Genomic DNA, 60,948 nt, shown 5'->3' with positions numbered 1-60,948 from the left:
TTCCGAGTGAGATCGCAGGTCTACAAACAAAATGGTGCCTGCCAGTTCTCCTGCAGAGCTGAACAGGAGCGTTGGGGCCACCACGGGGAGACTAGGCAAAAGTGGGAGCTGGAGAAGGAAGTTTAAAACTCTCATGTCACTGAACTGAGTTTGAGATGTTTTCTTCTGTATAAAATAAGGGTGAGAATACTTATCTCAATGTTTCAGTCCATGAGTAAATCAAGTACTAATTTTGTCTTTTGAAAGAAATGGAATCATCACACCACTTGTCTGCAGAGAACACATTCCAAGACACCCAGTGGACATCTGAAACCTCACATAGTATCAAACCCTATATACACAATGTTTTTTCTATACAGACACACCTGTGATGCAGTGTGTTTAATCAAAGCACGGTAAGAGACTGGCAACTGAGTCATAGTAACAGCAAAGTGAAAGTGAAGTCACTCGGTCCTGGCTGACTCTTTGCGACCCCACGGACTGCAGCTTACTAGGCTCCTCTGTCCATGGGATTTGCCAGGCAAGAATTCTCGAATGGGCTACCATTTCCTTCTCCACAGGATCTTCCCGGCCCAGGGATGGAACCCGCAGCCTCCAGAATTGCAGTCAGACACTTGAACATCTGAGCCACCATTTACCCGGAGTCACGCACACCTATGCCATTCCGAACCCCCTCAACCCACACCCCCGCCATCCACACCCCCCAATCCCCCAACCCCTCACCCCCCCACCCCCCGCCCACCACTCCTACCCCCCCCAATCCTAACCCCCGCCCCTCACCCCCCCACAGCCCACCCACCCCTCCTCTTCCCCCACCACTCCCCCCCTTCCCCCCGACAACAACACTGAACCCACCCATCCTCGCACCTCCCCACGCCCAGCACGCCACCCTAATGCTCCTCCTCCAGCCATTCTGGTGGGCGTTGCCACAGGCACCACGCCTCCCCATCTCTTTGGCCCCTCCAGGCCTCTTCTGGAACTCCGGGAGACCCAAGTCGCTATACCAAGATCTCGCGAGATTTGCTCCGGGAGGAAACAGGAGCTGGGATTGGTTGGGCCACACTGCTGAGTCACCGCTTCTCTCTCCTCAACGTTCAGCAGGGATCACGTGGAGAGGCGCGGCTGCACAAACCGTAAGTTCCCGCCTCGGGTTCCCGGCTTTCCCTCAAGGTGAGCTTAAGCTAGTCCCTTGTTCGCCCCCACAGACCCGCAGTTCTCTTTGCTGCCCTAAAAGGAGTTATGGGACCGCGGGCTGGAGTGAAGGCTGAAGCGGGGGAGGAGCCAGCCGGGGCCACGTGCTCCAGAAAGAGGCCGCGGGACCCGCGCTGTGGACGCAATAATGCAGCGAACCACGGTCTGCCGCCGCTTGGCACTGGACGTGGGGTCCCCTCTGGAGGTGCCAGGGCGTGGTGGGCCGAGCAAGCGGCCGAAATGGGGCTGCGGGATGGTGGTCAGTGTCCTTAGAGGAAGGGCCCTTTGACCCGAGCAGCAGCTCGGGGCTTCCATTGTCCGCTGGTCCGGCCCTGGAGAAATTGCTCAGATTTGGAGATGAGGAGACGCGCAGTCACATGGCGGGGTTGGCCCTCCGGTTTTCAGTGTCTCCTCAGGCTTCCTCAAGACGCATGTTGACGTACCGTCGTCTTACTTATGGAGCATTTTGGTTCTTGCTCTCAGGCTCCGGTGGACACGGGTGACTGAGAGGACAGGAGACCAGGGAAACCAGGTGTGTGAGGGCCTGAGGCCATTGTGAGCTGAACCAGTGCGGGGGGAAGTCATCTTGAGGTAAGCTGATCGATCCCCTTGGCCACCTCTGGTGCCCACTCCGTTCTGGTCATCTTGGAGCTGGGTAGCATCTGGGGCCTGAGGCCCTCAGGGCAGGAGGAGGATGAGCACCGTTTAGTTTCCCAAGGCATTTTCCTAAGAGAGCTTTGGTCCTGCTGTTGTGTTGGAAGAGGCAGCTTCGGCGAGTTGGGGCCCCATTCGCGAAGCCACGGTGAGGTTCCGAACTTGGGAACCTGTGCTTGGGAGGCGGGTTTCAGACGCCAGACACTGGGCCCCTTTGTGGTATTGGGCAAAGGCTGGGTGGCGAGCCTTCTCTGTAAGTGTGGGTCCCCTGGGAGTGAGGTGCTCCTGGAAAGCAAGCACTCAGGCAGTAGAGTGAGTCCTCCAGCTGCAGCTGGAGGAGGCCAGTGGCCAGACGTGAAATGGAGAGAGACCCCGTAGGGCGAGGACGACATTATGCCCTGGGGGTGCTGGGTAGGCCTTGGGCGCCACTGACCCAAGGGCGACCCAGCACACCTGGCTGTAACCCCCAGTATCACTGCTGACTCCAGAGTAGTACACGTGGACCCTCGGTCCCAGAGCTGCAGACTCTTGAGTGTCTGGGTCAGGACCGACTGGGGCCAGGACCCTGAGAGGAGGAAGCTGTGGAAGGAGGAGAGGTCCAGGTCATGAATCCAGGGGAGTTCAGGGCAGGGGGAGAAAAGGGCCAGGCTGGGGCTGCCAGCCAGTCCCTTTCCTGTGCAGACAGAGTGTGATCAGAGCCCAGGCCACGGCAAAGAGTCCCAGAGCTCTGCTTCTGCAGTCCCGGCACCGGACCAGGGTTCCCACACCCTTCATATCTCCTGCCTCACCAGTGGGAGAGGTCTCTGTGCACAGCTGCTCCCCAGATCCTGCCGGTGACACCCCATCAGTGAATCTGCCTACTTGGCCCTGTGCAGGGCAGGCAGTACTGGGAGGTTTCCTGCTGGGAGATGGCCTGAGCCTGAGCCCTTGGGGGACAGCTGTTGAACTGAGGTAAGGTGTAAATCTAGGCCTCTCTGGATTTGTCCCCGAATATTGCACCATTGCCCCATCCTCCTGGATGCCCCGGCAGTACCCTCAGACCCGCTGAGTCCCTAGGCTGTGGTGGATCACGTCCCCTGAAGGGAGGCTCCTGTTCTCTGCTCTAGTAGTCCCTAAGCTTTTCACTGCCCACAAACAGAGTAGGGTATTCCAGTCCTCAGAGAGGTTCCTGGGCACACTGCCCCACCAGATAGGCCCAGGGATGGCTTAGAGAGACCTGGACCTGGCCAGAGGCATCATTCCCGTGTCCGTCTCCGTGGCCCCCTCTGTGACCCTCTCCTGAGCCCCAGCCCTTGCGTGTGAAAAGGAAAAAGGAAACAGCTGATGCTGTTTCAGCGTCACTGAGGTGAGGAAAGTGAAACACTTGGTGATTTAAATTCTGCCGGATAGGAGGTTTTGTCAGTTTGGTTGAGAATCCAGCTTCAGGCTCTGATTCCCCATCCCCTACACAAACTTAAATAAAGAGCCTGTTGGTGATAAAAGAAATGAAGATATCTCAGAGGCAAAGATGCCAGCAAATATTGCTTCACTTGGCAGTGATAAAGAAACTCGGAGATAGTATCAGGCCTGAAAGCACAAAGAATGAGCCGGTGAAGCAGATCCAGGCTTAGGAAGTAGGGTGACAGTTGGCCAGGTGGTGCATAGGAAAGATGCTCACCCCCAGTTGTAAGTTATGTGCTGAGAAGAAAGGAAGCAGAGTCGAGAGGACTCCTTGCTGACGTGTTTGCAAAGAAATGAAACACTTTAATTCTCAATGCTTAAGATGGCAGAGTAGTAAAAAAAAAAAAAAAAATAGCTTTACTATTGTTGATTCTCTAAACATTTACAACCAGTGAATGCTAAAGGAGATCAACCCTGAATATTCTTTGGAAGGGCTGATGTTGAAGCTGAAGCTCCAAAACGTTGGCCACCTGATGCGAATCTGTCTGTTTGGAAAGAACTCTGACGCTAGGAAGGATGGAAGACAAGAGGAGAAGGGGATGACAGAGGACGAAATGAATGGATGGCATCCCTGACTCAATAGACATGAGTTTGAGCAATGTCTGGGAGACAGTGAAGGACAGGGAATATTTGTGTGCTAAGGTTCACAGGGTCGCAAAGAGTCAGACAGGACTGAGTGACTGAACAACAACAAAGGTGTCACACAGTTCAGTTAGTGCAACAGGGTTCTTAACGTGAAAAAAAAAAAACAAAAAAAAAAACGTGGAATGGCCATGGAAAAATATCATGATTGTGCTTAGATTATGAAGGTTGGCTTTGCAGTTTCAGCTGGAGTGGTCACCCCGGTGGGCCTGCTCCAGGGTACAGATCAGGTTTGCCAGTCATTACTTTTGAGGCTTGCTTGCCTTTCGTTTGTTCAGACACCCTGAGTGGAATATCATGCCTTTGTTTCTCTTTTTTTTCCCAGTCTTACTGAGATATGAGTAGAATTGTCTCATAGCCCTGGGTAAGTTTAAGGGGTTCAGCATCATGAGTCCACTTACATCCATCCTGCAGTGATGAGTGCGGGGAGTCTAGTGAACGTTCAGCATTTCATTTGGATTCAAAATTAAATAGAGAAAAGTACTTTTTTGGATGAGAACTCTTAGGGCTCACTCTGTTCACTTTTATATCCAACAGAAAACAGCATTAGTTATACTTGTGTTGTATGTCACCTCCTCATACGTACTTCTAGCTAGAGGATGAACATGATCGTTTCTCGAGCTGTCCTTCTCAGTCGCTGAGAATGATGTCCCTGCCCCGCCCCCCGCCAGCCACTTTGTGAATATTAGAAACAGCCCCTCCCAGGCTGCCCGCACCCACTTCTGTCTGAGCCTCTCTGGTGTGTGTCCAGTCTCAGTGCTCCCTCCGAGTGCCCTTGGAAGTAGGAAGTGGGTACAGCCGCTGACATCTCCCCTAGGCAAAGAGAAACAGAGTCGGACCCTGTGAAACCATGAGGTTTGGTTTTCAGGGCTCCAGTGAGCTCTGGCACCACAGCCCTTCATGTCTCCGGATGGAACAAATATCCCCAGGTCATTCACCTTAACACTTAAGTAAATAAACAATCGTCGGAGCAGAGGTATAGAATTGATACAGGATATGAAGACAGGAGGCAGTTTTCTGAAACGGGTTAACGGGGGGTATCCTGTACTGCACATTAGTGAGGTCTCCTTTATGTGCAGTTGGGAAGATCCCCTGGAGTGGCAAATGGCAGGCCACTCCCGTATTTTTGCCTAGAGAATCCCATGGACAGAGGAGCCTGGTGGGCCACAGTCCGTGGGGTCCCAAGAAGTCCGACACGACTGAGCGGTTACTGCTTAATACTAGGAAGAAATTGGGCGAGAAGCGAAGTGTTAGAACGGAAGGGATTTATTGAGAGTAGGACACTTGGAAGGTTCCCAAGCGTTGTGTTGCCCTAAGTACTCAGTTACACTTACACCATCAGAGGAAGAGGGGAAGGGGGCGAAGATCTTCTTTTTCTTGAGTAGACAGCACGTTTCTATCATCAGTGCCTCCCCCAGGTAGGGCAGGGAAGTTTCCTTGTCCCTTTCTATGTGGTCAGGCTAGGACTATCATAGTTCAGTTCAGTTCAGTTGCTCAGTCGTATGCCACTCTTTGCGACCCCGTGGACCGCAGCACCCTAGACTTCCCTGTCACGTTACTTGGGCAAACTGTTTTCGGGTCTCAGGACAATGCAGGTCTTTGATTTGAAAAAGGCACCTTTCCGTAGGTGATTGTGTTTGGTTTGTCCAGGGCCTGTTTTGGGGAGTCACTACCTTGATGACCACTGGGCAGGTTGTAGGTCTTGTTTTCGGCTATCGTTGTATTGTTCGGGGACGCATTCTGGCCAGAACGTGTCTTGGGGGCCCAAGAGCATGTTGTGGGGGTTATTGACTCACGGAGCTCACTCGGCAGGGTGCAAGTCTCAGGCCAGCACTGTTTTATGGTTTTGGGCCATGTCTCACGCTTGTGTTGCATGGTTTTGTTGCTAAGCAAGTTCGCTTGATTAAAGCAAGCCAAGGTGGCTTTGATGCCAGGCGACTTTGTTTTGCTCTAGGAATCGAGGAAGCCTACGTGTTTCAGAATTTTCCCGTTACTTCCTTGAGTGTCATTCGTCTTATTGTGGTCTCGCAAAACCCTGTAAAGTTTCTTCTCTTACGTACAGTTCCCTCGTGGAGTATCGAGCCAACTGTCTGATCATTCTGTTGTATTATTCCACTACTATCTACCAGCTGGGGATGCTCCCCCCGCCCCCAAGCGCAGGCCGCAGCGCCCTCAGTGATCCCGACACCGCTCGAGCAAATGAGATACAGCTCTGAGAGCCGGGAGACCAGGCCCCTAGTTCTGCTGCCTGGAGCGGACCCTCACCCTCCCATCCCCCGCCCACTCCACCCTACTGCTGCTTTGCCTGTAGAAGCACCAGGCTGAGGAGTAACTGGCTAGAGGTAGGGTGACCTGGACCTCTGGCAAGTCTTCACTGTGGAGGAAGAAGGAGGGAGCCTCTTTTGTTTAGGTCTAGATGTCATTGAATCCGTCTTGCCAAGCACAGGAAGAGGCAGAGGGGGCTCATAGAAAGGGTAGACCTTTCCAGGGTAAGAAGAGATCCAGCTGCAGAGCGGAGGGAGGGCAGACCTACTGGAACTGCAGGTGGGATGTCGTCTGCTGGAGGCTGGGTCCGCAGGGCTTCTGTCAGTCTGGGGCCTCTGAGGACCAACCAGGCTGTGGTCTTCATCCAGAAGCCAGGGAGGGTCATCTTCCAGCATTTCTAGTGCCTCTTTGGGCACAGAGGCATTCCAAAGACCCCCGAGGAAGGCCCTGGGGAGCCGACGGTTTGCCGTCGCAGAAGGAATTGTGCAGCTAGAGAGGGAATGAGCTCTTCCCAACCCCGAAACGAGCTCCGAGGCCGCACCAGCCTGTGAGGTAGAACTGTCCGCCAGGTTGACTCACGCCTCGGTCCCTGGGAGTCGTCCTGGGCCGACCTGACGCTGGGCAGGGAGATCCCGTCTTCATGCCGATGAGCCCCTGGTGCTTCTGTGTCCAGTGAGTCCCCTGCCCAAACGGACTCTGTGGAGCTGGAGGTGGACAGAGGCCTGTCCCCTGCCTGGCCCGGAGAGACTTTCTGGCTGATACTTGCCGTTTTTAGATCATTTGAAGACAGTGGTCCCTCCTGCGTCCTTAGATCTCCTGGATGTTGAGTTCCCGTGGAAACATCCCAAGCCTAGTCCTCTGCTGTTGGCTGTCTGCCCAAGTGCCCGTGAAGTCGGCCAGCTCTCCCTCATGTACAGTGGGGCAGATGCGTCCATCCATCCATCTTCGCCCAGGGGGGTCTTCCGGTTCCTCCTCCGTGGAGCGTGACAGCGTCCTGCCTTGGCTGTCTCGGGCTCTTTCCAGGCTGGAAAGAAAACCAGGGGTGAGCTTCGGCTTCTCTCTGAAGGTTATTTGAGGAAGTGGGGGAGAGTGCCAGGGTCGTCACGGCTGCTCCTTAATCAGGGACTTGATGATTCTCTTGGTTGCGAGGCTTGAGCTCCTGCAGCTGCTTGGTCCAGGTGATTGCTGGAAGGCAAAATGCCCACTAGGCACATTGCAGCTTGACCCTGTTTTAGGGTTTTAGCTCTATTTAAGGGGCAGACACATCTCTGGCTGCTGATGGGGATGGTAGGAATTTGGTGAGTGCCATCTCTAGGAAGTTACCAAACTGCAGCGTGTCCTTCAGGGAAGGCCACCTTCTGGCCCTCCAAACAGAAAAACTGTTGCGGCATCACAAGGCCGAGGGTGGAGAGGTTCCGTCCGTCTGTGTTCTGAGACCGCAGCAGAACCAGCGCGTCCGCGAGCCCAGCAGGGGCTGCACCCCAGACCCTCTGATGCAGGCTTTGCACCCCCCTGGGCAGAAAGTCCGTGTTGCTCCCTGTGCTTAATGCAGAGCAGAGGACAAAGGGAATTGTATTTGTGGGCTTCGAGTTGAGCTCCCATCAGAATCTGTGTAGGTGAGAGCCTTAGAGGAGGGAGGGAGAGGGGTGAGGGGTGGGGGTTTCGAAGGCGCTTTGCATTCCTTGTTCACTGGCACTGAGGGAACGTCAGGTTACCCCCCTGCTCTTGGGAGGGAGGCTTTGAAGTTCGTGGTGAAGGTACAGGTCGCTGGACAGAGCCCAGGCTGGGATGTGCATGGGGACGCCTGAGCCTCGTCTTGCCGCCGTTTGCTGACACAGAATTTGTGTCCTTGGCCCACGTTTTATTTCCTTTCAGGAGAGCCCACGACCCTAAGCCCTCAGTGGCTTTCAGGCAGAAGAAGGCGCGTCCCGGGTTTGGCCAGCCGAAAGGGACGCGTCACATTCCTAAATTTAATCTCCTGGCTTCAGGGAGGAAATGGTCTTTGCCTCCAGGGAGGGAGGCAGCGTGGATCTTGGGTTTGCCTTGGGTTTAAGGGATCCACCTGGTCCCTTTGTAGCCACTCCCTCTGCTGGCAATTTGTCAAGCCCAGCCTAAGAGAAGTCGCTGAATTCCTGGAAACGCAACACACGGGACTTGGCTGCTTCCCTTGGTTTCACTCCAAATGTCTGGTCCCTCTGTTCTCCTGGCCAGCTCCTAGGTGTCATTTTGACCTGACCGGTTCCAGGGAAGCCTGGACCCTCAAAAGCTGGAGGACCCACCATCCCTCCATTACACCTCTGTTCCCCCGTGAACGAGCACACGTGTCACGTGTCGCTGTGTGGCGTAATATGATGTGTAAGCGACGGTGTGACACTCGGGAGTCTTACTCTGTCTCTTTTTCTTCTGGGGCGACACCACCGTCCGCACAAAGCTGTCTGAACGTGAACATTTGGGTGATTTTGATGTGGCCCAAACTCCCCCAACGAACGTACCTTCAGGTTGGTTTTCCTCTTTGATATTTTGCTTCTGTGAACAGACAGAGGATCCCATCAGTTGTATGTAGTGAGAAAGTAAACGCCCCACTCAGCCTTTAGCTGGACGGAGATCTAGTAGTAAGATAGCACTTGAGCCGGGAATGGACGTTTCGGCCAGAATCTCAAAAGCGTGCCCTGGAAGGAGAAGACGGTCTCAGGGCTGAGCGCACTGCTCCACGCTGGAGCCTCAGGTTCTGACAGCTGTACCTGCCGGGGTATTCATGGCACAGGCGACACAGGCCACGATCCTGTAGAGAATTTTCTTTGCCTTTCCATTCACCTTGGCAGTTGCACACTTTGCTTTTGCTCCTGCGTGCCGTTTTACGTTTGTCCCAGACTGGTTTCTTCTCTGATTTCCGCCACTTTTACAGACAGTCAAGAACATTTCTTAACCAAGTAGAATTTGGTGGCGGGAGGGATGGGGTAGGACGGGGTGATCGTGAGGGCATGGGTCCGCACCCGACCGCATCTGGGGTCCTAGTTCCCTGGTAAGGATAGAACTCGTGGCCCTGCCGTGAAAGCACCGAGTCCTCCTCACTGAACAGCCAGGGACGTTCCTGGAATTGCTTTAACGCAAGACGTCTCATTCGGAGGAGTTTTTGAGTGACGTTGTACACTTGAGTGTGTGAGCAGTGATTATAGTTCATACCAATTTACGGTTTTGTGAATTTACTAGCTTAAAGGGTTCTGGGGGTTTCTTTTTGTTTTAAAAGGTCGAAACTCTTCTCTAAGTCCGTGGAATACCAAAACCAAAATCTGTAGAATATTTTAAAGAGTGCAGGCTTTGTTCAGAATGTGAGCGCTTTGCTCCACTGAACCGAACGGTAGTAAGATTTGTAGAAGAGACGCAGAGTGAAAGGCACGTCTTTTTATCGAGTGACATGACAGCACCCATCGCGTGAGTTACTGGCTGGAGTTTAGAGACAGGCCGTGTTGGGCTAAACTCCTTATTGCTGTTTTCAGCCCTTGGGTAATAATCAGAAGCTTTCTCTGAAGAGAGTGGGGTCAGCTGTCAGACTCCTAGGTATCTACCGGCCAGCAGGGCTGGGATCAAATGCAGCAGCCAGTAGATACGGGATGGGGCAAGAGGTCACCTTGTCCCTTTGTTGCTGCCGGGAGAGAGGCTCGTCCTGGTGCCAGCGGGGGCCAGAGCTGTGACTTGGTGGCCAGAAGATGTGTCTGACCCTGCCTTGGGTTCCGTGAGGGTGGAGGGACAGCAGGGTCTCCCCGGTTCCTTGGCCGGAGAAGGACCCGCCCCCACCCCTCGCTCTCTGACATCCCCCCAGGACTGGTTCCGGAGTAGGTGCTTCAGGATGGGCGTCTGGGCGCCCCCCCGCCGACTCCTGGAGCTGGCCGGCCAGAGCCTGCTGCAGAACGAGGCCTTGGCCGTCGCGGCCCTGGAGGAGCTGCCCGTGGAGCTCTTCCCTCCGCTGTTTACGGCGGCCTTTGCCGGGAGGCACACCCATGCCGTGAAGGCGATGGTGCAGGCCTGGCCCTTTGCCTGCCTCCCTCTGGGCGCCCTGATGAAGGACCACGAGCCTCATCTGGAGACCTTCCAGGCTGCACTCGACGGCCTGGACCTCCTGCTTGCTGAGGAGGTCCGCCCCAGGTAAGGTCGACCTGGCAGACTGGTGGGGCCTGGGGGTGTGAGCAAGATGCAGCCAGGCCAGGAGGATGACCTGGGAACAGGCGTTCGGGGGGAGAGGACTGGTTGAGGGGACAAAAGGCACGTGGTTCTCCCCCCCCCCGCCCCCCCGCAGTGTGCCTTAAAGCGGGGACCAAGGCGGGCCCGGCAGCCAGAGGATCTGTGGCGTGTGGAGTGCAGCGCCCTCGCGGGGTCCTGGTGCCCGTCGGCCCCTGCGCAGCTCAGTGTGTCCCCCTCGGCCCCGCAGGCGGTGGAAGCTGCAGGTGCTGGACTTGCGCCGCAACGCCCACCAGGACTTCTGGACCCTGTGGTGTGGCATCAAGGCCAGCGTGTGCTCGCTGCTGGAGCCCGAGCCGGCCCAGCCCATGCAGAAGGCGCGCAGGGTGGAGGCGCAGGCGGGGCTGAAGCCGGCGCGGGCCCCTGTGGAGGTGCTGGTCGACCTGTGCCTCAAGGAGGACACGCTGGACGAGACCCTCAGCTACCTGTTGAAGAAGGCCAAGCAGAGGAGGAGCCTGCTGCACCTGCGCTGCCAGAAGCTGAGAATCTTCACCGTCCCCGTGCAGAGCATCAGGAGGATCCTGAAGCTGGTGCAGCTGGACTCCATCCAGGACCTGGAGGTGAACTGCACCTGGAAGCTGGCCACGCTGGGCAGGTTCCTGCCGCACCTGGGCCGGATGGGCAACCTGCGCCGGCTGCTGCTGTCGCGCGTGCGCCTGTTGCCGCACACCGCCCCCGCCCGGGAGGCGCACTGCGTCCGCCAGCTCACCGCCCAGTTCCTGAACCTGCCCCACCTGCAGGAGCTCTCCCTGGACTCCATCTCCTTCCTCGAGGGCCGCCTGCACCAGGTGCTCAGGTGAGGCGTGGCGCCAGGTCCGCAGACCAGAACCGGCCTGTCTCGTTTCGTGGCCGCTGGGGACATTGCCAGGGTGCACGGGTCGCTGGGAAGTCCTCAGGGTGCCGCCGCTCTGTCCGCGGGCGTCTGGTCAGGTCACCTCCCTGGTCAGGGTCAGAGGCGTGGCCTGGGTTAGACGTTGTCAAAGGGGACTTCTTGCTGGCCGTGCACATAGTCGGGGTCAGGTGTGACGCCCTTGGGCGTTCTTTCCGAGAGAGCGCTGTCTTAGCGGAGACGATGACAGAGAAGTCGGCGAGAAGGACGTCGGTCCATCAGGCGTGAGGTTAGAAGTCCGAAGCGCTGTCTCTCCCTCGCACCCGCCGCTTCTGTCCTGAGCTGGTTTAGGCTCCAGGTGAGCTTTGGGAAGTGGGTGATTCTGGAGATGACAAGGAGGGATCAGGCGGGGAAAATTGTGGCTCCTAAGCAGTCCAGAGAAGAGAAAAGGTCCCACGAGCATCATTGTTGAAGTGGCTCCATTCTCTTCCAGTCCAAATGACAAGCATTATTTTCCTTTCCGACTTCTGAATACGTAGGAAATCCTCAGTATCAGGTTGTCGCTCTGCCTTGAACACAGTGATAAAAGCTGAGAGGATGCAGCCTAGTGTGGCCATATGAATGAGTTGCATTGATTCTCTTTGTGGCAGCTGCAGAGTCCAAGCATTAGCGGTAAATATGTTCACCGGGAAACCAGAAAAAGGAAAGAAGAAAAAAAAGGAGATGGACGGTCTGGGAACCGTCCAGGGGATATTCGGCCAGTGATGGTGTGGAACCCCAGCCCACGTCCACTGCATCCAGCCTGCTGTTGCATTCAACTAGTCGTGTCTTGTAAAACCACCCTAATTCCTGCTACCCCAATACTAATAAGCTGACGTAGGCAAATAACACTTGTTTCCTGTTTGTTTCCCACACGGAAAATAGTTCATCATTTTGTGCAGGGGGAGGTCATACCCCGGTGAGCATGACCTTCCCCCCGGAAGAGCCCCTGCCTTCCTGTCAAGAAGGGGAGAGGCCAGCCCCGAGCCAGTGAGATGCCCTGCGTTGCGGTGAAACAGGCCTCTCCTCCCCACGTCCTTCGGCCCGCCACCTCTGCCCCTGGGACTGACTGCCCTGTGTCTCCCCCAGGTGCCTGAAGACCCCTCTGGAGACCCTGTGCATCAGCAACTGCCTGATTTCGGAGTCAGACCTGACGTACCTGTCGCAGTGCCCAAGCGTCAGCCTCCTGAAGGACCTGGGGCTCAGCGGGGTCAACCTGACCAGCCTCAGCCTGGAGCCCCTGCAGGTCCTGATCGAGAGGACCTCGGCCACCCTGCAGGACCTGGACCTGGACGAGTGCGGCATCGTGGACTCCCAGTTCAGCGCCCTCCTGCCCTCCCTGAGCCGCTGCTCCCAGCTCACCACCTTCCGCTTCTGCGGCAACCCCATCTCCATGTCCGTGCTGGAGAGCCTGCTGCAGCACACCGTGGGGCTGAGCAAGCTGAGTCTGGTGCTGTACCCCGCACCCCTGGAGAGCTATGAGGATGTGCGCGGCACCCTGCACCCGGGCCTCCTGGCTCAGCTGCACGCCCGGCTCAGGCAGCTGGTGCGCACGTCTGGGCGGGCCAGCACGGTCTGGTTCAGCTCCAACACCTGTCCCCACTGCGGTGACGAGATCTTCTACGGCATCTGGCCCATCCTGTGCCCCTGCTACATGCCCGCCTAGCCCAGGTCACGAGTTGCAGGCTTTGTCCCTGGCACCGGGACACTGCCACCCAGACCTCAGTGCATCTAGAAGGAAGACAAACCACAGTTTCAGACAGTTGTTCAGTGCATGGGGGAAAAGGAAAGGTGATATAGAGTGGGCGGGGAGGGAGGGGTTGGTGGTATTCTTTGGAGAGATGTGCTCCGACCAAGTTGGAAATGTGAATCTGAACTCTGGAGGCGGGGTTTTGGGCTTGGGAGGTTGTTGGCGTCATTACCCCCGTGTTGGATTGTTAACAGAGAAATAAAGGGAAGTTCAGTGTGAATCATTTGGGGTCCTCTGTCATCTGTGTCCATGATTTTCCCCTTTAAACTCGTGAGTCTTCCTGTTGGTGGTTAAATAAAAGGGCCTGAGCGTGAGTGGGGCCTAGATGCGCTCCGATAGGCAAGGATCGGCTACAGGAGTTCAGGGCCCTGTTTGCCCACTCCGTGTGGTTCTCATTTCCAGGGCATCCACGTCCTCACTCGTTTCGGAGGCTGTTCGATCTGTCGTCATAATACGAGGTGCGTCCTCAGGGCCTGCAACGAACTAAGTGTCCAGGAGCGAGCACCGCTGGAGGGGACCGTCTTCCCACGGGACCCTCGCTGCTAACCCCACCCAGGCCCTGGACTCCGGCATTTTCCCCGGTGGATCCAGCAGATGCCAAGCCTCCATCTCAGCCCCCGGGCGGTGCCAAGACGGGTTCACTGTGCAAAGTCAGGCCCGGGGTCCTGGGGGATATTCACCCTCAGACCATCTGGAGCCTCTGGGAGCCAGCAGCCCGTTCCCACTTTCCCACTGCTCCTCCGTATCTGCCACTTTGGGACTCCGTGGACCGTAGGCAGCCGGGCTTCTCTGCCCAATGCATTCTACAGGCGAGAATACTGCAGTGGGTAGCCAGCCGTCCTCTTTTCCAGGACATCTCCCCGACCCAGGGATTGAACTTGGGTCTCCCGCCCCCCACCACTCATATTCCTTTCCTGGCTGCAGACCCAAACGCCTTCCAGTACATTCATCTGCTCTCAAGCCATCGACACAAAGCTGCTGTCCTCCTTCCTGGAAACCTTCCCTGCAGAAGAGGTTGAACTCATGTCCTCTGCTTCTTCGTAACCTAACATGGGAAGGCTTTTCTGTACATCTGTTGATAAGCTTCAGTGTGTTCTGCTGGACAACAGTGGTTTCTCTTCCTTCTTCTTTTTTTTTTTTCACATAAAACACATACTCCCCTTCACATGCAGGGTGGTTTGAGCACAGGCCTCGCTCTGTTCTCACGGGGTTCTGTCCCTCACAGTCTAGGAGAGAAGTAAGAGAAATCGGGGCCAGAAAGAGTTGGGCGGGGACCTTTAGCAGCAGTGGTCTGCAAGACGTGGTCCACAGGAGCAGGCTGCATCCTGGAAAATCTGGGCCGGTGGGCATTTGTTGATGGGTGGGAGTCACCTGGGAGCTGAGTCATCACCTGCATACCCCCTACCTGTCCTTGAAGTGAGCCCTCTCTAGGGACCCCGATGTAAAGAATGTGTTAAAAGTACTAAGGTGGCCACCAGAAATAGCACAGACTTAAACAAGAGGAAGCGTTTTTCTCCCGGTTCTGGAGGCCGGAAATGTAGGATCAAGGTGTTGACAGTGTGGTGCCTCCGCAGGTCTCTTTCTTTGATGTGCAGACAGCTGCATTCTCGTGTCCTCCTGTCTCTTCATGTCCAATCATGCTTGACGTCTTCTTGAGTGTCCTAATTTCCTCTTTTGTTTGTTTGTTTGTTTGTTTGTTTGATTTCCTGGGCGAGGTGCTTTGCTTCTGGGTCTTAGTTGCAGACCAGGGATTGACTTTGGGTCCTTGGCAGTGAAAGCTCTGAGCCCTAACCCCTGGCTTGCCAGGGGTCGTCCTCTCTCTTCTTATATAGACAACCATCAGATTGGACTAGGGCTCACCCTGGTGACCTCGTTTGAACTTCATCACCTCGTTAACGATACCATCTCCAAATACGGTAACATTCCAAAGTGTTGGGGGTTAGGACTTCTAGAGATAGTTTTCAAACATGTATTGCTTTATTTGACTGCACCCGGTGTTAGTTGTGGCAGGTGGGGTCTTCGGTCTTCCGGGCAGCACGTGGGATCTAGTTCCCTGACCAGGGACCGCAGCCCAGGCCCCTGCACTGGGAGTGCAGGGTCTTAGCCACTGGACCATTGTGAAAGTCCCCTCAACATATGGATTTTGCAGGACACAATGAAGCCCCAAACAGGGTTGATGGTAGGGTGATTTGCCCGGCTACACATTTGCACCCTACCTGCTCCTGAGAAAAATCTGAGACCTTTAATAACGTTGACTCCCTGGTCCCAGTTGTGGAGATACTGATTCTGTGGGTGTGGAGTAAGATCGGCAGAAGCAACCAGAGCATCAGTACTTTGCAAAAGCTCTCTGGGGCTCGCTGTTTAATGTGGACACCTTAAGCAGCCCGGGCAGCACCTGGAGTTGTGAGAAACTCAGACTCTCAGGCCCTAAGTGCAACCGTTGGACGAGAATGTGTTTTTGCACAAGATACTTAGGCAATTCCTTAGATTCCCTGAGGCTTAAGAAGCACAGCCCGGGAGATTTGAGAGCGTGGCCCAAACCGAGAAGTTTGGATCCCGATCTCTGGGCTTTGCTCATACCCTACCTTCCTTCAATACCAAGAACATCCCGAAGGCCCGAGAGAGGCTGCACGTGTCCTAGAATCTCGGAAGGGTGGTGGGGAGGATGAGGCTGCCAGCTCGAGCTACAGCATCTGATGGGTTTATTGAATTACCAATAACCCGCTCCTCCCAAGGCAGGTGCTCAGTGTGTCCCATAGAGAAAAAAATGAATCGCTTTCCCTCGACCCTCAGGGTGTCCTGAAGGCGTAGATTCTTGGGTATTTTAAACATGTGCTTATTGTGGTTTGGGCTCCCGTTGTGGCTCAGCTGGTAAAGAATCTGCCTGCAATGTGGGAGACCTAAGTTTGATCCCTGGGTTGGGAAGATCCCCTGGAGAGGGGAAAGGCTACCCACTCCAGTACTCTAGCTTGTAGGATTCCACGGACTGGATAGTCCACGCCGTCCACAAGGGTCGGACACCGTGGAGCGACTTTCAGCGTCACCCTTGTGGTTTAGTTGCTAAGTTGTGTCTGACTCTTTTGGGAGCCCGGAGACTGTAGCCTGCCAGGCTCCTCTGTCCATGGGATTTCCCAGGCAAGAATACTGGAGTGGTTTGTCCTTTCTTCCTCCAGGGCATCTTTCCGACCCAGAGAATGAACCCGGGTCTCCTGCATTAACAGGTGGATTCTTTGCTGCTGCGCCACCAGACATCAAACTTTCCCACAGTATTGGAGGGTTTTACTCCCTGGGACCCGCTTCACTTCAGAATCAAGGAGGGGGGCAAACATTGCCTTTTCAGATTCCCGGGCCCCCCCTCCTCTGGCAGTTTGAGTTTCTTAGTTCTGATATGCAGCCCTGGAATCTCAATGTTTAACAAGGTCCCAGGTGATTCTGAGATTTGAGCAATCTTTAGAAGCACACGAAAGTGAAAGTGTTAGTCATCCAGTTGTGTTCGACTCTTTGCAAACCCAAGGATCCTGGCTCCCCAGGCTCCTCTGTCCGTGGAATTCTCCAGGCAAGAATACTGGAGTGGACAGCCCTTCTCTTCTCCAGGAGATCTTCCCGACCCAGGGATCAAAGCCCGGTCTCCTGTACTGCAGGCAGATTTTTTTTTTTTTTTTTTTTTTACTGTCTGAGCCATCAGGGAAGCCCAGCAGCATAAATAGGGAGTCACAATTTTCCTTCCTATCCCCTAAGTTTGTGCAAACCTTTTAAAATTGACATCGACTTTTTTTTTTTTTTTTTTTGTCATAAGCCTAGGCACTGCAAAGGATGTAGTTTTTGGCATACAATAAAAATAAACCCTTTAAGTACATAAAACTAGGAATTCCCGGGCAAACCCGTGGGTAGTGCTCAATGCTTTCACTCTGGCGTCCTGGGTTCAGTCCCTGGTCAGGAAACTAAGATCCTGCAGCCAGTCTCATGGGATGTCCATAAATAAATAAAACTGTTAATGCCATGCTTTCAAATATATCCAGAAGAATGATGTAAACCGCATAGAGTTGTTTTATGTATTAATTTTTATTGACTTATTTGGCTGCCTCGGGTCTTAGTTGTGGCATGCGGGATCCTTTGTCCGTTCTACTGCCCTCTGGCATGTGGGATCTTAGTTCCTTAGAACCACGGATCAAACCCGCGTTGCCTGCGTTGGAAGGCAGATTCTCAATCACTGGACCCCCAGGGAAGTCCCCAGCCTTGGGTTTTGATACTCACCAACTTTGGAGAAGGACATGGCAACCCACTCCGGCACTTTTGCCTGGAGAATTCCATGGTTAGAGGAGCCTGGCTGGCTACAGTCCATGGGGTCACAAAGAGTCAGACAGGACTGAGCAGTTAGGCACAGCACTCACCATCGACCATCTTGCTGCTAAGTCGCTTCAGTTGTGTTCGACTCTGTGCGACCCTATAGATGGAAGCCCACCAGGCTCCCCCGTCCCTGGGATTCTCCAGGCAAGAACACTGGAAGGGGCCGCCATTTCCTTCTTCAGTGTGTGAAAGGGAAAAGTGAAAGTGAAGTCACTCAGTCGTGTCCGACTCGCAGCGACCCCATGGACTGCAGCCTACCAGGATCGGCCGCCATCCATGGGATTTTCCAGGCAAGAGTACCGGAGTGGGGTGCCATTGCCTTCTCCAACCAACCATCTTACAAGAGTATAAAACGAGCTCTTTCTAATGCTCAGGTGTTTATTCTTTTTTCTTGCTTCATTGAGATGTCATGGGCATATATTGTGTGAATTTAAGAGGAACACATGTTGATTTGATAAGAAAGGTATTTTTGATGTTATATCTGGTTAAAGCACTTGAGATCACGTTCATTAGCGAACTTCATTTGGGTTCTAATTCCGTGGCTCTGTTACCTTATAAGGACTGGAAATACACATATTTCTTCCCTGAAACCTTCCCTCCCCCTAAGAATCTGTGTGCAGAGGGCTGTAAAGGCAGTGGAAGGGAAAGCTTGAGATATAACCTAGGTGGCGCAAAGGGGAAGGAGAGAGAAGAGGGGGCTCGAGGGAGGAAGGGAGAAGGATGCGGACCAGGGTGTGAACTGACAGCCCTGACGTGGTTTAAGAAAGCATGAGCCCCTGCCTAAGAAAAGCTCCCGGGGTTCAGCAGGAAGATCCACAGTGAGGACAGCGGCAATCCAGGGGGTGCTGCGTCTTCAAGTGCAGATCACTTGGGAGTAGGCTTGCTTCCTGTCCCCCTCACCCTGCCCACCGCCCCACCCACCACCCCAGCCCCTTGCTCCTGGAAGACAACAAGGGTTTCTTATTTGCCGCTGGAGAATTTTCTGGCATTGAAAGAGGACCCCTGCCTTTTTAGGTTCCTGACATCAGCCCGAGGTCTGTGGGAATCGCTGTGTGGACCACCTTCCCCTGCCCTTAAGCTACTGAACCCCAAATAAATAAAGATGCAGATTGAAATTGGAGATGAGGTGGTGGGCCGCTGGATGCCCGAGAGGCAAGTGGGGACTCTCACCACACTGATGTGGTGAGAAAACAGCCCCTGGCCGGGGCCCTGAAACCCCACCCACATTCATTCCTCTCTCTAGCAATTCGGTCCAAAGGTTTCTACTTGAAAGATCCTCTGGGGAAAAAGTGGTTCAGAAACCTGAGTGGAGCCTGGTTTGGATACTATGCATTGGATTAGAATGGGCTTTAAAAGGCTTGGAATCTCCTGATACAGCCTCACTGAGACAAGGCTTTTGGAGAGCCAGGTAGGACTTCCATGGACACAGGACACAGGACATGGTGCTGGTATTTCCAGGGAAATCTCTCTGTGAGGTGGAGACATAGACACTCCGGTTTCACCCTCCACTGAGGCTCAAGAGTGGGAAGTGTTTGCCCCCACTCAGTCAACTGGACTGATGAGCCATGGGGTTTGGAATGCTTCATTTTGGTCTCTGCAGCAATGAGCCTGTAAAATTTCTGCGTAGTGGGCTAGAGCGTAGCCAGGCATTAAGAGCCACGGGGTCACTGCCATTAGCAGTGTGAAACAGCCTCGGGCAGCGGCAAAGGTTCACGGCTCTGTTCCAATAAAACTTTATTTGTGACCCTGAAATTTAGATATCCTCTAATTCTCACACCTCACAAAATATTCCTTGGTTTCCCCCCCAAATTACAAAAAATGTAAAAATGTGAAACGTATTTTTAAAAGTTAAAAAAAAAAAAAAAAACAAACCTAAAACATAAAACTCATTCTTAGCTTGTTGGTGGGAGGAAAAGAAACCAAAAAACAGGAGGCAAGGCAGTTTGTCAATCTCTGTCTAATTGAATTACCAATAAATAACCTGCTCCTCCCAAGGCAGCTAGCATCCCATTAGTGACTTGTGACATGTATTTCGTAGGCTGGATTCTGCTTATGAAAAAATAAAAAATTTCATAAATCTAAGATGACATCAGCTGTAAGATACAACAGCACTCTTTTTTTTTTTTTTTTCACCACACACTTTTCCATGTGGGATCATAAATCCCTGACCAGGGACTGAACCAATGCCCCCTGGAATAGAAGTGAGGAGTCTTAAATATGGGATCATCAGTGAAGCCCCACAGCATTGTTCCTCATGCCAATATAAAATATATATTTACTGACATATGTATGGGTGTGCACTCAGTTGCTTCAGTCAGGTTTGACTCTCTGCAACCCTACGGACTGTAGCCGAGCAGACTCCTCTGTCCATAGGATTCTTCAGGCAGGAATACTGGAGTGGGTTGCCATGCCTTCCTCCAGGGGTCTTCCTGACCCAGAGATGGAACCTGCATCTCTTATGTCTTCTGCCTTGGCAGGAGGGTCCTTTACTTCTAGGGCCACCATTTACGCAAAGCCAAACAAACTATGATATGCCACTGATTAATTTAGAAAGATGGTAACAAAAACCCTGTGTACGAGACAGCAAGAGAGACACCGATGTATAGATCAGTCTGATGGACTCTGTGGGAGAGGGAGAGGGTGGGGAGATTTGGGAGAATAGCATTGAAACGTGTATAATATCATGTATGAAACGAGTCGCCAGTCCAGGTTCAATGCACGGTACTGGATGCTTGGGGCTGGTGCACTGGGACGACCCAGAGGGAGGGTAGGGGAGGGAGGAGGGAGGAGGGTTCAGGATGGGGAACGCGGGTATACCTGTGGCGGATTCATTTCGATATTTGGCAAAACTAATACAATATTGTAATGTTTAAAAATAAAATAAAAGTTAAAAAAAAAAAAAACACACAAAAAACGTGATGGATCTGCCTTCAGAAATGGTCAAATGTAAACTTCAGAATGTCCCTTAATGGCAATGAAACGTGGTAATGTCATGGAAGCTGTCAACAAATGTATTATATGGAGAGAAACTGTGTTGCAAACCTTTTATTTCAATGACCACCACCGCCCATGTCCGCATCCAGCTACATGCTGGCTGACTTTCTCCCTTGCATGCTAATTTTAAATCACGAAGTTCTGGATTTCATGAAGTGCTTGGAGAAATCGCTTCTCAGCCTTCTGGCTAAGATCAAGTGTAAGTATCTGGGGAGCCAGGAGTAAGTGGGTCGAGGCTGTGGCACAGATAAACGATGGTGTTACTAACAGTTTCTGTGTATTTATGCAGCAGATAAATAAAACGGACGGATGCCACATGTTGTTCTAGAAACAAAAATATAATAACCCAATAGCTCTGGAGGTGAATATGGCATGTGAGTTGGGGGAGGCTGTGATTTCTGATATCACGGTCAGGGAAGCCTGGCAGAGAGACTGTGGACCTAGGCAGGTCAGGAGCTGGGTGGCGGTACTTGAGACCGCACCCCAGGCAGGGGGAGCAGCACAAGTCCTGAGAAGGCCCCGTCCTCTCTCCTCGGTACCCCTCGGGAGACTGGGCCCGGGAACCCTGCACCCGCAGATACCAAAATCCATGGCTGCTCAAGTCCCTTATATGAAATGCTGTAGTCTTTGCATGTAACTTAAGGGGATGCTCCCGCAGGCTTTCAATCATCTCCACATTCCTTGTAATTCCTAATACAATGTCGATGCTGTGTAAACAGTTTCAAGTACAGTGTAAATGCTCTATTTATATAGTTGCCAGCAGGAGACAGGCTCCAGTTTTGCTATTAGACCTTTCTGGAATTTTTGGAAGAATATTTTTGATCCATGTATAGAGTCTGGTGCCTTCGGAACTCACAGAGTGCAGGGAGTGAGGGGCACCCCCAAGGGACAGCTGGGGGCTCTTTTGGACATTTTATCTCGGTCAGCCTTTCCGAGTGAGATCGCAGGTCTACAAACAAAATGGTGCCTGCCAGTTCTCCTGCAGAGCTGAAGAGGAGCGTTGGGGCCACCACGGGGAGACTAGGCAAAAGTGGGAGCTGGAGAAGGAAGTTTAAAACTCTCATGTCACTGAACTGAGTTTGAGATGTTTTCTTCTGTATAAAATAAGGGTGAGAATACTTATCTCAATGTTTCAGTCCATGAGTAAATCAAGTACTAATTTTGTCTTTTGAAAGAAATGGAATCATCACACCACTTGTCTGCAGAGAACACATTCCAAGACACCCAGTGGACATCTGTAACCTCACATAGTATCAAACCCTATATACACAATGTTTTTTCTATACAGACACACCTGTGATGCAGTGTGTTTAATCAAAGCACGGTAAGAGACTGGCAACTGAGTCATAGTAACAGCAAAGTGAAAGTGAAGTCACTCGGTCCTGGCTGACTCTTTGCGACCCCACGGACTGCAGCTTACTAGGCTCCTCTGTCCATGGGATTTGCCAGGCAAGAATTCTCGAATGGGCTACCATTTCCTTCTCCACAGGATCTTCCCGGCCCAGGGATGGAACCCGCAGCCTCCAGAATTGCAGTCAGACACTTGAACATCTGAGCCACCAGGGAAAGCATCATTTACCCGGAGTCGCGCACACCTATGCCATTCCGAACCCCCTCAACCCACACCCCCGCCATCCACACCCCCCAATCCCCCAACCCCTCACCCCCCCACCCCCCGCCCACCACTCCTCCCCCCCACCACTCCTCCCCCCCACCACTCCTAACCCCCACCACTCCTAACCCCCCGCCCCTCACCCCCCCTACAGCCCACCCACCCCTCCTCTTCCCCCACCCCTCCCCCACTTCCCCCGACAACAACACTGAACCCACCCATCCTCGCACCTCCCCACGCCCAGCACGCCACCCTAATGCTCCTCCTCCAGCCATTCTGGTGGGCGTTGCCACAGGCACCACGCCTCCCCATCTCTTTGGCCCCTCCAGGCCTCTTCTGGAACTCCGGGAGACCCAAGTCGCTATACCAAGATCTCGCGAGATTTGCTCCGGGAGGAAACAGGAGCTGGGATTGGTTGGGCCACACTGCTGAGTCACCGCTTCTCTCTCCTCAACGTTCAGCAGGGATCACGTGGAGAGGCGCGGCTGCACAAACCGTAAGTTCCCGCCTCGGGTTCCCGGCTTTCCCTCAAGGTGAGCTTAAGCTAGTCCCTTGTTCGCCCCCACAGACCCGCAGTTCTCTTTGCTGCCCTAAAAGGAGTTATGGGACCGCGGGCTGGAGTGAAGGCTGAAGCGGGGGAGGAGCCAGCCGGGGCCACGTGCTCCAGAAAGAGGCCGCGGGACCCGCGCTGTGGACGCAATAATGCAGCGAACCACGGTCTGCCGCCGCTTGGCACTGGACGTGGGGTCCCCTCTGGAGGTGCCAGGGCGTGGTGGGCCGAGCAAGCGGCCGAAATGGGGCTGCGGGATGGTGGTCAGTGTCCTTAGAGGAAGGGCCCTTTGACCCGAGCAGCAGCTCGGGGCTTCCATTGTCCGCTGGTCCGGCCCTGGAGAAATTGCTCAGATTTGGAGATGAGGAGACGCGCAGTCACATGGCGGGGTTGGCCCTCCGGTTTTCAGTGTCTCCTCAGGCTTCCTCAAGACGCATGTTGACGTACCGTCGTCTTACTTATGGAGCATTTTGGTTCTTGCTCTCAGGCTCCGGTGGACACGGGTGACTGAGAGGACAGGAGACCAGGGAAACCAGGTGTGTGAGGGCCTGAGGCCATTGTGAGCTGAACCAGTGCGGGGGGAAGTCATCTTGAGGTAAGCTGATCGATCCCCTTGGCCACCTCTGGTGCCCACTCCGTTCTGGTCATCTTGGAGCTGGGTAGCATCTGGGGCCTGAGGCCCTCAGGGCAGGAGGAGGATGAGCACCGTTTAGTTTCCCAAGGCATTTTCCTAAGAGAGCTTTGGTCCTGCTGTTGTGTTGGAAGAGGCAGCTTCGGCGAGTTGGGGCCCCATTCGCGAAGCCACGGTGAGGTTCCGAACTTGGGAACCTGTGCTTGGGAGGCGGGTTTCAGACGCCAGACACTGGGCCCCTTTGTGGTATTGGGCAAAGGCTGGGTGGCGAGCCTTCTCTGTAAGTGTGGGTCCCCTGGGAGTGAGGTGCTCCTGGAAAGCAAGCACTCAGGCAGTAGAGTGAGTCCTCCAGCTGCAGCTGGAGGAGGCCAGTGGCCAGACGTGAAATGGAGAGAGACCCCGTAGGGCGAGGACGACATTATGCCCTGGGGGTGCTGGGTAGGCCTTGGGCGCCACTGACCCAAGGGCGACCCAGCACACCTGGCTGTAACCCCCAGTATCACTGCTGACTCCAGAGTAGTACACGTGGACCCTCGGTCCCAGAGCTGCAGACTCTTGAGTGTCTGGGTCAGGACCGACTGGGGCCAGGACCCTGAGAGGAGGAAGCTGTGGAAGGAGGAGAGGTCCAGGTCATGAATCCAGGGGAGTTCAGGGCAGGGGGAGAAAAGGGCCAGGCTGGGGCTGCCAGCCAGTCCCTTTCCTGTGCAGACAGAGTGTGATCAGAGCCCAGGCCACGGCAAAGAGTCCCAGAGGTCTGCTTCTGCAGTCCCGGCACCGGACCAGGGTTCCCACACCCTTCATATCTCCTGCCTCACCAGTGGGAGAGGTCTCTGTGCACAGCTGCTCCCCAGATCCTGCCGGTGACACCCCATCAGTGAATCTGCCTACTTGGCCCTGTGCAGGGCAGGCAGTACTGGGAGGTTTCCTGCTGGGAGATGGCCTGAGCCTGAGCCCTTGGGGGACAGCTGTTGAACTGAGGTAAGGTGTAAATCTAGGCCTCTCTGGATTTGTCCCCGAATATTGCACCATTGCCCCATCCTCCTGGATGCCCCGGCAGTACCCTCAGACCCGCTGAGTCCCTAGGCTGTGGTGGATCACGTCCCCTGAAGGGAGGCTCCTGTTCTCTGCTCTAGTAGTCCCTAAGCTTTTCACTGCCCACAAACAGAGTAGGGTATTCCAGTCCTCAGAGAGGTTCCTGGGCACACTGCCCCACCAGATAGGCCCAGGGATGGCTTAGAGAGACCTGGACCTGGCCAGAGGCATCATTCCCGTGTCCGTCTCCGTGGCCCCCTCTGTGACCCTCTCCTGAGCCCCAGCCCTTGCGTGTGAAAAGGAAAAAGGAAACAGCTGATGCTGTTTCAGCGTCACTGAGGTGAGGAAAGTGAAACACTTGGTGATTTAAATTCTGCCGGATAGGAGGTTTTGTCAGTTTGATTGAGAATCCAGCTTCAGGCTCTGATTCCCCATCCCCTACACAAACTTAAATAAAGAGCCTGTTGGTGATAAAAGAAATGAAGATATCTCAGAGGCAAAGATGCCAGCAAATATTGCTTCACTTGGCAGTGATAAAGAAACTCGGAGATAGTATCAGGCCTGAAAGCACAAAGAATGAGCCGGTGAAGCAGATCCAGGCTTAGGAAGTAGGGTGACAGTTGGCCAGGTGGTGCATAGGAAAGATGCTCACCCCCAGTTGTAAGTTATGTGCTGAGAAGAAAGGAAGCAGAGTCGAGAGGACTCCTTGCTGACGTGTTTGCAAAGAAATGAAACACTTTAATTCTCAATGCTTAAGATGGCAGAGTAGTAAAAAAAAAAAAAAAAAATAGCTTTACTATTGTTGATTCTCTAAACATTTACAACCAGTGAATGCTAAAGGAGATCAACCCTGAATATTCTTTGGAAGGGCTGATGTTGAAGCTGAAGCTCCAAAACGTTGGCCACCTGATGCGAATCTGTCTGTTTGGAAAGAACTCTGACGCTAGGAAGGATGGAAGACAAGAGGAGAAGGGGATGACAGAGGACGAAATGGATGGATGGCATCCCTGACTCAATAGACATGAGTTTGAGCAATGTCTGGGAGACAGTGAAGGACAGGGAATATTTGTGTGCTAAGGTTCACAGGGTCGCAAAGAGTCAGACAGGACTGAGTGACTGAACAACAACAAAGGTGTCACACAGTTCAGTTAGTGCAACAGGGTTCTTAACGTGAAAAAAAAAAAACAAAAAAAAAAAACGTGGAATGGCCATGGAAAAATATCATGATTGTGCTTAGATTATGAAGGTTGGCTTTGCAGTTTCAGCTGGAGTGGTCACCCCGGTGGGCCTGCTCCAGGGTACAGATCAGGTTTGCCAGTCATTACTTTTGAGGCTTGCTTGCCTTTCGTTTGTTCAGACACCCTGAGTGGAATATCATGCCTTTGTTTCTCTTTTTTTTCCCAGTCTTACTGAGATATGAGTAGAATTGTCTCATAGCCCTGGGTAAGTTTAAGGGGTTCAGCATCATGAGTCCACTTACATCCATCCTGCAGTGATGAGTGCGGGGAGTCTAGTGAACGTTCAGCATTTCATTTGGATTCAAAATTAAATAGAGAAAAGTACTTTTTTGGATGAGAACTCTTAGGGCTCACTCTGTTCACTTTTATATCCAACAGAAAACAGCATTAGTTATACTTGTGTTGTATGTCACCTCCTCATACGTACTTCTAGCTAGAGGATGAACATGATCGTTTCTCGAGCTGTCCTTCTCAGTCGCTGAGAATGATGTCCCTGCCCCGCCCCCCGCCAGCCACTTTGTGAATATTAGAAACAGCCCCTCCCAGGCTGCCCGCACCCACTTCTGTCTGAGCCTCTCTGGTGTGTGTCCAGTCTCAGTGCTCCCTCCGAGTGCCCTTGGAAGTAGGAAGTGGGTACAGCCGCTGACATCTCCCCTAGGCAAAGAGAAACAGAGTCGGACCCTGTGAAACCATGAGGTTTGGTTTTCAGGGCTCCAGTGAGCTCTGGCACCACAGCCCTTCATGTCTCCGGATGGAACAAATATCCCCAGGTCATTCACCTTAACACTTAAGTAAATAAACAATCGTCGGAGCAGAGGTATAGAATTGATACAGGATATGAAGACAGGAGGCAGTTTTCTGAAACGGGTTAACGGGGGGTATCCTGTACTGCACATTAGTGAGGTCTCCTTTGTGTGCAGTTGGGAAGATCCCCTGGAGTGGCAAATGGCAGGCCACTCCCGTATTTTTGCCTAGAGAATCCCATGGACAGAGGAGCCTGGTGGGCCACAGTCCGTGGGGTCCCAAGAAGTCCGACACGACTGAGCGGTTACTGCTTAATACTAGGAAGAAATTGGGCGAGAAGCGAAGTGTTAGAACGGAAGGGATTTATTGAGAGTAGGACACTTGGAAGGTTCCCAAGCGTTGTGTTGCCCTAAGTACTCAGTTACACTTACACCATCAGAGGAAGAGGGGAAGGGGGCGAAGATCTTCTTTTTCTTGAGTAGACAGCACGTTTCTATCATCAGTGCCTCCCCCAGGTAGGGCAGGGAAGTTTCCTTGTCCCTTTCTATATGGTCAGGCTAGGACTATCATAGTTCAGTTCAGTTCAGTTGCTCAGTCGTATGCCACTCTTTGCGACCCCGTGGACCGCAGCACCCTAGACTTCCCTGTCACGTTACTTGGGAAAACTGTTTTCGGGTCTCAGGACAATGCAGGTCTTTGATTTGAAAAAGGCACCTTTCCGTAGGTGATTGTGTTTGGTTTGTCCAGGGCCTGTTTTGGGGAGTCACTACCTTGATGACCACTGGGCAGGTTGTAGGTCTTGTTTTCGGCTATCGTTGTATTGTTCGGGGACGCATTCTGGCCAGAACGTGTCTTGTCTTGGGGGCCCAAGAGCATGTTGTGGGGGTTATTGACTCACGGAGCTCACTCGGCAGGGTGCAAGTCTCAGGCCAGCACTGTTTTATGGTTTTGGGCCATGTCTCACGCTTGTGTTGCATGGTTTTGTTGCTAAGCAAGTTCGCTTGATTAAAGCAAGCCAAGGTGGCTTTGATGCCAGGCGACTTTGTTTTGCTCTAGGAATCGAGGAAGCCTACGTGTTTCAGAATTTTCCCGTTACTTCCTTGAGTGTCATTCGTCTTATTGTGGTCTCGCAAAACCCTGTAAAGTTTCTTCTCTTATGTACAGTTCCCTCGTGGAGTATCGAGCCAACTGTCTGATCATTCTGTTGTATTATTCCACTACTATCTACCAGCTGGGGATGCTCCCCCCGCCCCCAAGCGCAGGCCGCAGCGCCCTCAGTGATCCCGACACCGCTCGAGCAAATGAGATACAGCTCTGAGAGCCGGGAGACCAGGCCCCTAGTTCTGCTGCCTGGAGCGGACCCTCACCCTCCCATCCCCCGCCCACTCCACCCTACTGCTGCTTTGCCTGTAGAAGCACCAGGCTGAGGAGTAACTGGCTAGAGGTAGGGTGACCTGGACCTCTGGCAAGTCTTCACTGTGGAGGAAGAAGGAGGGAGCCTCTTTTGTTTAGGTCTAGATGTCATTGAATCCGTCTTGCCAAGCACAGGAAGAGGCAGAGGGGGCTCATAGAAAGGGTAGACCTTTCCAGGGTAAGAAGAGATCCAGCTGCAGAGCGGAGGGAGGGCAGACCTACTGGAACTGCAGGTGGGATGTCGTCTGCTGGAGGCTGGGTCCGCAGGGCTTCTGTCAGTCTGGGGCCTCTGAGGACCAACCAGGCTGTGGTCTTCATCCAGAAGCCAGGGAGGGTCATCTTCCAGCATTTCTAGTGCCTCTTTGGGCACAGAGGCATTCCAAAGACCCCCGAGGAAGGCCCTGGGGAGCCGACGGTTTGCCGTCGCAGAAGGAATTGTGCAGCTAGAGAGGGAATGAGCTCTTCCCAACCCCGAAACGAGCTCCGAGGCCGCACCAGCCTGTGAGGTAGAACTGTCCGCCAGGTTGACTCACGCCTCGGTCCCTGGGAGTCGTCCTGGGCCGACCTGACGCTGGGCAGGGAGATCCCGTCTTCATGCCGATGAGCCCCTGGTGCTTCTGTGTCCAGTGAGTCCCCTGCCCAAACGGACTCTGTGGAGCTGGAGGTGGACAGAGGCCTGTCCCCTGCCTGGCCCGGAGAGACTTTCTGGCTGATACTTGCCGTTTTTAGATCATTTGAAGACAGTGGTCCCTCCTGCGTCCTTAGATCTCCTGGATGTTGAGTTCCCGTGGAAACATCCCAAGCCTAGTCCTCTGCTGTTGGCTGTCTGCCCAAGTGCCCGTGAAGTCGGCCAGCTCTCCCTCATGTACAGTGGGGCAGATGCGTCCATCCATCCATCTTCGCCCAGGGGGGTCTTCCGGTTCCTCCTCCGTGGAGCGTGACAGCGTCCTGCCTTGGCTGTCTCGGGCTCTTTCCAGGCTGGAAAGAAAACCAGGGGTGAGCTTCGGCTTCTCTCTGAAGGTTATTTGAGGAAGTGGGGGAGAGTGCCAGGGTCGTCACGGCTGCTCCTTAATCAGGGACTTGATGATTCTCTTGGTTGCGAGGCTTGAGCTCCTGCAGCTGCTTGGTCCAGGTGATTGCTGGAAGGCAAAATGCCCACTAGGCACATTGCAGCTTGACCCTGTTTTAGGGTTTTAGCTCTATTTAAGGGGCAGACACATCTCTGGCTGCTGATGGGGATGGTAGGAATTTGGTGAGTGCCATCTCTAGGAAGTTACCAAACTGCAGCGTGTCCTTCAGGGAAGGCCACCTTCTGGCCCTCCAAACAGAAGAACTGTTGCGGCATCACAAGGCCGAGGGTGGAGAGGTTCCGTCCGTCTGTGTTCTGAGACCGCAGCAGAACCAGCGCGTCCGCGAGCCCAGCAGGGGCTGCACCCCAGACCCTCTGATGCAGGCTTTGCACCCCCCTGGGCAGAAAGTCCGTGTTGCTCCCTGTGCTTAATGCAGAGCAGAGGACAAAGGGAATTGTATTTGTGGGCTTCGAGTTGAGCTCCCATCAGAATCTGTGTAGGTGAGAGCCTTAGAGGAGGGAGGGAGAGGGGTGAGGGGTGGGGGTTTCGAAGGCGCTTTGCATTCCTTGTTCACTGGCACTGAGGGAACGTCAGGTTACCCCCCTGCTCTTGGGAGGGAGGCTTTGAAGTTCGTGGTGAAGGTACAGGTCGCTGGACAGAGCCCAGGCTGGGATGTGCATGGGGACGCCTGAGCCTCGTCTTGCCGCCGTTTGCTGACACAGAATTTGTGTCCTTGGCCCACGTTTTATTTCCTTTCAGGAGAGCCCACGACCCTAAGCCCTCAGTGGCTTTCAGGCAGAAGAAGGCGCGTCCCGGGTTTGGCCAGCCGAAAGGGACGCGTCACATTCCTAAATTTAATCTCCTGGCTTCAGGGAGGAAATGGTCTTTGCCTCCAGGGAGGGAGGCAGCGTGGATCTTGGGTTTGCCTTGGGTTTAAGGGATCCACCTGGTCCCTTTGTAGCCACTCCCTCTGCTGGCAATTTGTCAAGCCCAGCCTAAGAGAAGTCGCTGAATTCCTGGAAACGCAACACACGGGACTTGGCTGCTTCCCTTGGTTTCACTCCAAATGTCTGGTCCCTCTGTTCTCCTGGCCAGCTCCTAGGTGTCATTTTGACCTGACCGGTTCCAGGGAAGCCTGGACCCTCAAAAGCTGGAGGACCCACCATCCCTCCATTACACCTCTGTTCCCCCGTGAACGAGCACACGTGTCACGTGTCGCTGTGTGGCGTAATATGATGTGTAAGCGACGGTGTGACCCTCGGGAGTCTTACTCTGTCTCTTTTTCTTCTGGGGCGACACCACCGTCCGCACAAAGCTGTCTGAACGTGAACATTTGGGTGATTTTGATGTGGCCCAAACTCCCCCAACGAACGTACCTTCAGGTTGGTTTTCCTCTTTGATATTTTGCTTCTGTGAACAGACAGAGGATCCCATCAGTTGTATGTAGTGAGAAAGTAAACGCCCCACTCAGCCTTTAGCTGGATGGAGATCTAGTAGTAAGATAGCACTTGAGCCGGGAATGGACGTTTCGGCCAGAATCTCAAAAGCGTGCCCTGGAAGGAGAAGACGGTCTCAGGGCTGAGCGCACTGCTCCACGCTGGAGCCTCAGGTTCTGACAGCTGTACCTGCCGGGGTATTCATGGCACAGGCGACACAGGCCACGATCCTGTAGAGAATTTTCTTTGCCTTTCCATTCACCTTGGCAGTTGCACACTTTGCTTTTGCTCCTGCGTGCAGTTTTACGTTTGTCCCAGACTGGTTTCTTCTCTGATTTCCGCCACTTTTACAGACGGTCAAGAACATTTCTTAACCAAGTAGAATTTGGTGGCGGGAGGGATGGGGTAGGACGGGGTGATCGTGAGGGCATGGGTCCGCACCCGACCGCATCTGGGGTCCTAGTTCCCTGGTAAGGATAGAACTCGTGGCCCTGCCGTGAAAGCACCGAGTCCTCCTCACTGAACAGCCAGGGACGTTCCTGGAATTGCTTTAACGCAAGACGTCTCATTCGGAGGAGTTTTTGAGTGACGTTGTACACTTGAGTGTGTGAGCAGTGATTATAGTTCATACCAATTTACGGTTTTGTGAATTTACTAGCTTAAAGGGTTCTGGGGGTTTCTTTTTGTTTTAAAAGGTCGAAACTCTTCTCTAAGTCCGTGGAATACCAAAACCAAAATCTGTAGAATATTTTAAAGAGTGCAGGCTTTGTTCAGAATGTGAGCGCTTTGCTCCACTGAACCGAACGGTAGTAAGATTTGTAGAAGAGACGCAGAGTGAAAGGCACGTCTTTTTATCGAGTGACATGACAGCACCCATCGCGTGAGTTACTGGCTGGAGTTTAGAGACAGGCCGTGTTGGGCTAAACTCCTTATTGCTGTTTTCAGCCCTTGGGTAATAATCAGAAGCTTTCTCTGAAGAGAGTGGGGTCAGCTGTCAGACTCCTAGGTATCTACCGGCCAGCAGGGCTGGGATCAAATGCAGCAGCCAGTAGATACGGGATGGGGCAAGAGGTCACCTTGTCCCTTTGTTGCTGCCGGGAGAGAGGCTCGTCCTGGTGCCAGCGGGGGCCAGAGCTGTGACTTGGTGGCCAGAAGATGTGTCTGACCCTGCCTTGGGTTCCGTGAGGGTGGAGGGACAGCAGGGTCTCCCCGGTTCCTTGGCCGGAGAAGGACCCGCCCCCACCCCTCGCTCTCTGACATCCCCCCAGGACTGGTTCCGGAGTAGGTGCTTCAGGATGGGCGTCTGGGCGCCCCCCCGCCGACTCCTGGAGCTGGCCGGCCAGAGCCTGCTGCAGAACGAGGCCTTGGCCGTCGCGGCCCTGGAGGAGCTGCCCGTGGAGCTCTTCCCTCCGCTGTTTACGGCGGCCTTTGCCGGGAGGCACACCCATGCCGTGAAGGCGATGGTGCAGGCCTGGCCCTTTGCCTGCCTCCCTCTGGGCGCCCTGATGAAGGACCACGAGCCTCATCTGGAGACCTTCCAGGCTGCACTCGACGGCCTGGACCTCCTGCTTGCTGAGGAGGTCCGCCCCAGGTAAGGTCGACCTGGCAGACTGGTGGGGCCTGGGGGTGTGAGCAAGATGCAGCCAGGCCAGGAGGATGACCTGGGAACAGGCGTTCGGGGGGAGAGGACTGGTTGAGGGGACAAAAGGCACGTGGTTCCCCCCCCCCCCGCCCCCCCGCAGTGTGCCTTAAAGCGGGGACCAAGGCGGGCCCGGCAGCCAGAGGATCTGTGGCGTGTGGAGTGCAGCGCCCTCGCGGGGTCCTGGTGCCCGTCGGCCCCTGCGCAGCTCAGTGTGTCCCCCTCGGCCCCGCAGGCGGTGGAAGCTGCAGGTGCTGGACTTGCGCCGCAACGCCCACCAGGACTTCTGGACCCTGTGGTGTGGCATCAAGGCCAGCGTGTGCTCGCTGCTGGAGCCCGAGCCGGCCCAGCCCATGCAGAAGGCGCGCAGGGTGGAGGCGCAGGCGGGGCTGAAGCCGGCGCGGGCCCCTGTGGAGGTGCTGGTCGACCTGTGCCTCAAGGAGGACACGCTGGACGAGACCCTCAGCTACCTGTTGAAGAAGGCCAAGCAGAGGAGGAGCCTGCTGCACCTGCGCTGCCAGAAGCTGAGAATCTTCACCGTCCCCGTGCAGAGCATCAGGAGGATCCTGAAGCTGGTGCAGCTGGACTCCATCCAGGACCTGGAGGTGAACTGCACCTGGAAGCTGGCCACGCTGGGCAGGTTCCTGCCGCACCTGGGCCGGATGGGCAACCTGCGCCGGCTGCTGCTGTCGCGCGTGCGCCTGTTGCCGCACACCGCCCCCGCCCGGGAGGCGCACTGCGTCCGCCAGCTCACCGCCCAGTTCCTGAACCTGCCCCACCTGCAGGAGCTCTCCCTGGACTCCATCTCCTTCCTCGAGGGCCGCCTGCACCAGGTGCTCAGGTGAGGCGTGGCGCCAGGTCCGCAGACCAGAACCGGCCTGTCTCGTTTCGTGGCCGCTGGGGACATTGCCAGGGTGCACGGGTCGCTGGGAAGTCCTCAGGGTGCCGCCGCTCTGTCCGCGGGCGTCTGGTCAGGTCACCTCCCTGGTCAGGGTCAGAGGCGTGGCCTGGGTTAGACGTTGTCAAAGGGGACTTCTTGCTGGCCGTGCACATAGTCGGGGTCAGGTGTGACGCCCTTGGGCGTTCTTTCCGAGAGAGCGCTGTCTTAGCGGAGACGATGACAGAGAAGTCGGCGAGAAGGACGTCGGTCCATCAGGCGTGAGGTTAGAAGTCCGAGGCGCTGTCTCTCCCTCGCACCCGCCGCTTCTGTCCTGAGCTGGTTTAGGCTCCAGGTGAGCTTTGGGAAGTGGGTGATTCTGGAGATGACAAGGAGGGATCAGGCGGGGAAAATTGTGGCTCCTAAGCAGTCCAGAGAAGAGAAAAGGTCCCACGAGCATCATTGTTGAAGTGGCTCCATTCTCTTCCAGTCCAAATGACAAGCATTATTTTCCTTTCCGACTTCTGAATACGTAGGAAATCCTCAGTATCAGGTTGTCGCTCTGCCTTGAACACAGTGATAAAAGCTGAGAGGATGCAGCCTAGTGTGGCCATATGAATGAGTTGCATTGATTCTCTTTGTGGCAGCTGCAGAGTCCAAGCATTAGCGGTAAATATGTTCACCGGGAAACCAGAAAAAGGAAAGAAGAAAAAAAAGGAGATGGACGGTCTGGGAACCGTCCAGGGGATATTCGGCCAGTGATGGTGTGGAACCCCAGCCCACGTCCACTGCATCCAGCCTGCTGTCGCATTCAACTAGTCGTGTCTTGTAAAACCACCCTAATTCCTGCTACCCCAATACTAATAAGCTGACGTAGGCAAATAACACTTGTTTCCTGTTTGTTTCCCACACGGAAAATAGTTCATCATTTTGTGCAGGGGGAGGTCATACCCCGGTGAGCATGACCTTCCCCCCGGAAGAGCCCCTGCCTTCCCGTCAAGAAGGGGAGAGGCCAGCCCCGAGCCAGTGAGATGCCCTGCGTTGCGGTGAAACAGGCCTCTCCTCCCCACGTCCTTCGGCCCGCCACCTCTGCCCCTGGGACTGACTGCCCTGTGTCTCCCCCAGGTGCCTGAAGACCCCTCTGGAGACCCTGTGCATCAGCAACTGCCTGATTTCGGAGTCAGACCTGACGTACCTGTCGCAGTGCCCAAGCGTCAGCCTCCTGAAGGACCTGGGGCTCAGCGGGGTCAACCTGACCAGCCTCAGCCTGGAGCCCCTGCAGGTCCTGATCGAGAGGACCTCGGCCACCCTGCAGGACCTGGACCTGGACGAGTGCGGCATCGTGGACTCCCAGTTCAGCGCCCTCCTGCCCTCCCTGAGCCGCTGCTCCCAGCTCACCACCTTCCGCTTCTGCGGCAACCCCATCTCCATGTCCGTGCTGGAGAGCCTGCTGCAGCACACCGTGGGGCTGAGCAAGCTGAGTCTGGTGCTGTACCCCGCACCCCTGGAGAGCTATGAGGATGTGCGCGGCACCCTGCACCCGGGCCTCCTGGCTCAGCTGCACGCCCGGCTCAGGCAGCTGGTGCGCACGTCTGGGCGGGCCAGCACGGTCTGGTTCAGCTCCAACACCTGTCCCCACTGCGGTGACGAGATCTTCTACGGCATCTGGCCCATCCTGTGCCCCTGCTACATGCCCGCCTAGCCCAGGTCACGAGTTGCAGGCTTTGTCCCTGGCACCGGGACACTGCCACCCAGACCTCAGTGCATCTAGAAGGAAGACAAACCACAGTTTCAGACAGTTGTTCAGTGCATGGGGGAAAAGGAAAGGTGATATAGAGTGGGCGGGGAGGGAGGGGTTGGTGGTATTCTTTGGAGAGATGTGCTCCGACCAAGTTGGAAATGTGAATCTGAACTCTGGAGGCGGGGTTTTGGGCTTGGGAGGTTGTTGGCGTCATTACCCCCGTGTTGGATTGTTAACAGAGAAATAAAGGGAAGTTCAGTGTGAATCATTTGGGGTCCTCTGTCATCTGTGTCCATGATTTTCCCCTTTAAACTCGTGAGTCTTCCTGTTGGTGGTTAAATAAAAGGGCCTGAGCGTGAGTGGGGCCTAGATGCGCTCCGATAGGCAAGGATCGGCTACAGGAGTTCAGGGCCCTGTTTGCCCACTCCGTGTGGTTCTCATTTCCAGGGCATCCACGTCCTCACTCGTTTCGGAGGCTGTTCGATCTGTCGTCATAATACGAGGTGCGTCCTCAGGGCCTGCAACGAACTAAGTGTCCAGGAGCGAGCACCGCTGGAGGGGACCGTCTTCCCACGGGACCCTCGCTGCTAACCCCACCCAGGCCCTGGACTCCGGCATTTTCCCCGGTGGATCCAGCAGATGCCAAGCCTCCATCTCAGCCCCCGGGCGGTGCCAAGACGGGTTCACTGTGCAAAGTCAGGCCCGGGGTCCTGGGGGATATTCACCCTCAGACCATCTGGAGCCTCTGGGAGCCAGCAGCCCGTTCCCACTTTCCCACTGCTCCTCCGTATCTGCCACTTTGGGACTCCGTGGACCGTAGGCAGCCGGGCTTCTCTGCCCAATGCATTCTACAGGCGAGAATACTGCAGTGGGTAGCCAGCCGTCCTCTTTTCCAGGACATCTCCCCGACCCAGGGATTGAACTTGGGTCTCCCGCCCCCCACCACTCATTTTCCTTTCCTGGCTGCAGACCCAAACGCCTTCCAGTACATTCATCTGCTCTCAAGCCATCGACACAAAGCTGCTGTCCTCCTTCCTGGAAACCTTCCCTGCAGAAGAGGTTGAACTCATGTCCTCTGCTTCTTCGTAACCTAACATGGGAAGGCTTTTCTGTACATCTGTTGATAAGCTTCAGTGTGTTCTGCTGGACAACAGTGGTTTCTCTTCCTTCTTTTTTTTTTTTTTTCACATAAAACACATACTCCCCTTCACATGCAGGGTGGTTTGAGCACAGGCCTCGCTCTGTTCTCACGGGGTTCTGTCCCTCACAGTCTAGGAGAGAAGTAAGAGAAATCGGGGCCAGAAAGAGTTGGGCGGGGACCTTTAGCAGCAGTGGTCTGCAAGACGTGGTCCACAGGAGCAGGCTGCATCCTGGAAAATCTGGGCCGGTGGGCATTTGTTGATGGGTGGGAGTCACCTGGGAGCTGAGTCATCACCTGCATACCCCCTACCTGTCCTTGAAGTGAGCCCTCTCTAGGGACCCCGATGTAAAGAATGTGTTAAAAGTACTAAGGTGGCCACCAGAAATAGCACAGACTTAAACAAGAGGAAGCGTTTTTCTCCCGGTTCTGGAGGCCAGAAATGTAGGATCAAGGTGTTGACAGTGTGGTGCCTCCGCAGGTCTCTTTCTTTGATGTGCAGACAGCTGCATTCTCGTGTCCTCCTGTCTCTTCATGTCCAATCATGCTTGACGTCTTCTTGAGTGTCCTAATTTCCTCTTTTGTTTGTTTGTTTGTTTGTTTGATTTCCTGGGCGAGGTGCTTTGCTTCTGGGTCTTAGTTGCAGACCAGGGATTGACTTTGGGTCCTTGGCAGTGAAAGCTCTGAGCCCTAACCCCTGGCTTGCCAGGGGTCGTCCTCTCTCTTCTTATATAGACAACCATCAGATTGGACTAGGGCTCACCCTGGTGACCTCGTTTGAACTTCATCACCTCGTTAACGATACCATCTCCAAATACGGTAACATTCCAAAGTGTTGGGGGTTAGGACTTCTAGAGATAGTTTTCAAACATGTATTGCTTTATTTGACTGCACCCGGTGTTAGTTGTGGCAGGTGGGGTCTTCGGTCTTCCGGGCAGCACGTGGGATCTAGTTCCCTGACCAGGGACCGCAGCCCAGGCCCCTGCACTGGGAGTGCAGGGTCTTAGCCACTGGACCATTGTGAAAGTCCCCTCAACATATGGATTTTGCAGGACACAATGAAGCCCCAAACAGGGTTGATGGTAGGGTGATTTGCCCGGCTACACATTTGCACCCTACCTGCTCCTGAGAAAAATCTGAGACCTTTAATAACGTTGACTCCCTGGTCCCAGTTGTGGAGATACTGATTCTGTGGGTGTGGAGTAAGATCGGCAGAAGCAACCAGAGCATCAGTACTTTGCAAAAGCTCTCTGGGGCTCGCTGTTTAATGTGGACACCTTAAGCAGCCCGGGCAGCACCTGGAGTTGTGAGAAACTCAGACTCTCAGGCCCTAAGTGCAACCGTTGGACGAGAATGTGTTTTTGCACAAGATACTTAGGCAATTCCTTAGATTCCCTGAGGCTTAAGAAGCACAGCCCGGGAGATTTGAGAGCGTGGCCCAAACCGAGAAGTTTGGATCCCGATCTCTGGGCTTTGCTCATACCCTACCTTCCTTCAATACCAAGAACATCCCGAAGGCCCGAGAGAGGCTGCACGTGTCCTAGAATCTCGGAAGGGTGGTGGGGAGGATGAGGCTCCCAGCTCGAGCTACAGCATCTGATGGGTTTATTGAATTACCAATAACCCGCTCCTCCCAAGGCAGGTGCTCAGTGTGTCCCATAGAGAAAAAAATGAATCGCTTTCCCTCGACCCTCAGGGTGTCCTGAAGGCGTAGATTCTTGGGTATTTTAAACATGTGCTTATTGTGGTTTGGGCTCCCGTTGTGGCTCAGCTGGTAAAGAATCTGCCTGCAATGTGGGAGACCTAAGTTTGATCCCTGGGTTGGGAAGATCCCCTGGAGAGGGGAAAGGCTACCCACTCCAGTACTCTAGCTTGTAGGATTCCACGGACTGGATAGTCCACGCCGTCCACAAGGGTCGGACACCGTGGAGCGACTTTCAGCGTCACCCTTGTGGTTTAGTTGCTAAGTTGTGTCTGACTCTTTTGGGAGCCCGGAGACTGTAGCCTGCCAGGCTCCTCTGTCCATGGGATTTCCCAGGCAAGAATACTGGAGTGGTTTGTCCTTTCTTCCTCCAGGGCATCTTTCCGACCCAGAGAATGAACCCGGGTCTCCTGCATTAACAGGTGGATTCTTTGCTGCTGCGCCACCAGACATCAAACTTTCCCACAGTATTGGAGGGTTTTACTCCCTGGGACCCGCTTCACTTCAGAATCAAGGAGGGGGGCAAACATTGCCTTTTCAGATTCCCGGGCCCCCCCTCCTCTGGCAGTTTGAGTTTCTTAGTTCTGATATGCAGCCCTGGAATCTCAATGTTTAACAAGGTCCCAGGTGATTCTGAGATTTGAGCAATCTTTAGAAGCACACGAAAGTGAAAGTGTTAGTCATCCAGTTGTGTTCGACTCTTTGCAAACCCAAGGATCCTGGCTCCCCAGGCTCCTCTGTCCGTGGAATTCTCCAGGCAAGAATACTGGAGTGGACAGCCCTTCTCTTCTCCAGGAGATCTTCCCGACCCAGGGATCAAAGCCCGGTCTCCTGTACTGCAGGCAGATTTTTTTTTTTTTTTTTTTTTACTGTCTGAGCCATCAGGGAAGCCCAGCAGCATAAATAGGGAGTCACAATTTTCCTTCCTATCCCCTAAGTTTGTGCAAACCTTTTAAAATTGACATCGACTTTTTTTTTTTTTTTTTTTTGTCATAAGCCTAGGCACTGCAAAGGATGTAGTTTTTGGCATACAATAAAAATAAACCCTTTAAGTACATAAAACTAGGAATTCCCGGGCAAACCCGTGGGTAGTGCTCAATGCTTTCACTCTGGCGTCCTGGGTTCAGTCCCTGGTCAGGAAACTAAGATCCTGCAGCCAGTCTCATGGGATGTCCATAAATAAATAAAACTGTTAATGCCATGCTTTCAAATATATCCAGAAGAATGATGTAAACCGCATAGAGTTGTTTTATGTATTAATTTTTATTGACTTATTTGGCTGCCTCGGGTCTTAGTTGTGGCATGCGGGATCCTTTGTCCGTTCTACTGCCCTCTGGCATGTGGGATCTTAGTTCCTTAGAACCACGGATCAAACCCGCGTTGCCTGCGTTGGAAGGCAGATTCTCAATCACTGGACCCCCAGGGAAGTCCCCAGCCTTGGGTTTTGATACTCACCAACTTTGGAGAAGGACATGGCAACCCACTCCGGCACTTTTGCCTGGAGAATTCCATGGTTAGAGGAGCCTGGCTGGCTACAGTCCATGGGGTCACAAAGAGTCAGACAGGACTGAGCAGCTAGGCACAGCACTCACCATCGACCATCTTGCTGCTAAGTCGCTTCAGTTGTGTTCGACTCTGTGCGACCCTATAGATGGAAGCCCACCAGGCTCCCCCGTCCCTGGGATTCTCCAGGCAAGAACACTGGAAGGGGCCGCCATTTCCTTCTTCAATGTGTGAAAGGGAAAAGTGAAAGTGAAGTCACTCAGTCGTGTCCGACTCGCAGCGACCCCATGGACTGCAGCCTACCAGGATCGGCCGCCATCCATGGGATTTTCCAGGCAAGAGTACCGGAGTGGGGTGCCATTGCCTTCTCCAACCAACCATCTTACAAGAGTATAAAACGAGCTCTTTCTAATGCTCAGGTGTTTATTCTTTTTTCTTGCTTCATTGAGATGTCATGGGCATATATTGTGTGAATTTAAGAGGAACACATGTTGATTTGATAAGAAAGGTATTTTTGATGTTATATCTGGTTAAAGCACTTGAGATCACGTTCATTAGCGAACTTCATTTGGGTTCTAATTCCGTGGCTCTGTTACCTTATAAGGACTGGAAATACACATATTTCTTCCCTGAAACCTTCCCTCCCCCTAAGAATCTGTGTGCAGAGGGCTGTAAAGGCAGTGGAAGGGAAAGCTTGAGATATAACCTAGGTGGCGCAAAGGGGAAGGAGAGAGAAGAGGGGGCTCGAGGGAGGAAGGGAGAAGGATGCGGACCAGGGTGTGAACTGACAGCCCTGACGTGGTTTAAGAAAGCATGAGCCCCTGCCTAAGAAAAGCTCCCGGGGTTCAGCAGGAAGATCCACGGTGAGGACAGCGGCAATCCAGGGGGTGCTGCGTCTTCAAGTGCAGATCACTTGGGAGTAGGCTTGCTTCCTGTCCCCCTCACCCTGCCCACCACCCCACCCACCACCCCAGCCCCTTGCTCCTGGAAGACAACAAGGGTTTCTTATTTGCCGCTGGAGAATTTTCTGGCATTGAAAGAGGACCCCTGCCTTTTTAGGTTCCTGACATCAGCCCGAGGTCTGTGGGAATCGCTGTGTGGACCACCTTCCCCTGCCCTTAAGCTACTGAACCCCAAATAAATAAAGATGCAGATTGAAATTGGAGATGAGGTGGTGGGCCGCTGGATGCCCGAGAGGCAAGTGGGGACTCTCACCACACTGATGTGGTGAGAAAACAGCCCCTGGCCGGGGCCCTGAAACCCCACCCACATTCATTCCTCTCTCTAGCAATTCGGTCCAAAGGTTTCTACTTGAAAGATCCTCTGGGGAAAAAGTGGTTCAGAAACCTGAGTGGAGCCTGGTTTGGATACTATGCATTGGATTAGAATGGGCTTTAAAAGGCTTGGAATCTCCTGATACAGCCTCACTGAGACAAGGCTTTTGGAGAGCCAGGTAGGACTTCCATGGACACAGGACACAGGACATGGTGCTGGTATTTCCAGGGAAATCTCTCTGTGAGGTGGAGACATAGACACTCCGGTTTCACCCTCCACTGAGGCTCAAGAGTGGGAAGTGTTTGCCCCCACTCAGTCAACTGGACTGATGAGCCATGGGGTTTGGAATGCTTCATTTTGGTCTCTGCAGCAATGAGCCTGTAAAATTTCTGCGTAGTGGGCTAGAGCGTAGCCAGGCATTAAGAGCCACGGGGTCACTGCCATTAGCAGTGTGAAACAGCCTCGGGCAGCGGCAAAGGTTCACGGCTCTGTTCCAATAAAACTTTATTTGTGACCCTGAAATTTAGATATCCTCTAATTCTCACACCTCACAAAATATTCCTTGGTTTCCCCCCCAAATTACAAAAAATGTAAAAATGTGAAACGTATTTTTAAAAGTTAAAAAAAAAAAAAAAACCTAAAACATAAAACTCATTCTTAGCTTGTTGGTGGGAGGAAAAGAAACCAAAAAACAGGAGGCAAGCCAGTTTGTCAATCTCTGTCTAATTGAATTACCAATAAATAACCTGCTCCTCCCAAGGCAGCTAGCATCCCATTAGTGACTTGTGACATGTATTTAGTAGGCTGGATTCTGCTTATGAAAAAATAAAAAATTTCATAAATCTAAGATGACATCAGCTGTAAGATACAACAGCATTCCTTTTTTTTTTTTTTTCACCACACACTTTTCCATGTGGGATCATAAATCCCTGACCAGGGACTGAACCAATGCCCCCTGGAATAGAAGTGAGGAGTCTTAAATATGGGACCATCAGTGAAGCCCCACAGCATTGTTCCTCATGCCAATATAAAATATATATTTACTGACATATGTATGGGTGTGCACTCAGTTGCTTCAGTCAGGTTTGACTCTCTGCAACCCTACGGACTGTAGCCGAGCAGACTCCTCTGTCCATAGGATTCTTCAGGCAGGAATACTGGAGTGGGTTGCCATGCCTTCCTCCAGGGGTCTTCCTGACCCAGAGATGGAACCTGCATCTCTTATGTCTTCTGCCTTGGCAGGAGGGTCCTTTACCTCTAGGGCCACCATTTACGCAAAGCCAAACAAACTATGATATGCCACTGATTAATTTAGAAAGATGGTAACAAAAACCCTGTGTACGAGACAGCAAGAGAGACACCGATGTATAGATCAGTCTGATGGTCTCTGTGGGAGAGGGAGAGGGTGGGGAGATTTGGGAGAATAGCATTGAAACGTGTATAATATCATGTATGAAACGAGTCGCCAGTCCAGGTTCAATGCACGGTACTGGATGCTTGGGGCTGGTGCACTGGGACGACCCAGAGGGAGGGTAGGGGAGGGAGGAGGGAGGAGGGTTCAGGATGGGGAACGCGGGTATACCTGTGGCGGATTCATTTCGATATTTGGCAAAACTAATACAATATTGTAAAGTTTAAAAATAAAATAAAAGTTAAAAAAAAAACACACAAAAAACGTGATGGATCTGACTTCAGAAATGGTCAAATGTAAACTTCAGAATGTCCCTTAATGGCAATGAAACGTGGTAATGTCATGGAAGCTATCAACAAATGTATTATATGGAGAGAAACTGTGTTGCAAACCTTTTATTTCAATGACCACCACCGCCCGTGTCCGCATCCAGCTACATGCTGGCTGACTTTCTCCCTTGCATGCTAATTTTAAATCACGAAGTTCTGGATTTCATGAAGTGCTTGGAGAAATCGCTTCTCAGCCTTCTGGCTAAGATCAAGTGTAAGTATCTGGGGAGCCAGGAGTAAGTGGGTCGAGGCTGTGGCACAGATAAACGATGGTGTTACTAACAGTTTCTGTGTATTTATGCAGCAGATAAATAAAACGGATGGATGCCACATGTTGTTCTAGAAACAAAAATACAATAACCCAATAGCTCTGGAGGTGAATATGGCATGTGAGTTGGGGGAGGCTGTGATTTCTGATATCACGGTCAGGGAAGCCTGGCAGAGAGACTGTGGACCTAGGCAGGTCAGGAGCTGGGTGGCGGTACTTGAGACAGCACCCCAGGCAGGGGGAGCAGCACAAGTCCTGAGAAGGCCCCGTCCTCTCTCCTCGGTACCCCGCGGGAGACTGGGCCTGGGAACCCTGCACCCGCAGATACCAAAATCCATGGCTGCTCAAGTCCCTTATATGAAATGCTGTAGTCTTTGCATGTAACTTAAGGGGATGCTCCCGCAGGCTTTCAATCATCTCCACATTCCTTGTAATTCCTAATACAATGTCGATGCTGTGTAAACAGTTTCAAGTACAGTGTAAATGCTCTATTTATATAGTTGCCAGCAGGAGACAGGCTCCAGTTTTGCTATTAGACCTTTCTGGAATTTTTGGAAGAATATTTTTGATCCATGTATAGAGTCTGGTGCCTTCGGAACTCACAGAGTGCAGGGAGTGAGGGGCACCCCCAAGGGACAGCTGGGGGCTCTTCTGGACATTTTATCTCGGTCAGCATTTCCGAGTTAGATCGCAGGTCGACAGACAAAATGGTGCCTGCCAGTTCTCCTGCAGAGCTGAAGAGGAGCGTTGGGGCCACCACGGGGAGACTAGGCAAAAGTGGGAGCTGGAGAAGGAAGTTTAAAACTCTCATGTCACTGAACTGAGTTTGAGATGTTTTCTTCTGTATAAAATAAGGGTGAGAATACTTATCTCAATGTTTCAGTCCATGAGTAAATCAAGTACTAATTTTGTCTTTTGAAAGAAATGGAATCATCACACCACTTGTCTGCAGAGAACACATTCCAAGACACCCAGTGGACATCTGTAACCTCACATAGTATCAAACCCTATATACACAATGTTTTTTCTATACAGACACACCTGTGATGCAGTGTGTTTAATCAAAGCACGGTAAGAGACTGGCAACTGAGTCATAGTAACAGCAAAGTGAAAGTGAAGTCACTCGGTCCTGGCTGACTCTTTGCGACCCCACGGACTGCAGCTTACTAGGCTCCTCTGTCCATGGGATTTGCCAGGCAAGAATTCTCGAATGGGCTACCATTTCCTTCTCCACAGGATCTTCCCGGCCCAGGGATGGAACCCGCAGCCTCCAGAATTGCAGTCAGACACTTGAACATCTGAGCCACCAGGGAAAGCATCATTTACCCGGAGTCGCGCACACCTATGCCATTCCGAACCCCCTCAACCCACACCCCCGCCATCCACACCCCCCAATCCCCCAACCCCTCACCCCCCCACCCCCCGCCCACCACTCCTCCCCCCCACCACTCCTCCCCCCCACCACTCCTAACCCCCACCACTCCTAACCCCCCGCCCCTCACCCCCCCTACAGCCCACCCACCCCTCCTCTTCCCCCACCCCTCCCCCACTTCCCCCGACAACAACACTGAACCCACCCATCCTCGCACCTCCCCACGCCCAGCACGCCACCCTAATGCTCCTCCTCCAGCCATTCTGGTGGGCGTTGCCACAGGCACCACGCCTCCCCATCTCTTTGGCCCCTCCAGGCCTCTTCTGGAACTCCGGGAGACCCAAGTCGCTATACCAAGATCTCGCGAGATTTGCTCCGGGAGGAAACAGGAGCTGGGATTGGTTGGGCCACACTGCTGAGTCACCGCTTCTCTCTCCTCAACGTTCAGCAGGGATCACGTGGAGAGGCGCGGCTGCACAAACCGTAAGTTCCCGCCTCGGGTTCCCGGCTTTCCCTCAAGGTGAGCTTAAGCTAGTCCCTTGTTCGCCCCCACAGACCCGCAGTTCTCTTTGCTGCCCTAAAAGGAGTTATGGGACCGCGGGCTGGAGTGAAGGCTGAAGCGGGGGAGGAGCCAGCCGGGGCCACGTGCTCCAGAAAGAGGCCGCGGGACCCGCGCTGTGGACGCAATAATGCAGCGAACCACGGTCTGCCGCCGCTTGGCACTGGACGTGGGGTCCCCTCTGGAGGTGCCAGGGCGTGGTGGGCCGAGCAAGCGGCCGAAATGGGGCTGCGGGATGGTGGTCAGTGTCCTTAGAGGAAGGGCCCTTTGACCCGAGCAGCAGCTCGGGGCTTCCATTGTCCGCTGGTCCGGCCCTGGAGAAATTGCTCAGATTTGGAGATGAGGAGACGCGCAGTCACATGGCGGGGTTGGCCCTCCGGTTTTCAGTGTCTCCTCAGGCTTCCTCAAGACGCATGTTGACGTACCGTCGTCTTACTTATGGAGCATTTTGGTTCTTGCTCTCAGGCTCCGGTGGACACGGGTGACTGAGAGGACAGGAGACCAGGGAAACCAGGTGTGTGAGGGCCTGAGGCCATTGTGAGCTGAACCAGTGCGGGGGGAAGTCATCTTGAGGTAAGCTGATCGATCCCCTTGGCCACCTCTGGTGCCCACTCCGTTCTGGTCATCTTGGAGCTGGGTAGCATCTGGGGCCTGAGGCCCTCAGGGCAGGAGGAGGATGAGCACCGTTTAGTTTCCCAAGGCATTTTCCTAAGAGAGCTTTGGTCCTGCTGTTGTGTTGGAAGAGGCAGCTTCGGCGAGTTGGGGCCCCATTCGCGAAGCCACGGTGAGGTTCCGAACTTGGGAACCTGTGCTTGGGAGGCGGGTTTCAGACGCCAGACACTGGGCCCCTTTGTGGTATTGGGCAAAGGCTGGGTGGCGAGCCTTCTCTGTAAGTGTGGGTCCCCTGGGAGTGAGGTGCTCCTGGAAAGCAAGCACTCAGGCAGTAGAGTGAGTCCTCCAGCTGCAGCTGGAGGAGGCCAGTGGCCAGACGTGAAATGGAGAGAGACCCCGTAGGGCGAGGACGACATTATGCCCTGGGGGTGCTGGGTAGGCCTTGGGCGCCACTGACCCAAGGGCGACCCAGCACACCTGGCTGTAACCCCCAGTATCACTGCTGACTCCAGAGTAGTACACGTGGACCCTCGGTCCCAGAGCTGCAGACTCTTGAGTGTCTGGGTCAGGACCGACTGGGGCCAGGACCCTGAGAGGAGGAAGCTGTGGAAGGAGGAGAGGTCCAGGTCATGAATCCAGGGGAGTTCAGGGCAGGGGGAGAAAAGGGCCAGGCTGGGGCTGCCAGCCAGTCCCTTTCCTGTGCAGACAGAGTGTGATCAGAGCCCAGGCCACGGCAAAGAGTCCCAGAGGTCTGCTTCTGCAGTCCCGGCACCGGACCAGGGTTCCCACACCCTTCATATCTCCTGCCTCACCAGTGGGAGAGGTCTCTGTGCACAGCTGCTCCCCAGATCCTGCCGGTGACACCCCATCAGTGAATCTGCCTACTTGGCCCTGTGCAGGGCAGGCAGTACTGGGAGGTTTCCTGCTGGGAGATGGCCTGAGCCTGAGCCCTTGGGGGACAGCTGTTGAACTGAGGTAAGGTGTAAATCTAGGCCTCTCTGGATTTGTCCCCGAATATTGCACCATTGCCCCATCCTCCTGGATGCCCCGGCAGTACCCTCAGACCCGCTGAGTCCCTAGGCTGTGGTGGATCACGTCCCCTGAAGGGAGGCTCCTGTTCTCTGCTCTAGTAGTCCCTAAGCTTTTCACTGCCCACAAACAGAGTAGGGTATTCCAGTCCTCAGAGAGGTTCCTGGGCACACTGCCCCACCAGATAGGCCCAGGGATGGCTTAGAGAGACCTGGACCTGGCCAGAGGCATCATTCCCGTGTCCGTCTCCGTGGCCCCCTCTGTGACCCTCTCCTGAGCCCCAGCCCTTGCGTGTGAAAAGGAAAAAGGAAACAGCTGATGCTGTTTCAGCGTCACTGAGGTGAGGAAAGTGAAACACTTGGTGATTTAAATTCTGCCGGATAGGAGGTTTTGTCAGTTTGATTGAGAATCCAGCTTCAGGCTCTGATTCCCCATCCCCTACACAAACTTAAATAAAGAGCCTGTTGGTGATAAAAGAAATGAAGATATCTCAGAGGCAAAGATGCCAGCAAATATTGCTTCACTTGGCAGTGATAAAGAAACTCGGAGATAGTATCAGGCCTGAAAGCACAAAGAATGAGCCGGTGAAGCAGATCCAGGCTTAGGAAGTAGGGTGACAGTTGGCCAGGTGGTGCATAGGAAAGATGCTCACCCCCAGTTGTAAGTTATGTGCTGAGAAGAAAGGAAGCAGAGTCGAGAGGACTCCTTGCTGACGTGTTTGCAAAGAAATGAAACACTTTAATTCTCAATGCTTAAGATGGCAGAGTAGTAAAAAAAAAAAAAAAAGCTTTACTATTGTTGATTCTCTAAACATTTACAACCAGTGAATGCTAAAGGAGATCAACCCTGAATATTCTTTGGAAGGGCTGATGTTGAAGCTGAAGCTCCAAAACGTTGGCCACCTGATGCGAATCTGTCTGTTTGGAAAGAACTCTGACGCTAGGAAGGATGGAAGACAAGAGGAGAAGGGGATGACAGAGGACGAAATGGATGGATGGCATCCCTGACTCAATAGACATGAGTTTGAGCAATGTCTGGGAGACAGTGAAGGACAGGGAATATTTGTGTGCTAAGGTTCACAGGGTCGCAAAGAGTCAGACAGGACTGAGTGACTGAACAACAACAAAGGTGTCACACAGTTCAGTTAGTGCAACAGGGTTCTTAACGTGAAAAAAAAAAACAAAGAAAAACATGGAATGGCCATGGAAAAATATCATGATTGTGCTTAGATTATGAAGGTTGGCTTTGCAGTTTCAGCTAGAGTGGTCACCCCGGTGGGCCTGCTCCAGGGTACAGATCAGGTTTGCCAGTCATTACTTTTGAGGCTTGCTTGCCTTTCGTTTGTTCAGACACCCTGAGTGGAAGATCATGCCTTTGTTTCTCTTTTTTTTCCCAGTCTTACTGAGATATGAGTAGAATTGTCTCATAGCCCTGGGTAAGTTTAAGGGGTTCAGCATCATGAGTCCACTTACATCCATCCTGCAGTGATGAGTGCAGGGAGTCTAGTGAACGTTCAGCATTTCATTTGGATTCAAAATTAAATAGAGAAAAGTACTTTTTTGGATGAGAACTCTTAGGGCTCACTCTGTTCACTTTTATATCCAACAGAAAACAGCATTAGTTATACTTGTGTTGTATGTCACCTCCTCATACGTACTCCTAGCTAGAGGATGAACATGATCGTTTCACGAGCTGTCCTTCTCAGTCGCTGAGAATGATGTCCCTGCCCCCCGCCGCCAGCCACTTTGTGAATATTAGAAACAGCCCCTCCCAGGCTGCCCGCACCCACTTCTGTCTGAGCCTCTCTCATGTGTGTGTCCAGTCTCAGTGCTCCCTCCGAGTGCCCTTGGAAGTAGGAAGTGGGTACAGCCGCTGACATCTCCCCTAGGCAAAGAGAAACAGAGTCGGACCCTGTGAAACCATGAGGTTTGGTTTTCAGGGCTCCAGTGAGCTCTGGCACCACAGCCCTTCATGTCTCCGGATGGAACAAATATCCCCAGGTCATTCACCTTAACACTTAAGTAAATAAACAATCGTCGGAGCAGAGGTATAGAATTGATACAGGATATGAAGACAGGAGGCAGTTTTCTGAAACGGGTTAACGGGGGGTATCCTGTACTGCACATTAGTGAGGTCTCCTTTGTGTGCAGTTGGGAAGATCCCCTGGAGTGGCAAATGGCAGGCCACTCCCGTATTTTTGCCTAGAGAATCCCATGGACAGAGGAGCCTGGTGGGCCACAGTCCGTGGGGTCCCAAGAAGTCCGACACGACTGAGCGGTTACTGCTTAATACTAGGAAGAAATTGGGCGAGAAGCGAAGTGTTAGAACGGAAGGGATTTATTGAGAGTAGGACACTTGGAAGGTTCCCAAGCGTTGTGTTGCCCTAAGTACTCAGTTACACTTACACCATCAGAGGAAGAGGGGAAGGGGGCGAAGATCTTCTTTTTCTTGAGTAGACAGCACGTTTCTATCATCAGTGCCTCCCCCAGGTAGGGCAGGGAAGTTTCCTTGTCCCTTTCTATGTGGTCAGGCTAGGACTATCATAGTTCAGTTCAGTTCAGTTGCTCAGTCGTATGCCACTCTTTGCGACCCCGTGGACCGCAGCACCCTAGACTTCCCTGTCACGTTACTTGGGAAAACTGTTTTCGGGTCTCAGGACAATGCAGGTCTTTGATTTGAAAAAGGCACCTTTCCGTAGGTGATTGTGTTTGGTTTGTCCAGGGCCTGTTTTGGGGAGTCACTACCTTGATGACCACTGGGCAGGTTGTAGGTCTTGTTTTCGGCTATCGTTGTATTGTTCGGGGACGCATTCTGGCCAGAACGTGTCTTGTCTTGGGGGCCCAAGAGCATGTTGTGGGGGTTATTGACTCACGGAGCTCACTCGGCAGGGTGCAAGTCTCAGGCCAGCACTGTTTTATGGTTTTGGGCCATGTCTCACGCTTGTGTTGCATGGTTTTGTTGCTAAGCAAGTTCGCTTGATTAAAGCAAGCCAAGGTGGCTTTGATGCCAGGCGACTTTGTTTTGCTCTAGGAATCGAGGAAGCCTACGTGTTTCAGAATTTTCCCGTTACTTCCTTGAGTGTCATTCGTCTTATTGTGGTCTCGCAAAACCCTGTAAAGTTTCTTCTCTTATGTACAGTTCCCTCGTGGAGTATCGAGCCAACTGTCTGATCATTCTGTTGTATTATTCCACTACTATCTACCAGCTGGGGATGCTCCCCCCGCCCCCAAGCGCAGGCCGCAGCGCCCTCAGTGATCCCGACACCGCTCGAGCAAATGAGATACAGCTCTGAGAGCCGGGAGACCAGGCCCCTAGTTCTGCTGCCTGGAGCGGACCCTCACCCTCCCATCCCCCGCCCACTCCACCCTACTGCTGCTTTGCCTGTAGAAGCACCAGGCTGAGGAGTAACTGGCTAGAGGTAGGGTGACCTGGACCTCTGGCAAGTCTTCACTGTGGAGGAAGAAGGAGGGAGCCTCTTTTGTTTAGGTCTAGATGTCATTGAATCCGTCTTGCCAAGCACAGGAAGAGGCAGAGGGGGCTCATAGAAAGGGTAGACCTTTCCAGGGTAAGAAGAGATCCAGCTGCAGAGCGGAGGGAGGGCAGACCTACTGGAACTGCAGGTGGGATGTCGTCTGCTGGAGGCTGGGTCCGCAGGGCTTCTGTCAGTCTGGGGCCTCTGAGGACCAACCAGGCTGTGGTCTTCATCCAGAAGCCAGGGAGGGTCATCTTCCAGCATTTCTAGTGCCTCTTTGGGCACAGAGGCATTCCAAAGACCCCCGAGGAAGGCCCTGGGGAGCCGACGGTTTGCCGTCGCAGAAGGAATTGTGCAGCTAGAGAGGGAATGAGCTCTTCCCAACCCCGAAACGAGCTCCGAGGCCGCACCAGCCTGTGAGGTAGAACTGTCCGCCAGGTTGACTCACGCCTCGGTCCCTGGGAGTCGTCCTGGGCCGACCTGACGCTGGGCAGGGAGATCCCGTCTTCATGCCGATGAGCCCCTGGTGCTTCTGTGTCCAGTGAGTCCCCTGCCCAAACGGACTCTGTGGAGCTGGAGGTGGACAGAGGCCTGTCCCCTGCCTGGCCCGGAGAGACTTTCTGGCTGATACTTGCCGTTTTTAGATCATTTGAAGACAGTGGTCCCTCCTGCGTCCTTAGATCTCCTGGATGTTGAGTTCCCGTGGAAACATCCCAAGCCTAGTCCTCTGCTGTTGGCTGTCTGCCCAAGTGCCCGTGAAGTCGGCCAGCTCTCCCTCATGTACAGTGGGGCAGATGCGTCCATCCATCCATCTTCGCCCAGGGGGGTCTTCCGGTTCCTCCTCCGTGGAGCGTGACAGCGTCCTGCCTTGGCTGTCTCGGGCTCTTTCCAGGCTGGAAAGAAAACCAGGGGTGAGCTTCGGCTTCTCTCTGAAGGTTATTTGAGGAAGTGGGGGAGAGTGCCAGGGTCGTCACGGCTGCTCCTTAATCAGGGACTTGATGATTCTCTTGGTTGCGAGGCTTGAGCTCCTGCAGCTGCTTGGTCCAGGTGATTGCTGGAAGGCAAAATGCCCACTAGGCACATTGCAGCTTGACCCTGTTTTAGGGTTTTAGCTCTATTTAAGGGGCAGACACATCTCTGGCTGCTGATGGGGATGGTAGGAATTTGGTGAGTGCCATCTCTAGGAAGTTACCAAACTGCAGCGTGTCCTTCAGGGAAGGCCACCTTCTGGCCCTCCAAACAGAAGAACTGTTGCGGCATCACAAGGCCGAGGGTGGAGAGGTTCCGTCCGTCTGTGTTCTGAGACCGCAGCAGAACCAGCGCGTCCGCGAGCCCAGCAGGGGCTGCACCCCAGACCCTCTGATGCAGGCTTTGCACCCCCCTGGGCAGAAAGTCCGTGTTGCTCCCTGTGCTTAATGCAGAGCAGAGGACAAAGGGAATTGTATTTGTGGGCTTCGAGTTGAGCTCCCATCAGAATCTGTGTAGGTGAGAGCCTTAGAGGAGGGAGGGAGAGGGGTGAGGGGTGGGGGTTTCGAAGGCGCTTTGCATTCCTTGTTCACTGGCACTGAGGGAACGTCAGGTTACCCCCCTGCTCTTGGGAGGGAGGCTTTGAAGTTCGTGGTGAAGGTACAGGTCGCTGGACAGAGCCCAGGCTGGGATGTGCATGGGGACGCCTGAGCCTCGTCTTGCCGCCGTTTGCTGACACAGAATTTGTGTCCTTGGCCCACGTTTTATTTCCTTTCAGGAGAGCCCACGACCCTAAGCCCTCAGTGGCTTTCAGGCAGAAGAAGGCGCGTCCCGGGTTTGGCCAGCCGAAAGGGACGCGTCACATTCCTAAATTTAATCTCCTGGCTTCAGGGAGGAAATGGTCTTTGCCTCCAGGGAGGGAGGCAGCGTGGATCTTGGGTTTGCCTTGGGTTTAAGGGATCCACCTGGTCCCTTTGTAGCCACTCCCTCTGCTGGCAATTTGTCAAGCCCAGCCTAAGAGAAGTCGCTGAATTCCTGGAAACGCAACACACGGGACTTGGCTGCTTCCCTTGGTTTCACTCCAAATGTCTGGTCCCTCTGTTCTCCTGGCCAGCTCCTAGGTGTCATTTTGACCTGACCGGTTCCAGGGAAGCCTGGACCCTCAAAAGCTGGAGGACCCACCATCCCTCCATTACACCTCTGTTCCCCCGTGAACGAGCACACGTGTCACGTGTCGCTGTGTGGCGTAATATGATGTGTAAGCGACGGTGTGACACCCGGGAGTCTTACTCTGTCTCTTTTTCTTCTGGGGCGACACCACCGTCCGCACAAAGCTGTCTGAACGTGAACATTTGGGTGATTTTGATGTGGCCCAAACTCCCCCAACGAACGTACCTTCAGGTTGGTTTTCCTCTTTGATATTTTGCTTCTGTGAACAGACAGAGGATCCCATCAGTTGTATGTAGTGAGAAAGTAAACGCCCCACTCAGCCTTTAGCTGGATGGAGATCTAGTAGTAAGATAGCACTTGAGCCGGGAATGGACGTTTCGGCCAGAATCTCAAAAGCGTGCCCTGGAAGGAGAAGACGGTCTCAGGGCTGAGCGCACTGCTCCACGCTGGAGCCTCAGGTTCTGACAGCTGTACCTGCCGGGGTATTCATGGCACAGGCGACACAGGCCACGATCCTGTAGAGAATTTTCTTTGCCTTTCCATTCACCTTGGCAGTTGCACACTTTGCTTTTGCTCCTGCGTGCAGTTTTACGTTTGTCCCAGACTGGTTTCTTCTCTGATTTCCGCCACTTTTACAGACGGTCAAGAACATTTCTTAACCAAGTAGAATTTGGTGGCGGGAGGGATGGGGTAGGACGGGGTGATCGTGAGGGCATGGGTCCGCACCCGACCGCATCTGGGGTCCTAGTTCCCTGGTAAGGATAGAACTCGTGGCCCTGCCGTGAAAGCACCGAGTCCTCCTCACTGAACAGCCAGGGACGTTCCTGGAATTGCTTTAACGCAAGACGTCTCATTCGGAGGAGTTTTTGAGTGACGTTGTACACTTGAGTGTGTGAGCAGTGATTATAGTTCATACCAATTTACGGTTTTGTGAATTTACTAGCTTAAAGGGTTCTGGGGGTTTCTTTTTGTTTTAAAAGGTCGAAACTCTTCTCTAAGTCCGTGGAATACCAAAACCAAAATCTGTAGAATATTTTAAAGAGTGCAGGCTTTGTTCAGAATGTGAGCGCTTTGCTCCACTGAACCGAACGGTAGTAAGATTTGTAGAAGAGACGCAGAGTGAAAGGCACGTCTTTTTATCGAGTGACATGACAGCACCCATCGCGTGAGTTACTGGCTGGAGTTTAGAGACAGGCCGTGTTGGGCTAAACTCCTTATTGCTGTTTTCAGCCCTTGGGTAATAATCAGAAGCTTTCTCTGAAGAGAGTGGGGTCAGCTGTCAGACTCCTAGGTATCTGCCGGCCAGCAGGGCTGGGATCAAATGCAGCAGCCAGTAGATACGGGATGGGGCAAGAGGTCACCTTGTCCCTTTGTTGCTGCCGGGAGAGAGGCTCGTCCTGGTGCCAGCGGGGGCCAGAGCTGTGACTTGGTGGCCAGAAGATGTGTCTGACCCTGCCTTGGGTTCCGTGAGGGTGGAGGGACAGCAGGGTCTCCCCGGTTCCTTGGCCGGAGAAGGACCCGCCCCCACCCCTCGCTCTCTGACATCCCCCCAGGACTGGTTCCGGAGTAGGTGCTTCAGGATGGGCGTCTGGGCGCCCCCCCGCCGACTCCTGGAGCTGGCCGGCCAGAGCCTGCTGCAGAACGAGGCCTTGGCCGTCGCGGCCCTGGAGGAGCTGCCCGTGGAGCTCTTCCCTCCGCTGTTTACGGCGGCCTTTGCCGGGAGGCACACCCATGCCGTGAAGGCGATGGTGCAGGCCTGGCCCTTTGCCTGCCTCCCTCTGGGCGCCCTGATGAAGGACCACGAGCCTCATCTGGAGACCTTCCAGGCTGCACTCGACGGCCTGGACCTCCTGCTTGCTGAGGAGGTCCGCCCCAGGTAAGGTCGACCTGGCAGACTGGTGGGGCCTGGGGGTGTGAGCAAGATGCAGCCAGGCCAGGAGGATGACCTGGGAACAGGCGTTCGGGGGGAGAGGACTGGTTGAGGGGACAAAAGGCACGTGGTTCCCCCCCCGCCCCCCCGCAGTGTGCCTTAAAGCGGGGACCAAGGCGGGCCCGGCAGCCAGAGGATCTGTGGCGTGTGGAGTGCAGCGCCCTCGCGGGGTCCTGCTGCCCGTCGGCCCCTGCGCAGCTCAGTGTGTCCCCCTCGGCCCCGCAGGCGGTGGAAGCTGCAGGTGCTGGACTTGCGCCGCAACGCCCACCAGGACTTCTGGACCCTGTGGTGTGGCATCAAGGCCAGCGTGTGCTCGCTGCTGGAGCCCGAGCCGGCCCAGCCCATGCAGAAGGCGCGCAGGGTGGAGGCGCAGGCGGGGCTGAAGCCGGCGCGGGCCCCTGTGGAGGTGCTGGTCGACCTGTGCCTCAAGGAGGACACGCTGGACGAGACCCTCAGCTACCTGTTGAAGAAGGCCAAGCAGAGGAGGAGCCTGCTGCACCTGCGCTGCCAGAAGCTGAGAATCTTCACCGTCCCCGTGCAGAGCATCAGGAAGATCCTGAAGCTGGTGCAGCTGGACTCCATCCAGGACCTGGAGGTGAACTGCACCTGGAAGCTGGCCACGCTGGGCAGGTTCCTGCCGCACCTGGGCCGGATGGGCAACCTGCGCCGGCTGCTGCTGTCGCGCGTGCGCCTGTTGCCGCACACCGCCCCCGCCCGGGAGGCGCACTGCGTCCGCCAGCTCACCGCCCAGTTCCTGAACCTGCCCCACCTGCAGGAGCTCTCCCTGGACTCCATCTCCTTCCTCGAGGGCCGCCTGCACCAGGTGCTCAGGTGAGGCGTGGCGCCAGGTCCGCAGACCAGAACCGGCCTGTCTCGTTTCGTGGCCGCTGGGGACATTGCCAGGGTGCACGGGTCGCTGGGAAGTCCTCAGGGTGCCGCCGCTCTGTCCGCGGGCGTCTGGTCAGGTCACCTCCCTGGTCAGGGTCAGAGGCGTGGCCTGGGTTAGACGTTGTCAAAGGGGACTTCTTGCTGGCCGTGCACATAGTCGGGGTCAGGTGTGACGCCCTTGGGCGTTCTTTCCGAGAGAGCGCTGTCTTAGCGGAGACGATGACAGAGAAGTCGGCGAGAAGGACGTCGGTCCATCAGGCGTGAGGTTAGAAGTCCGAAGCGCTGTCTCTCCCTCGCACCCGCCGCTTCTGTCCTGAGCTGGTTTAGGCTCCAGGTGAGCTTTGGGAAGTGGGTGATTCTGGAGATGACAAGGAGGGATCAGGCGGGGAAAATTGTGGCTCCTAAGCAGTCCAGAGAAGAGAAAAGGTCCCACGAGCATCATTGTTGAAGTGCCTCCATTCTCTTCCAGTCCAAATGACAAGCATTATTTTCCTTTCCGACTTCTGAATACGTAGGAAATCCTCAGTATCAGGTTGTCGCTCTGCCTTGAACACAGTGATAAAAGCTGAGAGGATGCAGCCTAGTGTGGCCATATGAATGAGTTGCATTGATTCTCTTTGTGGCAGCTGCAGAGTCCAAGCATTAGCGGTAAATATGTTCACCGGGAAACCAGAAAAAGGAAAGAAGAAAAAAAAGGAGATGGACGGTCTGGGAACCGTCCAGGGGATATTCGGCCAGTGATGGTGTGGAACCCCAGCCCACGTCCACTGCATCCAGCCTGCTGTCGCATTCAACTAGTCGTGTCTTGTAAAACCACCCTAATTCCTGCTACCCCAATACTAATAAGCTGACATAGGCAAATAACACTTGTTTCCTGTTTGTTTCCCACACGGAAAATAGTTCATCATTTTGTGCAGGGGGAGGTCATACCCCGGTGAGCATGACCTTCCCCCCGGAAGAGCCCCTGCCTTCCCGTCAAGAAGGGGAGAGGCCAGCCCCGAGCCAGTGAGATGCCCTGCGTTGCGGTGAAACAGGCCTCTCCTCCCCACGTCCTTCGGCCCGCCACCTCTGCCCCTGGGACTGACTGCCCTGTGTCTCCCCCAGGTGCCTGAAGACCCCTCTGGAGACCCTGTGCATCAGCAACTGCCTGATTTCGGAGTCAGACCTGACGTACCTGTCGCAGTGCCCAAGCGTCAGCCTCCTGAAGGACCTGGGGCTCAGCGGGGTCAACCTGACCAGCCTCAGCCTGGAGCCCCTGCAGGTCCTGATCGAGAGGACCTCGGCCACCCTGCAGGACCTGGACCTGGACGAGTGCGGCATCGTGGACTCCCAGTTCAGCGCCCTCCTGCCCTCCCTGAGCCGCTGCTCCCAGCTCACCACCTTCCGCTTCTGCGGCAACCCCATCTCCATGTCCGTGCTGGAGAGCCTGCTGCAGCACACCGTGGGGCTGAGCAAGCTGAGTCTGGTGCTGTACCCCGCACCCCTGGAGAGCTATGAGGATGTGCGCGGCACCCTGCACCCGGGCCTCCTGGCTCAGCTGCACGCCCGGCTCAGGCAGCTGGTGCGCACGTCTGGGCGGGCCAGCACGGTCTGGTTCAGCTCCAACACCTGTCCCCACTGCGGTGACGAGATCTTCTACGGCATCTGGCCCATCCTGTGCCCCTGCTACATGCCCGCCTAGCCCAGGTCACGAGTTGCAGGCTTTGTCCCTGGCACCGGGACACTGCCACCCAGACCTCAGTGCATCTAGAAGGAAGACAAACCACAGTTTCAGACAGTTGTTCAGTGCATGGGGGAAAAGGAAAGGTGATATAGAGTGGGCGGGGAGGGAGGGGTTGGTGGTATTCTTTGGAGAGATGTGCTCCGACCAAGTTGGAAATGTGAATCTGAACTCTGGAGGCGGGGTTTTGGGCTTGGGAGGTTGTTGGCGTCATTACCCCCGTGTTGGATTGTTAACAGAAATAACAGAAATAAAGGGAAGTTCAGTGTGAATCATTTGGGGTCCTCTGTCATCTGTGTCCATGATTTTCCCCTTTAAACTCGTGAGTCTTCCTGTTGGTGGTTAAATAAAAGGGCCTGAGCGTGAGTGGGGCCTAGATGCGCTCCGATAGGCAAGGATCGGCTACAGGAGTTCAGGGCCCTGTTTGCCCACTCCGTGTGGTTCTCATTTCCAGGGCATCCACGTCCTCACTCGTTTCGGAGGCTGTTCGATCTGTCGTCATAATACGAGGTGCGTCCTCAGGGCCTGCAACGAACTAAGTGTCCAGGAGCGAGCACCGCTGGAGGGGACCGTCTTCCCACGGGACCCTCGCTGCTAACCCCACCCAGGCCCTGGACTCCGGCATTTTCCCCGGTGGATCCAGCAGATGCCAAGCCTCCATCTCAGCCCCCGGGCGGTGCCAAGACGGGTTCACTGTGCAAAGTCAGGCCCGGGGTCCTGGGGGATATTCACCCTCAGACCATCTGGAGCCTCTGGGAGCCAGCAGCCCGTTCCCACTTTCCCACTGCTCCTCCGTATCTGCCACTTTGGGACTCCGTGGACCGTAGGCAGCCGGGCTTCTCTGCCCAATGCATTCTACAGGCGAGAATACTGCAGTGGGTAGCCAGCCGTCCTCTTTTCCAGGACATCTCCCCGACCCAGGGATTGAACTTGGGTCTCCCGCCCCCCACCACTCATATTCCTTTCCTGGCTGCAGACCCAAACGCCTTCCAGTACATTCATCTGCTCTCAAGCCATCGACACAAAGCTGCTGTCCTCCTTCCTGGAAACCTTCCCTGCAGAAGAGGTTGAACTCATGTCCTCTGCTTCTTCGTAACCTAACATGGGAAGGCTTTTCTGTACATCTGTTGATAAGCTTCAGTGTGTTCTGCTGGACAACAGTGGTTTCTCTTCCTTCTTTTTTTTTTTTTTTCACATAAAACACATACTCCCCTTCACATGCAGGGTGGTTTGAGCACAGGCCTCGCTCTGTTCTCACGGGGTTCTGTCCCTCACAGTCTAGGAGAGAAGTAAGAGAAATCGGGGCCAGAAAGAGTTGGGCGGGGACCTTTAGCAGCAGTGGTCTGCAAGACGTGGTCCACAGGAGCAGGCTGCATCCTGGAAAATCTGGGCCGGTGGGCATTTGTTGATGGGTGGGAGTCACCTGGGAGCTGAGTCATCACCTGCATACCCCCTACCTGTCCTTGAAGTGAGCCCTCTCTAGGGACCCCGATGTAAAGAATGTGTTAAAAGTACTAAGGTGGCCACCAGAAATAGCACAGACTTAAACAAGAGGAAGCGTTTTTCTCCCGGTTCTGGAGGCCGGAAATGTAGGATCAAGGTGTTGACAGTGTGGTGCCTCCGCAGGTCTCTTTCTTTGATGTGCAGACAGCTGCATTCTCGTGTCCTCCTGTCTCTTCATGTCCAATCATGCTTGACGTCTTCTTGAGTGTCCTAATTTCCTCTTTTGTTTGTTTGTTTGTTTGTTTGTTTGTTTGATTTCCTGGGCGAGGTGCTTTGCTTCTGGGTCTTAGTTGCAGACCAGGGATTGACTTTGGGTCCTTGGCAGTGAAAGCTCTGAGCCCTAACCCCTGGCTTGCCAGGGGTCGTCCTCTCTCTTCTTATATAGACAACCATCAGATTGGACTAGGGCTCACCCTGGTGACCTCGTTTGAACTTCATCACCTCGTTAACGATACCATCTCCAAATACGGTAACATTCCAAAGTGTTGGGGGTTAGGACTTCTACAGATAGTTTTCAAACATGTATTGCTTTATTTGACTGCACCCGGTGTTAGTTGTGGCAGGTGGGGTCTTCGGTCTTCCGGGCAGCACGTGGGATCTAGTTCCCTGACCAGGGACCGCAGCCCAGGCCCCTGCACTGGGAGTGCAGGGTCTTAGCCACTGGACCATTGTGAAAGTCCCCTCAACATATGGATTTTGCAGGACACAATGAAGCCCCAAACAGGGTTGATGGTAGGGTGATTTGCCCGGCTACACATTTGCACCCTACCTGCTCCTGAGAAAAATCTGAGACCTTTAATAACGTTGACTCCCTGGTCCCAGTTGTGGAGATACTGATTCTGTGGGTGTGGAGTAAGATCGGCAGAAGCAACCAGAGCATCAGTACTTTGCAAAAGCTCTCTGGGGCTCGCTGTTTAATGTGGACACCTTAAGCAGCCCGGGCAGCACCTGGAGTTGTGAGACACTCAGACTCTCAGGCCCTAAGTGCAACCGTTGGACGAGAATGTGTTTTTGCACAAGATACTTAGGCAATTCCTTAGATTCCCTGAGGCTTAAGAAGCACAGCCCGGGAGATTTGAGAGCGTGGCCCAAACCGAGAAGTTTGGATCCCGATCTCTGGGCTTTGCTCATACCCTACCTTCCTTCAATACCAAGAACATCCCGAAGGCCCGAGAGAGGCTGCACGTGTCCTAGAATCTCGGAAGGGTGGCGGGGAGGATGAGGCTCCCAGCTCGAGCTACAGCATCTGATGGGTTTATTGAATTACCAATAACCCGCTCCTCCCAAGGCAGGTGCTCAGTGTGTCCCATAGAGAAAAAAATGAATCGCTTTCCCTCGACCCTCAGGGTGTCCTGAAGGCGTAGATTCTTGGGTATTTTAAACATGTGCTTATTGTGGTTTGGGCTCCCGTTGTGGCTCAGCTGGTAAAGAATCTGCCTGCAATGTGGGAGACCTAAGTTTGATCCCTGGGTTGGGAAGATCCCCTGGAGAGGGGAAAGGCTACCCACTCCAGTACTCTAGCTTGTAGGATTCCACGGACTGGATAGTCCACGCCGTCCACAAGGGTCGGACACCGTGGAGCGACTTTCAGCGTCACCCTTGTGGTTTAGTTGCTAAGTTGTGTCTGACTCTTTTGGGAGCCCGGAGACTGTAGCCTGCCAGGCTCCTCTGTCCATGGGATTTCCCAGGCAAGAATACTGGAGTGGTTTGTCCTTTCTTCCTCCAGGGCATCTTTCCGACCCAGAGAATGAACCCGGGTCTCCTGCATTAACAGGTGGATTCTTTGCTGCTGCGCCACCAGACATCAAACTTTCCCACAGTATTGGAGGGTTTTACTCCCTGGGACCCGCTTCACTTCAGAATCAAGGAGGGGGGCAAACATTGCCTTTTCAGATTCCCGGGCCCCCCCTCCTCTGGCAGTTTGAGTTTCTTAGTTCTGATATGCAGCCCTGGAATCTCAATGTTTAACAAGGTCCCAGGTGATTCTGAGATTTGAGCAATCTTTAGAAGCACACGAAAGTGAAAGTGTTAGTCATCCAGTTGTGTTCGACTCTTTGCAAACCCAAGGATCCTGGCTCCCCAGGCTCCTCTGTCCGTGGAATTCTCCAGGCAAGAATACTGGAGTGGACAGCCCTTCTCTTCTCCAGGAGATCTTCCCGACCCAGGGATCAAAGCCCGGTCTCCTGTACTGCAGGCAGATTTTTTTTTTTTTTTTTTTTTACTGTCTGAGCCATCAGGGAAGCCCAGCAGCATAAATAGGGAGTCACAATTTTCCGTCCTATCCCCTAAGTTTGTGCAAGCCTTTTAAAATTGACATCGACTTTTTTTTTTTTTTTTTTGTCATAAGCCTAGGCACTGCAAAGGATGTAGTTTTTGGCATACAATAAAAATAAACCCTTTAAGTACATAAAACTAGGAATTCCCGGGCAAACCCGTGGGTAGTGCTCAATGCTTTCACTCTGGCGTCCTGGGTTCAGTCCCTGGTCAGGAAACTAAGATCCTGCAGCCAGTCTCATGGGATGTCCATAAATAAATAAAACTGTTAATGCCATGCTTTCAAATATATCCAGAAGAATGATGTAAACCGCATAGAGTTGTTTTATGTATTAATTTTTATTGACTTATTTGGCTGCCTCGGGTCTTAGTTGTGGCATGCGGGATCCTTTGTCCGTTCTACTGCCCTCTGGCATGTGGGATCTTAGTTCCTTAGAACCACGGATCAAACCCGCGTTGCCTGCGTTGGAAGGCAGATTCTCAATCACTGGACCCCCAGGGAAGTCCCCAGCCTTGGGTTTTGATACTCACCAACTTTGGAGAAGGACATGGCAACCCACTCCGGCACTTTTGCCTGGAGAATTCCATGGTTAGAGGAGCCTGGCTGGCTACAGTCCATGGGGTCACAAAGAGTCAGACAGGACTGAGCAGCTAGGCACAGCACTCACCATCGACCATCTTGCTGCTAAGTCGCTTCAGTTGTGTTCGACTCTGTGCGACCCTATAGATGGAAGCCCACCAGGCTCCCCCGTCCCTGGGATTCTCCAGGCAAGAACACTGGAAGGGGCCGCCATTTCCTTCTTCAATGTGTGAAAGGGAAAAGTGAAAGTGAAGTCACTCAGTCGTGTCCGACTCTCAGCGACCCCATGGACTGCAGCCTACCAGGATCGGCCGCCATCCATGGGATTTTCCAGGCAAGAGTACCGGAGTGGGGTGCCATTGCCTTCTCCAACCAACCATCTTACAAGAGTATAAAACGAGCTCTTTCTAATGCTCAGGTGTTTATTCTTTTTTCTTGCTTCATTGAGATGTCATGGGCATATATTGTGTGAATTTAAGAGGAACACATGTTGATTTGATAAGAAAGGTATTTTTGATGTTATATCTGGTTAAAGCACTTGAGATCACGTTCATTAGCGAACTTCATTTGGGTTCTAATTCCGTGGCTCTGTTACCTTATAAGGACTGGAAATACACATATTTCTTCCCTGAAACCTTCCCTCCCCCTAAGAATCTGTGTGCAGAGGGCTGTAAAGGCAGTGGAAGGGAAAGCTTGAGATATAACCTAGGTGGCGCAAAGGGGAAGGAGAGAGAAGAGGGGGCTCGAGTGAGGAAGGGAGAAGGATGCGGACCAGGGTGTGAACTGACAGCCCTGACGTGGTTTAAGAAAGCATGAGCCCCTGCCTAAGAAAAGCTCCCGGGGTTCAGCAGGAAGATCCACAGTGAGGACAGCGGCA

General features: G+C 53.7%; 3 protein-coding genes across 17 annotated transcripts; all 3 read left to right on the top strand.

The window, feature by feature from the left end:
• The first annotated feature begins 948 nt into the window (after positions 1–948).
• Positions 949–13,266, top strand: LOC132344521 (melanoma antigen preferentially expressed in tumors-like). 6 transcript variants are annotated; one of them, XM_059884186.1, is made up of 7 exons: positions 949–1,133; positions 1,675–1,782; positions 7,004–7,234; positions 8,624–8,690; positions 10,013–10,335; positions 10,619–11,224; positions 12,386–13,266. In XM_059884186.1, the coding sequence occupies exons 4-7, from the start codon at positions 8,655–8,657 to the stop codon at positions 12,960–12,962; spliced, it is 1,542 nt and encodes a 513-aa protein (XP_059740169.1). In that variant the 5' UTR covers positions 949–1,133; positions 1,675–1,782; positions 7,004–7,234; positions 8,624–8,654; the 3' UTR covers positions 12,963–13,266. The 6 variants fall into 6 exon arrangements, with proteins under 6 accessions (XP_059740169.1, XP_059740166.1, XP_059740167.1 ...); XM_059884183.1 differs by lacking the exon at positions 7,004–7,234 and having other exon boundaries at positions 950–1,133; XM_059884184.1 differs by lacking the exon at positions 7,004–7,234 and having other exon boundaries at positions 950–1,170.
• A 9,041-nt stretch (positions 13,267–22,307) lies between these two features.
• Positions 22,308–34,635, top strand: LOC112442075 (melanoma antigen preferentially expressed in tumors-like). 6 transcript variants are annotated; one of them, XM_059884180.1, is made up of 7 exons: positions 22,308–22,495; positions 23,037–23,144; positions 28,373–28,603; positions 29,993–30,059; positions 31,382–31,704; positions 31,988–32,593; positions 33,755–34,635. In XM_059884180.1, the coding sequence occupies exons 4-7, from the start codon at positions 30,024–30,026 to the stop codon at positions 34,329–34,331; spliced, it is 1,542 nt and encodes a 513-aa protein (XP_059740163.1). In that variant the 5' UTR covers positions 22,308–22,495; positions 23,037–23,144; positions 28,373–28,603; positions 29,993–30,023; the 3' UTR covers positions 34,332–34,635. The 6 variants fall into 6 exon arrangements, with proteins under 6 accessions (XP_059740163.1, XP_059740159.1, XP_059740161.1 ...); XM_059884176.1 differs by lacking the exon at positions 28,373–28,603; XM_059884178.1 differs by lacking the exon at positions 28,373–28,603 and having other exon boundaries at positions 22,308–22,532.
• A 9,024-nt stretch (positions 34,636–43,659) lies between these two features.
• Positions 43,660–55,986, top strand: LOC132344520 (melanoma antigen preferentially expressed in tumors-like). Of its 5 annotated transcripts, XM_059884174.1 has the most exons (7): positions 43,660–43,851; positions 44,393–44,500; positions 49,721–49,951; positions 51,341–51,407; positions 52,730–53,052; positions 53,332–53,937; positions 55,099–55,986. In XM_059884174.1, the coding sequence occupies exons 4-7, from the start codon at positions 51,372–51,374 to the stop codon at positions 55,673–55,675; spliced, it is 1,542 nt and encodes a 513-aa protein (XP_059740157.1). In that variant the 5' UTR covers positions 43,660–43,851; positions 44,393–44,500; positions 49,721–49,951; positions 51,341–51,371; the 3' UTR covers positions 55,676–55,986. The 5 variants fall into 5 exon arrangements, with proteins under 5 accessions (XP_059740157.1, XP_059740154.1, XP_059740155.1 ...); XM_059884171.1 differs by lacking the exon at positions 49,721–49,951; XM_059884172.1 differs by lacking the exon at positions 49,721–49,951 and having other exon boundaries at positions 43,660–43,888.
• Positions 55,987–60,948: the final 4,962 nt, after the last annotated feature.

The sequence above is a fragment of the Bos taurus genome, chromosome Y, assembly GCF_002263795.3.
Source record: "Bos taurus isolate L1 Dominette 01449 registration number 42190680 breed Hereford chromosome Y, ARS-UCD2.0, whole genome shotgun sequence".
NCBI classification, from domain to species: Eukaryota; Metazoa; Chordata; class Mammalia; order Artiodactyla; family Bovidae; genus Bos; species Bos taurus.
This window is presented reverse-complemented; position numbering and strand designations above follow the sequence as displayed.

What these genes read in the sequence shown, in the direction of transcription:
- LOC132344521 (XM_059884186.1), top strand. Translation starts at nt 8,655, where the DNA reads ATGTGGCCCAAACTCCCCCAACGAACGTACCTTCAG. An exon ending in CCCAACGAACGTACCTTCAG is followed by an intron (nt 8,691 to 10,012) that starts GTTGGTTTTCCT and finishes ACATCCCCCCAG; the next exon opens with GACTGGTTCCGGAGTAGGTG. An exon ending in CGCCTGCACCAGGTGCTCAG is followed by an intron (nt 11,225 to 12,385) that starts GTGAGGCGTGGC and finishes TGTCTCCCCCAG; the next exon opens with GTGCCTGAAGACCCCTCTGG.
- LOC112442075 (XM_059884176.1), top strand. Translation starts at nt 30,024, where the DNA reads ATGTGGCCCAAACTCCCCCAACGAACGTACCTTCAG. An exon ending in GCTGAGGAGGTCCGCCCCAG is followed by an intron (nt 31,705 to 31,987) that starts GTAAGGTCGACC and finishes TCGGCCCCGCAG; the next exon opens with GCGGTGGAAGCTGCAGGTGC. An exon ending in CGCCTGCACCAGGTGCTCAG is followed by an intron (nt 32,594 to 33,754) that starts GTGAGGCGTGGC and finishes TGTCTCCCCCAG; the next exon opens with GTGCCTGAAGACCCCTCTGG.
- LOC132344520 (XM_059884171.1), top strand. Translation starts at nt 51,372, where the DNA reads ATGTGGCCCAAACTCCCCCAACGAACGTACCTTCAG. An exon ending in GCTGAGGAGGTCCGCCCCAG is followed by an intron (nt 53,053 to 53,331) that starts GTAAGGTCGACC and finishes TCGGCCCCGCAG; the next exon opens with GCGGTGGAAGCTGCAGGTGC. An exon ending in CGCCTGCACCAGGTGCTCAG is followed by an intron (nt 53,938 to 55,098) that starts GTGAGGCGTGGC and finishes TGTCTCCCCCAG; the next exon opens with GTGCCTGAAGACCCCTCTGG.